The sequence below is a fragment of the Cryptomeria japonica genome, chromosome 4 (assembly GCF_030272615.1).
Source record: "Cryptomeria japonica chromosome 4, Sugi_1.0, whole genome shotgun sequence".
Taxonomy (NCBI): Eukaryota; Viridiplantae; Streptophyta; class Pinopsida; order Cupressales; family Cupressaceae; genus Cryptomeria; species Cryptomeria japonica.
The window spans coordinates 92,804,168-92,876,256 of NC_081408.1; the positions used below are offsets into that span (position 1 = coordinate 92,804,168).

Here is a 72,089-nt window from a genome sequence, read left to right on the forward strand (position 1 = left end):
AATATTATAGTGGTAAAATTTATTTTTACTTTATTTTAAAGAAAGGGTTTCGTTGTATTTTATTAATGATGTATTTTGAATAAAATTGATTTTTTTTCTTGTTCTATTAAAGTATCTATTTTATATTTTTCTTTTCTAATTTCTTTCTTAATTTAAGATTAAGAATATTGATATATGCATTCTATTTGTATATTTATTACATAAATCATATGAAGATATTTTCATATATATGTTATCTATGTCTGATTTGGCCACCTTTATATCTAGGATCATTTCTAGATCAATCAATCTCACTTATATTTGTCACGCTAAGAGCCAACTAATGCATATTTATGGACTGTGTTGCTATAATATTGCATTTAAAGACGTCTAACACTTTTATTTACTCATAGGATATCTCTAAACATTTCAAATCATATCATTTCTATTTTTAGACTTCGATGACTAAAAAGAATCTAGATCTTTTCCAGCATTAAAAGAACATATGCATCTCTAAAGATTGTCGTTTTAGTTTTTGTACATACATTTGTATGAATTGACCTAAAACAATGTGTAACTTATCTATACAATAGCACCCCCTATTAAAATATTTTAAATATCACCAATACTCATATATCAAAAAGAGTTCAAAAGAAATAGAGATTAATCAAATGAAATGAAAAGTGAAACTCTAGAAATTACTCAATATCCTTGAAGTTGAATGGGAAAGAGGACCCTAGGTAAATATATGAAGAAACAACCTCAATTTTCTCATATTTGAAAGAAATAATCGCATCATGCGCTTCCATTTTAGAAACATGACATCCATAAATATAATTTTCCCTAAGTTAATTTCAAGCTTGTTGATAACACAAAATGAGTTTGAAATTCAAATCGTCTCTAGAGACCCCTCAATAAGTGAAACGTCAAGATAATATCATTTACAAATAATAGAATAACAATAAAGACTTTGAAGTGTAAATAAGCAACCAACTATATCACCTAGCATGTACTTGACATGATTTTCTCAAGCTCATTGATGTAGACCCAAAAAAGTGTAGGAGAGTGGAAAAATATTTGACACTCATGTTAATAGATAGCATCCTCTAGTTTGCTTTTTTAATAAAAAAACATCTTCTATTTTACTAACCAATTTTCTACCATACCAATAATAAATTCATACCATATGATCATTAATGAAACATTCAAAGATAGAAAACCTAAATCCTAAAGCTTATCAAGAGCGAGTGTCATGGGACAATGTCAAATGCCTTGTGAAATTCTTCAAAACAACAATATACTATATATTTTTTCACTTTAGCTCCGTCAATTTTTTTTGTCAAAGTGAATTAATAATTTGTTATGCAATGGGTCCTTTTGAATCTTGTTTGTCCTTTCACCTCATATTTTGTATTATTTTCCATTTAGAAATAGAAATGTAAGGTGGTTGCAAAGATCTTAGTCAGGGTGTGGCTAACCATAATTCTATAATAGTTTTTGGTTCATTAAGATGGATGAATAGGATGCATGATATAGGAGGTCCCAAAAGGTGGAAATCCATTAGTGATCATATGATCAAACAAATCGAGAATGTGAGGTTCCTTCTAAATTTTGTTTGTCCATTCACCTCATATTTTGTATTATTTTCCATTTAGACATAAATTTTTGAGGTTGTGGCAAAGATCTTAGTCAAGGTGTGGCTAACCATAATCCAACAATACTCATTTGGTTCATTATGATCACAGATATGCGAATAGGATGCATGACATGGAAGGTCCCAGAAGTCAGAAACTCGTGAGTTTTCATATTTTCAAACGTATCAACAACATGAACTACTACTGTCTTGTGATAACATTTAAAGAATTGAAACTTGAAGTTTCTGAAAAAAATAACAACAAATATATTTTAATGATACTCAAATATTTAATTAATTTGAAACCGTATATAGATTAGAAGCATAACCAAACCAAATTAAAAAAGCCATATATTACACACTAAATTTGAAGAACTATCGACTCTCTCATTCCATGTGGAGAGAACAAAGACTATCTCATTAAACTTACACTCTGTGTCACTAACGTAACAACATAGATTTCTTCCAAAATCATCTTTCATATCAACAATAAACAACTGAAGTCAAACAGCCGGTGGGTTATAGCGTTAAACATTAAAAATAGAGGCTAAATCTCCCCAACCAAGTCAATATCTAAACATGGAAAATGAAAGCCAAACCTACTATTAGGGTGGTAGGCCAAATGTCTCAACCTCTATTTTTTTATATTGGATAACAATATATAAGCACAAACAGAACTTATATTGCACAGCAGCTAGAAATATTAAACTAAGGCAACAACAACAACTGGATGCAACAATTTAAAAGACAACAGTTGTATACAACAATCTATAAGAGAACAGTCAGAAATGATAAGTACAGTTCATATAATGAATAGAGATAATCTGAAACAGCAGCAACATAAAAACAAACATAGAATATAAATAAACAGCAGTATAAAATAGAGGTTACAGTATGAAATTGACCTAGTAACAGATGAGAATGGTCTTGCTGAATATGTTATATGGTAGGCCAAATGTCTCAAAACTCTTGCTGAGTATGTTTATATATAATGGGTTGATGATTATCAAGTCGGATTAAATGTTCCAATCATATTGTCATGAAGATTCCTAGCTATCTTTGGAGGGAACAAAACTTTATAGAGTATCACAGTCAAATAATAGAAAAAAATTGAAGTATCATCAATAAGATTATGCTTGGGAAACTGTCCACATTTACAACCTTCCCTCTCAACCTATGACCAGATAAAATGAAAATGATAAAATAATATTTATTATTTAGGTTAAACATATGGCTTATAAAATGCCTTCTTAAACTATCGAGGTGTTTACCTGGAGATCAGATGATCTTTCTATCATTCTGATGATGGATCACAAAGGTGTTATCCAAAGCGTTGATGCAAAGATATACACACAATCTAAACCAAAAGCAAGAATGATAACTATCAAGATGTTTGGTGATATATAAGATAATTTCATAGACTAAGTTATATATCTCTTAAATGTAAAAGAAAAGATATTTATGTTCTTTAGGTTATACTTATTTTGTAGGGATCTATAGCTATTTTAAAATCTCTTAAAATTTTGGTTTTCTATTATATTTTAGTTTTTAAAAGAGATTGTTAGTGATTATGGGTCTACATCTTGAACTATAATTTTAAATGTGTAAGTTTGGGAGATTTCATATGAAAATTTATCACTTTTTATAGAATCTAGATATTTATTCTATAGAAATACATTTTACTTGGAGCATGAGTTAATGAAGAGATTAGAAACTAAATTGGTTGCAAGAACTATTTTATTTATTATAATTTTTCTAATTTTTGTACCTCCTAAGGCACGAGTCAAACATATATTTTCCATGCGACTACTAGGAAATTATGCTTTGACTTGGCACCTTGTCATACGAAATCCTTCATTTTTTGTTGATTTTTTCTATTGTCTATGATGGAGCCTAAAGGACAAAAGGATTTATATAGGGAGTGTAGTTAACATAGCCCAAACCACTATGATTCTTCTAGAAAAAGAGAGTCATTTGTTGCATCAAGAGGAAAGGCATGATTTGAAGGCCTCAATCAATGAGTTCCAAAAGGAAAATTTACAAGCTCCAAAGAATAATGGAACCCTAATGTACTTTCTTAGAAGTTTACCCATGAGTCAAGAAGGTTCTAGAAGCTTCTCACCTCATCCTAGTGCTAATCCAACATGATACCCTACACACAATAACTCAAGTTTCCACACTTACACAAAATTTAGCTCCAATTTCACAAGAACTCTCTATTCTAATCAAGGATGAACTACACATACTCAAAATAATGCACATTTTTTTCAACTACACTCTATGTGACTATAGTGTTAGGGAAAGTATGCATGGAACACATTTTAAACACTTGGATGGTCCACACCAACTACAAAGATGACAACATAATGATTGAACTCATCTTGAAACCATATCACAAAATTCTTAGCATCTCACCTATTCAAAAACTTAGAAAATGTACTCCTTTGTAAAAAAATTAAAAAAATACGTTTAAAAAACATCTTGAAGGATTGAGATAGTGCCGCATGACTCAAGAGCTCCTTGAAGTAACTATTTATAGCATCAAAGTTGTTGGATCTCCTAGTGTAGTTGAGCATTTTCTTCTAAGAAGATAACAAGATTTTTTTTCTTTGGGAAAATTTTCTCTCTACATTTTCTTTCTCCATATTTGGTGCAAAGAAAATGAGGGTGCTACTAAAAACATAACTCAATGAGAACTAGTGAGAAGCAATGTGGGAGCCAAAATAGGCTTTGATACCAATGCTTAGATTCATGGTTAAAATTGGATTAAAACCCTACATTTTAGGTAGTAACACATAAGATTATAATGATATACTAATGGTGAATAAGAATTCTAAGCAGAGAACCTAAAGCATGAAAACATAAAAAAGAGATGGAAAATATGTTATAAATATGAAATCTTCTATTTTTCAATGAATAGGCTACCTAGAGTTACAAAGAATAAGGTTGGGAATTTGTAGGTTCTTGTGATTAGAGAGAAAGATATCTCCAATTGGTTTTCCAAGAGATTCTAAAGAGAAATTCTTTGATAGTATTTTTTTTTTTTACAATATGTATAATAGATGTATTTATACATGAATGTACAATATAAATAATGATATTTGTTAGACTCAAATGGTACCAATCATTAGACTTTTTCAATACCTAAACCTATGGCACAAATACTACCAAGTATCTCACAAATAATAATATATAATATGGATGATGGTGCTATGTCATAGTTGAATGTGTAATCACAAAGGTATACCATGTGAAATAGCACACATTGAGGAAGCCAAAGGTGCAAGTGTTAGGAGAAATTAATGTGGAAGGATATAAAGCATATGATGTGCATGATAATGGAGGAAAATTTGGCAAAGCTATCAAAGAGCTTATGTAAATAACTCCCAAGATGGCATAATTGAGGAGCATAAGGTCATGAGATTGCATAACTCAACTATGAGTTACACATGATTGAATAGATGGGTGGATGGAATAGATGGGTGGATGTCATGGTTGTGTATATGCAACCATAATATTGCGCTAAGTTCTATAAAGTGTGGTAGCTATTAGAGATAATGAAGATTATGTAGAGAACTCTTGAGATGGCATGGATGGTGTAAATTTTATGCAGTGTGTTGCCATGGGATTATATTGAATTGTACAATGTGTAATTATTTTTAAGATTGTTGTTTACTTTTTGTGGAGTTACATAATGCCAAAGAATTGATAAAGATTTATTTGTGTGTAACACATCTTGTCACTATGTTGATAGATAATAGAATGGACTTCACATTATATGTAGTGTTTTTGAGACAATGCATGAGGCTTGTGCTCAAATCACTACTCATCAAGCTCACCAAATTATTGTATATTAGCTCATGTTTGTTTATTCCTCTCCTAAGAAGAATTACATTGGCTAATGGATTTATATTTCTCAATGTGGAATAAATTCAATATTTGTACCATGTTTTTTTCATTCTTTCTAGTCTGTTGGTTCCACCATTCAATTGTGTGTTATTCATGTGTTTCACACTATTGTCATTGACTGTTCCATACATGTTCACTTCTTTATATCTACTAATGTAAAGATATAGATACCTAAATTTATGGCAAAGATCTTAAACAATGGATGGCCAACCATAATGGTGCAATAGTTTCTTTTATTGGTAAATGAGATTTTTAGCTTGGCCTAACCAAGTGAGGCCACAAATGTGGAACTTCAACCCCAAAATGAACACACACAATATCAATGGGAATAGTTCAGACCCATGAGCACATTGTGAGCACAATGGCCCAGTGAGGGTCTGGGGCATTAGGAAATTGGCATAATCATTGTGAAGGTTCAAACCTACCAACACACTGGATCAACAAGGGCACAAAGCTCATGATCACAACAACCAAACAGAGATTCAAACCTTGGTGGCAAAAACAATGCGGCAACTTAATTGTCAAAATATAGGATGAAGCCCATAATGGTGTAATAGTTACTTAATTCATCCCAACCTCTATATTTGTGGATAGGATGGATGATATGGGAATCTAAGAAGGTGGAACACATCAACATGGACTACTATGTTTTCTAGGTAATGTTTAAAGAATCAAACTTTAAGGTTCTCAACATCTCAAACCTTGTTGGATTGAAACTTAAGAATACCATAAAAAATTAAGTGATAAATTGTAATAAACAAATTTTAAATTGACTTTAATACTTAAGTAATTTGAAACACTATATAGACTAAAAAAATTTATCAAACCAAATTAAAAAAAATCATATTATACATTAATTTTTTATAAATATTTTAAAATAAACTTAAATACTTAAATGTAATTTTATATTCGTCAAAGATTTCCTCTTGAAAGATTCGTACTACTACTACATTTACCTTGATTAAAAAAAAACTATACATTATATAATTTATTTGGTTAACCATTAAATGTGATAATTACTCCGAGTATGGATGGAAATTTGGTGATGTCATTACGCATGGAGGAGAATAAAAGCTGAGCTCATTAAACCTAAATTCTATCCACCTACGTAAGACCATATATTTGAACTAAAGTCAAGAATGGGTAGTTAAGAGCGTTAAACATTATAAGTATTTTTTTCTTTTTTTGAAGTTACAGATTCAACAAAAAGTTCATGATATTGCACAGCAGCTACAAATATTAAACTAAGGCAACGATAACAACTGGATGCAACAATTTATAAGACAACAGTTGTATACAAATTGACCAGTTAAAAAATGATAGGTACAGTATAAAACCAAACAGTAGAATATAAGTAAACAGCAGTATAAAATAGAGGTTACAGTATGAAAATGACCCAGCAACAGATGAGAATGAGAATGGTCTTGCTGAATATGTTATATGGTAGCCCAAATGTTTGAAATCTTTTGCTGGGTATGTCTATATATAATAGGATAATGATTATTAGTCGGATTAAATGTTCCAATCATATTGTCATGAAGATTCCTAGCTATCTTTGGAGGGAACAAAATTGTATTAAAATATCAGTGTCAAATAGAAAGAAATTTAACTATCATCAATTAGATTATGTTTCAATTAGATTATGTTTGGGAGACTGTCCCCATTTACAACCTTAGCTTTCAACCTATGAGAAGATAAAATGAAAATGACAAGATATTATTTATTTTAAACAGATGGCTTTTTAATTGGTTTAGTGAATTATCAAGGGTTTTAATTAAGAATATTAGTTTTTCGTCAATGGGCTCTTGGTCTACTGGTGAAGTTGAATGGTTCCAAACCCACCAGGGATTAAGTCTTATGAGGTCAGGATCATGCCCCGACCCTCGCTGAGCTGACAGCTTATAGGCTTCATACCCTTGTTGGGCTGACCACAACAACGAAAATGTCACAACTAAACCATCACATTATAAAATGAACCCTATAATGGTGCAATAATTATTTGTGTCTATAGATAGGATGGATGATATTGGAGGTTTAGGAAGGTGGATAAATTTACTACCACTATGGTTGAATTTTTGTAGTCATTCCGCGTGGAGGAGAATAAAAGCTGAGCTCATTAAACTGACATTCTCTCTACCTACGTAAGAGCGCGTATTTGGACTAAAGTCAACATTTGGTAGTTACGAGCATTAAACATTAAAACTATGAAAAAATAAATAAAATAAAACATTAAAAATACAAATTTAATCTCACTAACCAAGTCAAAATCTTCATGGAAAATGAAAGCCTATCCTAATATAAGAATGGTAGGCCAAATGTCCAAACTCGTGCTAAATTTAGAATACAAAAGACAAAAGTCAAATTTGAGTTTGAGTGTATGATGAGCTTTCATATATTTTAAAATAAATATTAGGAACAATTTAACAATAAAAATATAATTATAATAATTAAATGTAATATTGTGTTTTGAGATTAATAAAAAGTAATATAATAAATTATGAAATAATAAATATAAAATAAAATAAGTGTTACGTAGTGACGAGTATTTGTCATCATAGTATTGTAATAAAAATATTTGTTCTAATTTTTAATTATTATAATTTTGAATTATAATAAAAATATTTAAATTTTTAATTATTATAATTTTTTCATTGTTACTTTAAAATTATATTAGAATAATTATATTTATCTAATATTAACTGCAACTCTTATTTTAATAAAATAATATAAACTAGTAATTACACTTTGGTGTGCAATGGGTATGCTAAAGAGGTGTGGAAGGTCAATTGGAAAAAATATAGTCTATTTTTTGGATATATTTGTGTAGTGCATGAGATCAATTTGTGGCCATGATGTTGTTTGTACAACAAATGACTTAATTGAGAGGTGGTAGCTTTAAATCAACTATGCATCCAATTACAAGGATTCAATTAACAATGCATCCAATTACAAGGATTCAATTTCATAACTGAAGTGAAACCTTTGAATTGAGAAGATAATCAAGTTTTATTAGCAAAGGGCTCATATTATCTTTGCGATAGGGTGAGTGCGAGAGTGAGGTTGAATAGGGCTAGAAAGAGGGATATATAGAGGTGTAAGAGTGAGGGAGAGATTGGTAAAGAGATAGACATAGAGATAGAGAAGAAGATGAAGATATAGTTGGAGTCGAAGATAGAGATGGAGAATGGGGAGAGGAAGATGGAGAGGAGAGATATATGAGAGAGACATAGAGGGAGGGGAGAGGAATATATAGATATAGAAGAGAAAAATAAATAGTTGGAGAGAGATGAAGATATATAAAGATAAAGATAGAGATAGGAAATGATATAGAGAGAGAGGGAGAGATATAGTGGTACAGAGAGATGGAGATAGAGGGATAGATGAAAGAATTGATAGGGAGAGATAGATATAGAGAGAAAAAGAGATAAGGGTATAGAGGTCCAAAAAGAGGGAGAATGAGATAGAGATGGATGGATAGAAGGAGGCATGTCTAGAGATTAGGGGGAGAGATAAAGATAGAGAAAAAGAGGAGGGGAAAAAAGATAGAGCAACGAAGAGGGGGAGATAAAGATAGAAAGAGAGGAGATAGAGAGGGAGAGAAAAAAAGGAAGAGATAGAGAGAGATATAAAGGAAGAGGGAGAGATGATATATATTTATATATAGTGAGATAGAACTACTAGAGAGTTAGAGATATATAGAGAGGGGAAGAGGGAGAGAGATAAATAAATGGACAAATGGAGTTGGAGAGAGGGCGAGAGAAATAAGGGACATAAATATATATTGGAAGAGAAGGTGAGAAATATAGAGATATACAGGAAGAAAAAGGGAGAGACACAAAGATAAAGAGATAAATAGGGGGATAGGGAGGGAATGGGGGAGGGAGAGATGGGGAGAAATAGAGAGAAGGGTAAGATAAAGAGAGGGATGGCCCAAAGAGAGAGAGTTGGGGAAAATTGATATAGATAGAGGAAAATATAGATAGAGAGAGAGGGGTAGAGAGAGATAGAGAGATATATGTATAGAAAGTGATAGATAGACGAGCCGAAAAGAGATGGAGAGAAATATAGAAAAATATATATTGTGCAAGAGATATTGGAGCAAATGAGAGAGGGGGGGGGGTAAAAGTGAGAGAAAGGCACTGACAAAGACAAGTAATAGAGAGAGAAAGGTTTAGACTTTAGAGAGAGGGAGAGAGATAAAGAGGGGGAAAGATAGAGATAAAGAGATATAGAGAGATAGGGAGAAACATGGAGTGTGTGTATAAACATTAGAGAGCAGAAATAGAGAAATATAAAAAGAGGGAGTGATGGAGAGATAGGGAGAGATAATATAGAAAGAGGGAGAGAAGCAATATATAAGGATATAAAGCGATAAATATAGGGATAGAAAGGATCTAGAGAGTAAATATAACTTGTAAAATATAGAGGGGGTGAGAAAGAGGGAGAGATAAAAGGATAGAAAAGGGGGGAGAGAAATAAATAGAGATAGAAATATGGTGAGAACTAGAGAGGGGGAGATAGATAGATAGAAAGATAAAGATATAGGAAGTGATATATTGAGAGGTAGAGAGAGAGAGAGAGAGAGAGAGAGATGAAGAGGAGTGTATAATATCTACAGAATGTGAGATAGAATAGAGATAGGGAGGGAGAAATAGGTTGGAGTGTGTGTTTGTGTGAGTGAGAGTGATATAGATATAAAGATAAGGAGGGAGTAAGACAAAATGTGTGCGAATAAAAGATATATAGAGATAGATATAAAGAGGAAGAAAGATATACAAAAAGATAGAGAGAGGGGGAGAGGGAGAGAGATGATATAGAAGTAGAGAGATATAAAAAGAGGGAGTGAGAAGGAGAGAGAGAGGTGGATAGAGAGAGGGAGAGATAGAGAGCTAGATAGAGTGAGAAGGATAAAAGGGGAAAAGAGAGAGATATAGGGAGAGGTAAGGAGATATAGATAAAGGAGAGAGATGGAGATGGAGATAATGATCAAATGACATGCTACCATCAAAATAACTCCCCAAAGACATATGATATCTTTAAACTATTGGCATGAAATGAGTAATCAAAAGTTAGTTACTAAATTTCTTTCTCTCTCACTCTAAACATTTAATTTAGGTGTTAAGTTAAAATTTATTTTATTATATAAATTAGAATAAAATTCAAATATAATTATTCTATAATAAATAAAATTTAAATAAGACAAAATGTATAAATTCTAATATATTTTAATTATTATTTGTAATTCCATTAAAAAACAAATAATTAGAATACAATTTTAACTTAATTAAAAATCAACCCTTAAAAGAAGTGGAAGAATTAGTATAAATAAATAAATAATAGAATATCTAATAAAAAAATATAATAATAAAAGAAAATAGTAAGAAAAGAAAGATTTTAATTCAAAATATATTTATTCTATCATAATTAAAATTTTAATAAGATAAATAATTATATATTAAATTATAATAATTTTTAATTATTATAAAAAGACTTAAATTATTAAAATAAATTTTAAACTTAATGAAAAATTAACTCGTAATAAATGATATTAAAATGTATATTTTTTATTTTTTATTATAAAATATCTCTTTTTTTAAATTAATATGAATTTAAGTGAATAATTCTATATTCTTCATTCTTCTCTCCAATTTTAAACCATCGATTTCAATAAGTAGGTGGTTCACTTCATATAGGGAATTCTTCGACATAATAATTATAATATAATACAAATTTTATAGTGAAAAAATATATATATTTTTAAAGCAAAATCCTAATTTAATTTTAAAAATTTATAAAATTATAATTATAATAATGAAATTAATCTAAAAAAAATTACTAATTTGTAGTATAATATTATATCATTTTTTATATTTATGTAATATTAATTATAATTAGTTTAAATAAAATAACTATTAATAATTATAAAAGTGAAAATAGACATTTTTTAAATAACTTAAAAACAAATATTTAAAGTTGTGACTAAAAGTTATTAAATTATTTTGTATATAGTAAAATGATTAAAAAATTTATGATTTTCAAAAAGTATTAAAAAATAGAATGATTTCAAAAAATATATAAAATATAATTATAAAGAATACATATAATAATTAAGTTTATTTTTTATTAGAAATGTTTGTGTTTGATTTTAATTTTATTTTATTTAAACTAAATGAAATCCTTATAATTGGTTTTATCATGTATATTTTGAGATAAAAAAAAAAATTATTTAAATTTATATGTTCATTTAGAAAAAATATTTTATTTACAATATTATAAATGATAAAAAATGAAAAAAACTATTTAAAATAGACATTTCCATTTTTTAAATACAAAGAAATAAAAAAAAACCTAAAAAATCTATCATCCCTAAAAAATTTCCCCTATGACACCAAATTTTTTAAACCAATCATAGCGTAGATAAATAATTTTTATAATATCTTAAATTTAAAAATATAAATCTTAACTTTACAAAAACCAAGTGATATAGAGAGAGAGGGAGAGATATAGTGGTATAGAGAGATGGAGATATAGGGATAGATGAAAGAAGTGATAGGGATATATAGAGAGGAAAAGAGATATGGATATAGAGGTCCAAAAAGAGGGAGAATGAGAGAGAGATGGATGGATAGAAGGAGGCATGTCTAGAGATTAGGGGGAGAGATGAAGATAGAGCAAAAGAGGAGGGAAAAAAAGAAAGAGCAATGGAGAGGGGCAGATAAAGATAGATAGATAGATAGAGAGAGAGAGAGAGAGAGAGAGAGAGAGAGAGAGAGAGAGATACATACACACATCTATACACACACACACATACATACATATATACATGTATATATATGTATGTGTATATATGTATATATATGTATGTATGTGTATGTATATATATACATATATAAATATATGTATATGTGTATATATGTGTATATATGTGTATGTATATATATACATATATAAATATATGTATATATGTGTATATATGTGTATGTATATATATACATATATAAATATATGTGGGTGAATTCACAATACTGGTTCTCACTTTTTGACCAACTTTGACACTTAGATGAACATTTTGCAAAAAACCTTCACTTTCCGACACCTATAACTTTTAAATCGTAAAGAATTTGAAGATGATGTAAACTAGTGATTTGTAACATCCTTTTTGTAGATTCTAAATATATATTTTTCAATTTTTTTTGAATAAAATTTTATTGATTTTTCCATCTCCCTCAAAAGTAGTTTTTTACAGCAAACAACATTTTTTAAGAGTGATGTGCATCCCGAAATGTATAAATTTTTTTCTATAAATGATAAAAAATTATCTCTTTTAAATTTTGGTTTGTAACATCAATACCCAAGGCATGCAGTTGGTTTGATAGTGATATGTTGAATATTTTTTATTTTATTAAGTTTTGAAGTCCGATTAATTATAATTTAGATATAGGTGTATGTTTGAACACATAACTTGCTCTATTTATATCAAAATTAAATTTTATTTTTTTTGTTAGAAAGAAGACATCATTACCTAGGGCATAGATATTTTTCAGAATTTTTTTGAATTAGTTTACTATTTTTCCCAATGCATTGAACAAAGAAGTTCATGTTCGGTGAAAAACCTACATTCATATATATATATATATATATATATTAATGAACTTAAATATATTAAAAATTCTACTATTTGGAAAGCTTATAATAAGGACTAAATCCTTAAGAAAACAAAATTTCTAAATGAATTCATTTGACCCCTCAAAAGCTAATGTAAAATTGGTTTTTTATCAGCATTTGATAGATGCAAAGGAGACTCCATTGCAAGTATGATTTAGAAGTAGAGAGGTTCTATACAAGAAATTTTGATCTAAGAGCCTTTGATCTAACTCTCTTCAATTAATTACTTTAAATGGGACCTCTTAAAGCTTAAATAATTATATTTTCCAAAAAATGTATGATTTCAGCAAAAATCAAGATGTACCAAAAAGTGGGAACCAGCTTTGTGAGTTCACTCATGTATATGCATATATGTGTATATATATACATATATATATATATGTATATGTGTATATATGTATATGTGTATATATGTATATACATGTATATACATATATCTATATACATGTATATACACATATATACAGATGTATATACATTTATATATATGTATATACATATATATATACAATATATACATGTGTATATATATACATACATATGTATGTATGTACGTGGTGAGATAGAACTAGAGAGTTGGAGATATTTAGAGAGGGGAAGAGGGAGAGAGATAAATAAGTGGACAAATAGAGATGGAGAGAGGGTGAGAGAAATGTTGGACATAGATATATATTGCAAGACAAATAGAGAGATATATAGTTATACAAGAAGAAAAAGGGAGGGAGGTAGAGATAAAGAGATAAATAGAAGGATAGGGAGGGGATGAGAGGGGGAGAGATGGGGAGAAATAGAGAGGAGGGTAAGATAAAGAGAGGGATGGCCTAGAGAGAGAGTGGGGGTAAATTGATATAGATAGATAGAGAGGGATATGTGTGTGTGTGTGTGTGTGTGTGTGTGTGTGGATATAGATAGATAGACAAGCCGAAAAGAGATGAAGATAAATATAGAAAAAGATATAACATGCAAGAGATATGGAGCAAAAGAGAGAGAGGGGGGCAAGAGTGAGAGAAAGGAGATAACAAAGATAGGTGTGAGAGAGAGAGAGAGAGGGGGGGGGGGGGGGGGGAAGATAGAGATAGAGAGATAGAGAGAGGGGGGGAGAAACATGAAGTGTGTGTATATACATTAGACAGCATAAATATTAAAAGAGGGAGTGATGCGGAGATATGGAGAGAAGATAGAAAGAGGGAGAAAAGTGATATATAAGGATATAAAGATATAGATATAGGGAAAGAAAGGATCTAGAGAGCAAATAACTTAATAAAAAATATTTAAATTTATGACTAAAAGATATTAAATTATTTTGAATATATTAAAATGATTAAAATTTTTATCATTTTCAAAATGTATTTAAAAATAGAATGATTTCAAAAAATATATAGAATATAATTATAAAGAATACATATAATAATTAGTTTTATTTTTTTAATAGAAATATTTGTATTTAAATTTTCATTTAAGTTAATTTAAATTAAATTAAATCTTTAATAATTGGTTTTATTATCTATATTTTCACATAAAAAATAATTATTACAATTTATATGTTTATTTAGGAAAAAACAATTATTTACAATATTATAAATGATAAAGAATGAAAAAAACTATTTAAAATAGACATTTCATTTTTTTAAATACAAAGAAATCCCAAAAAATCCCTAAAAAATCTATCATCCCTAAAAAATTTCTCCTATAACACCAAATTTTTTAAACCAATCATAGTGTAGATAAATAAATTTTACAATTTCTTAAATTTAAAAATATAATTCTTAACTTTACAAAAACCAAGTTTTTTTTTCTAATAAAAAAGAATAATCACTTTTGATTGGTGCAAACTAATAAAGAAGCTTCACTCAATGCAATAGTATTGCCTATGGCAAGTACTAATAAGAGTAAAGATAGTGATTTATTTTAACATTTTTAAATTAGATGTGAATTATATATGGAATTTTTTCAAGGGAGATTGGGCTTGGATGTATTTGTTCTTAATTTAAGAATTTTTATTTTGTAACAAAAAATAAGATAGATCTAGAAGATAAATTAATAGAAAATTATAAAGTTAATTCATCTCATTCACATCAACTTCATCTTATACTTTTTTCTTTCTTCTTTATTCCATTGTTCAAAACTCACCTAAATCCTCTAAAGGAAAGTGCAATATTTCCTACCTAACTAGTTAGGAAACAATGCATGTATACCTAATCAAGTAAAATTGCGAAAAAGTAACAAATACTAAATAAAGAATAAAAGGGACAAAAGGAAACAAAATACATTGTATACATAAGGAAAACTCCAACCCCCAACACATGCACCAAACACATTATTCAACAACCAATAATTACAATATAATAGTAGATTCTTTGATTAGTTATATATAATATTATACACCTACATATTATACACCTACATGAGTAGTTGGTAGCACAAGCCTACTTAAAACATGGTATATAGTTTCAATCTCAAGCCATCAATATATAGGTCAAGGAGACTCAAGAACCATTGTTGGTATCCTAAAAATGTGAGCTGGTACTATAAGTCAAAAACCAATTTGAGGTTGTTCACTTTCAACACATATTCCCCACTTCAAAATTAACTCTTCCATGATTAGAATGTAATTATTATTTCTAGGTTAATCCTCAGGACTATGAAGGTACAACATAACTCCCAACTACTCATGTAGGTGTATAATATCTCTTACACATTTCTCACAAATGATGTTATATATCACTAATCAACTATACTAGTTGAGTGTCATCTCAAGATTCTTTGTAAGTGGGATGCCTATTTTCATGTGGGTAAATTATTTACATATAACACAAATCTAAAATAATTACAACTAGACCTAGAAGTTACAAGGTGTACAACATATATTTCTAACTTTCTATCTTTCAAGAATATTTCAAGTCAAAAAGTTAGGCATGTGAGATATCTTTACTAACAAGCAATTTAAAATTACAAAAATATTAGCTTATATTGTAAGAAAAAATTGAAATGTTCAACTAAGACAACAAAAATTGGATACACCTATTCATAAGAGTGGTTATAAAAGGTACTTTTAGAATTTGAATAAATAAAAAAACTTAAAAATATTATAAAAAACATTTAACAACAAATAGTGACACCCTAATTATGTTATGTGGAAGGTCGAATTTCTCCAAACTCTTGTTAAGTATGTCATATATTAATAGATTGATTGTCATCATATCTTATTACACCTAATCATATTCTCATGAATATTCCTAGCTATATTTAGATAAAACATAATTCTATGAAAATATCACACAACCAAATAATAGAAATAAATTTTACCATTGTGCATAGAGTATTCCTATGAAACTCTCTACTTAAGATGTTAACTCTTTGCTTATGCAAAGATAAAAGGACAAGATAATATTTATGTTTTAATAGATGGATTATTAAAATATCAAGGTTTTTATCATTCTTTTTCAATTTTTAAGATTGTTTTATAGACTAGATTGTATATTTGAAGACATTTAAGCAATGTAAAAGAAAATATTTTTTGTATTTTTTTTAATTTGTCTCTATCTTATAGTTGTGTGTCTATTCCAAGAAATTTTCTAAAAATTTGGTTTTGTATCATGTTTTACCTTTCAAGAGTGATGTTCAATAACTAGTCTATATTTTGCCATGAATTTTAAATGTGTAAAGATCAGACATACTAAAAATTATCTCACTTTTCATGGAATCCATGCACTTCTATATAAGCATGCTCCTCTTGGAGCTTAGGTCGGAAAAGTGACACAAAGTAAACTAGTCCCAAAAGAGAGATTGCATATCGTTGCTTAAATAATCATTGTAACTATGGACGCATGACACAAAAGACCTTTTCCCACACCACTAGCATGAATTTCTTCTTTTCATTAGTGATTTACCATAGGGAATCCTTCATTATTTTTTTTATTATTTGTATTATACATATGATTTGATTCTTGAAGAACAAAAGAGAGATATGAATGGAGTGCATCTAGCATAGCCCAAATCATTGTGACTATTCTAGCAAAGGATAGGAAGTTTTTGCATCAAGAAGAAAGTCACTATTTGGTGGCCTCAATTAAAAAGTTTCATAATTAATATCTATAAGTCCTAGAAAATAATGAAAACCTAAGGTATTTCTTAAAATAATTCTAGTTCATCTTAAAATACAAGCCAAAACCATTAGTTCAACCAATGAGAATGGTTTTCATGGTTGTTGAACTTGCCTCTCTAGATAAATTTATTTTATTTTAAGCTTAAACATAAATTAACAGCCATAATTTATTTCTATCTTTTCCTAGAGAGTATCATCCACCTAAATATTTAGCCAAAAAAAATACTCAAATATGGTGATGAAAAATGGGGGCATGAAACTTCATTCAAATATATACTCAAGCTACCTTGTGTAAACACAAAACCTTCCTAATATTTCCATTAAGAATGTGTAGTTGACTATATCATATGCCTTCCTTATGTTAATATTCGGAGTCATGATTTTCATGTTAGACTTATAAACAAAGTAAAAAAACTCATTATTTGCGATGATATATTTAGTTATATTCCTTTTAGGAATGAAGTAACTTTTCTCCAAAGAAATTAGGGAAGGTAATATGATCTTGAATATATTGCACATTGGTTTAAAGATGGTCTAATATATTATATTATAAAATATATTTGGCTTAATTTCTTAAAAAAAGGAAAGTATTTCTAATAAATAGAGCAATAATTATACAATTGAAAGATTTTAGCATTTATTTTATTTTATTTTTATATTTCGGCCTCATTATATATCACTACGACCTCTTTTCACATAATGTGCTAGAATGTTTGGAAGAATACTCTAGGGAATCTATATATCTAGGCCTTAATCTATATGTGTATTGATTTTCTTTCATACTTTGTGAATGGATCCATCATGATTTATTGTGATCCTCAAATACTATATTTGGGATTGGATGAAATTTCTTGAGCATTTATATTGGATGTTTCCTCGTATTTGAAGATATTTTAAATAAGGATAATATTACAGACTTTAATACCCTCTAGATCATCTAACGTGGCTTTAGAACTAGATAAGTAATGGAGGAATTTATATAAAAATTATGGAGGTCCTTGATGAAAATATGAAATAATTTGATGTTCCTATATCTCCCTTAGTTAAATTATCTCTATATTTTTTATGTTAAAATATTTCCTTGGATTAAATTTCTATTATTTCAATAATATGGTTTTCTTTGATACAAGTTCTTGATTTATTTTTTGATGTTTTCTAATCTTTCAAGATGTTGCATTTTTTTTTTAAAAGGGATACATTTTCATACATTTTATTTTTAGAGATCCCTAACCACCAATCCTTGATCAAGGCAAAAAATGAGTCATCTTGAAACCATGTATTTGTGCATTTATGTGGACATGTAGTGTTTGTGAAATATTCCATAATTAAAAGGAGAGGAAAATTATAAAACAAATAGTAATCAAAATTTCCATTTAAATGTCTAAATACCTATTTAACAAAAGTCCCATTTTTTTGTCAAGGTTAAACATAAACCTATTAAAAAGTCTCATTGCTTGGGAAATCTATGGTCTAGTGAAAACCATTGCATACATCAAAGTATCAACATGATATATAAGGTTTCTTATATATTCCATCAAAATAATCATCATATTTAGGACACATGTCTAGAGTGTGCTTATTATAAACCAAAAATAGAAACTTAGTAACCTATAGTCATTCATGCTTACTCTAACTTAGCCATAGATTTTTATGTCCTTGATCCTTGCTAATATCCAACCCAATTATATTTTATTAGTCACCAATTCCTTCATGTTGAATGTCCTAGAAAGTTGAGTTTTGAGCTCCCTAATCATTGCCTTACTATTACCTATAAACTACATTTTATTTGCATACAATACAATGAATAGTATATGATCATCAATAATCTTAATATAAACACAATGATCTTCATTATTCCTAACAAAATTTAATTTCAACAAGCAAAGGCATTAAAATTTTAGTACTATATTTGGTGATTATTTTTAGACCATATAATGATTATTTTAACCAATAAATGAACTATTCCTTTCATTTCATAATAAAATCATTATCTTATCACAATATGAATATCCTTTTTAGATCCACATGAAATAAAATAGTTTTAGCATCCATTGCTATTTATTTCAAAATCACAACCTTCAACAACTGATAAAATGAATATAATAAAATATAACTTAGCAATTGGAAAAAAAAGCTCATCAAAATCAACTCAAACTCTCCACAAGTAGCCCTTGGCCACAATTTTGGCCCCATACTACTCTAACCTACCATATGCACTAAATCTATTTTGTACACCCACTCGAGAGGCTTTAAACTTTATTGTGTGTTCTCATCTCACACATCACCATAGGGGAGAGGACCCAATAGTTGTGCACCCTAACTTTGCACTTCTCAAAATCCTATGTGAAAATTTCAAATCACTTTCAAAATTTTACAGTAGCTTACTTCAAAATTCCCCTACTTGTAACTAAGGTTTCAAGGCCACATCATCATATATGATGCCACATCAACATGCCTTTTGCCAAGGTAGCCAAAACAACCCCCAAAAAAGGTGAGACCAATAGGCATGAAAAAGGTACCCCAATACTTGTGCAACTGACATGGCATCACATGATTGGTTGTTTTTTTATAACAAATGGTATATTTAATTCAATTATTGGTACTTATCAACAATAACAACTTTAAATAAAGTCACAACTATTGGTGCAGTGTTGTACAAAAATTAGATATTAAATCAACAAGTATGGGGGTATTAAATCAACAACTTCCATCACAACAATTGGAACACACTCAACTACTAGGTCCTCTCCCCTATAAACTCTCTAAAGTCTACTCTTCTCTATCCTATAATCAATCTAATTATTTTTCCACTTTTTTGTTTTTTTGAAGTGCACTATTATTTCTTTTGATGGTTGTTCTTCAGTTTCAAATAAGCTCAAAACTCCCTAAAAGTCACATCTCTCTTGAAATAATATGGGCTAGAGGCTTTCAAACCTTATAACATTTTGTTAGGAAATAATGCATCATACCCAATTTCATTTAATCCATTTCTTAAATAACCCATGAGAGAAAAGAATGAATACAAGCTTACAAAATAAACATTATACCAAGATCAAATAGATAGGCCACATGATAACACAAGATATACCTAGGGAAACCCACATGAGGGAAAAAACCAATCTCTAAAAGCATCCATTCTCCATCATATTATTCAACAATAAAAAAATACAAAAAACTTACAGAGTTATAATGAACACTTATAAAACATCAATCCCTCCAACACATCCTCTATGTGTCCAAGCATGAATCCACACATTGCATGCCATACTTCACATATGCACTCCTCAGAAAGACTCAATAATGGAAATCTACTTAACTAGTCAACCTTAACCACTCAAAATATGTTTTTTTATATAGACATAAGCTTACACAAATACAACCAAGTGATCAAGTAAAACCACATGACTCAAAACCATGAGTTCAAAAAGCCATTTACCCCACATTTAATATTGAGTACTAATTTTTCACTTTATTCATATTTTCCCAATATAAAATTAAATGCATTTCCCCAATGTGAAACCCACAATGTTACATACAAACACAAAGTGGCCCCAAGAATGCTAACTCCTAGCGATGCATGTCCATTTAAGTTCCCTTAGGCGTACCACACACATAATAATAAAATAAACATTATTAATATTATGCAAGGTGTACAACACCTTATCCCAACAACTTTAACATTCTCATTGTAACCAATGAAGATGTATTTTTGAGCTTTGTATACAATTTAGATCACTTTTCCTTAAAGCACATTAAACAATTGGTTACATTTAAAATACAATTAAAATATTTTTACCCATCTACACTTTAGAAGGAGTTTTATTAACAAGAAATAGACAAGGATATCAATTAGTCAAACAAAAGTATCATTTTGGCTTTGTACCACTCTACATATTTTTAGCTCTTTTTCATTAATGTTTTATGCATACTTTTTTCTACCTCATTTTTTTGGGGGGTGTACAAGGTGTATTATCCTATCAAATAATACTTGCATGCTTCAAAAAATTATCAAATTTCTTAGGAATAGTATTCCCCACCATTTTTTAATATCAACACTCTGATCTTATAACATATTTTTTTTCTACAATAAGGTTTTAATTCTCTCATATTAATGAAAAAATTAAAATTATAATATGCATAAAATATATATCTAGGTAAATCTAGAGACACCATTAATGAATATAACATAATATTGAGCTTTACCCATAAATCAAACATCCACAATAGAAAATATATCTAAAGAAGATCTGTCTTATTTTTCAAAGACACAATATTCATAGAAATTATTTTTACTAATAGAGTAATAAAAAAATCCTCAACTAATATTTATTAGTAATGGTCTTTAGGACTTTTTCATTGATGTGAACCAAATGTGGTGCATAAATATACATGTATTTTTATTTCCAATCACATTAGTAGAATTACAAAAGGTGAAGGCATCAAGCCTAAATAGAGTCCTAATTTGAGACTCTCTAGTAATCACCAAGCAACCAAACTTTCCAAATACGACATTAACACTAGAATCATTTTACTTGGATATACAAAGAAAACTTATTGTGAGACTTGGAATATACAAAACATGATCAAGGGTTTTAAATCTTCCATCATTGAAAGATCATTGTAACTTACCATTACCAATAATTTACTTCTAAGTACTATTATCTCCAAAGAAAATATTTCCTCTATTATAATTTATATATGTTAAAAACCACACATCAAGAGAGGATTAACATGGTAGGATAAACCTAAACTAATAATCCAAGCATAATCACTTATAGTATTAACAAAAATAAATAAAGCACTATTATCACCATTATGAAAGGATATTTCTACAGAGGACCTTGAACTCCTTTTCTTCTTTTTTTCATTACTTCTTCACATGTCTCCTTGTTCCATAGTTCTAACACTTTTCTCTTCCTTAAGGTCTTAAAACATTTGTTACACTTAGATCCATCCTTCTTCTTATCACCTTTAGGACCTCCTTTATATTTGAACCTTTCGTGTACATACAAAACATTTTTTGTTCCTTTATTCATGGATTTTCCTATCATTTCCTTTAAAACTATTCAAATGGTCTACAATAGAATCATCCTCATACAATATAATTATCTTTTGAGATATGTAACTTTTTTTAATATTTTTAGTTTGACATATATCATTTATTCTCTTCCACAACTTGTGTATAGTAGGGCCTCCTTTAAAAAAGAATCAAGAGAACAAAATCTATAAATGTTGGTTACTCATGTCTTCTTGTTTAATATTGACCAATCATCACTATACATATTAGATGACTTCTTTTCTTATGAAATAGACAAGTGATAATATGTTTTTCTAAGGAGATATTTTATCTTCAACTCTCACATCTCATATTTGGTGTCGTTAGATTTCCTAATATTCATAGGTGAAGTATAAGTCATAGTATACAATCCTTTTCCTCAAATCTACAAAAGCACCCAATATAAATCTTCAATTATAATTGAAAAATAAATCTTGAACACTTGAAATAAAGATGTCCCTCTCTATATAGAGTAGTTACATTTGATACCAAATCTTGATTTATCAAGGTGAAACTACTACGATAAAATCTTCTGAAAGCGTGTGCAAGTCTAAAATTTAATTAATTAACAAGGATTACCATATGATAAATATTATATGTGATTTTAAAATTAGTAAAATAATATAAATACAAAAACCATCCAAAGAAGGGTTGATCCTACACTATGATGGTTAAGTTGTAGCATTGTTAATGATGCCACCAAGGTTCAAAACCCCTCTAGGCTGAATGTGAACCATAGCGGTGTTAATGTCAGTGGACAAGTGTTAAGGAATGTGTCATGTTCCCTGTTGGGTAGTCATAGGTCTTGGTTGTTGTTTTTGCATTAATGTCAAGGATGAGGTCCCTTATTTGTGGCCTTAGTAGTTAATATCTCCAGTAAAAAAGCGTTCAACTACAAAAAATATATATATCTAAATAACATAGGATTTACATGGAGAAATCATTTTGATAAAGAATACAAACAAGAAAGAGAACATGTATGTATTAATCTTCAAAAGAGAGATGCATCCATGCACTAGCACTCTAGCAACACCTATGTGCCTTCAAAAATAATCTCATAAAAATTCTCATATATGTTGAATTTATAGAGAAATGGGAGAGGAATGCAATAAATGGTTTTCAACTATAATTGATCATTAAATCATAGTAAAATAGAAATACTTGCATGTCTAAAATGAAGAGGCACTTCCAAGAATAAAAATGTAGCTCCCAATGAGCCATGAAGAGAAAACTTAACCTTTGTATTAAGACTAGATGACATCTTTGACTTGTACTTCTTCTATAATGGCCATATACCAAGTTGGGTGTCCAAATTGATCACCCAAATCATATGGGAGACAACAATAACACTAAAGATGTTCTACTACTCAACTCTTAAATCTAAATTGAGATATTTTCTAAAAATAGATAATTTTCACCACTCCACCTTCTTCTTCAATGTAATAACAACTGATATAAAGATTCTAAGAGGATATAATTATAAATTAATTTTCCATTCACAACTCATGCATCCAATGACACATTCCAAGAATTTTGGAGACACATGAATAATACATAAGATTGCAAGGTAAATGATACCTTAATCCTAACATGTTGGTGTTTTGCTTTGGAGCTTCAAGACCTAGTCCTTTTTGTGGCTTCATTTCTCTCTCCCCTCTTGTCATCATGTTTTCCATTTCCTTCTTCTATATCCATTAGGTATTTACCCTATTCCCTTGCCCATTTTTCACATACACCTTATCCTCACATCCTTCTCTTTATCAAAACCATTGTCATTCTATTTTTGTTTCTTTGTGACCCATTCTTCTATCTCCTTGTGTTTAGACTAACTATCTTGTTTCATCCTTTTTGTGCTCTTTCACCTTATAACATTTTTCCTTTTATCCATCATTGTTACAAAATCCTATTTTTACCACACAAATGATTATACATTTTTCATACCTTGGATGCATGTGGATTTTGTTGGAATACCTATAAGAGAATCGACCAATGAAATTTTCTCTCTAATGTGTCCATTTTATAGGATTTTCTTCATCAAATTTTGCTTGCAAGTTAAATATGTTATAAACTATGGATTTTTGATAGGCGGAGCATTAGAAAAATAGTACTTAGGAGGTCAATACAAGATTCTTTAAAAAAATTATTAGTTTCAGAATAGATCAAAGCTACCCCTAGCTAAACTTGTTAATGTCAATGCCCTTATCCACTTTTACCATATTTGACCTAGTCAAACATATTAGTGTTAATGTCCCTTAAATCCATAGAATAACTCATGTAGGTCATAGATTCTAGAATGTATCTTTTTATTTTCTTTTTAGTATAGTACAATTCATTTATTAGTTTTCAACATGTGGATGTGCTCCTTTTTTTCTACAAGCATAGGGCACCAAGTTTTACATTATTTTCCCTATCTTTCCATGCCACATGTGGTTCATTTTAATTTTATCTATTTTACACCTAGAAATACAACTTCCTTAAAAATTTAAATTTAGTTTGAGGTTATTTTTTAGACTGGAGTGCATTTGATGCAAAGGTCAAACCCATTACCAACAAATCACATGGGACACATTTGACCCTATCTTTGATTTCTTCCAAATTTGGACTTGCACTTCTCTACTATAATCCAAGCCCATTCCACCACTTCTAGTCTACTTCTAGGTGCATTTAAGTCATCTATTTTATTGATTTCTATTTCTAAGTGATAAGGGAAGCACACTAGTAGTTATTATAGCTAACTTCATGCACTCACAAATCCTATACAGTGTATTGGATTTCAAAGAATGTTTTTGGTTGTCTCTGTATGTGAATCAACTGCTTATAGCTATTGTTTTGGCTTCTAGATAGTAACAATGCACACTGTAAGATCCGTTAACAAGGGTCAAAAGTACACATTTCAAAGTGTTGTTTGATACCTACTTGAAGATGCCCCATTAACTATTCACTTAAAATTGGAAATACTTATGCACAAATTCCCCAATAGTCATGCATAAATTCCCTAGTAGTTGTGTAGAAACGACCCAATTATGGTCCAAAAATGCTAAAAAGTGGGCAACCATTGGTACAAGTGAAATTTATTAATGGGATTTTAGTTATAATTTTTGTGTCCCTTTAAAGTTAGTAATTTGGGGGTTGGGTGCATAGGGAGTGAACGATTATGGAACTATAACAACTATTGGTACTATTCTCGTAATCTACGTAAGGAAAACATACCCTATTTTTTGTGAAGATTTAAAATGGATACACAAATGTAATTGACTTATGGCCAAAGGAAAATAGTTTTTTTGGTAGGAATAACAAAAAATATTTTGATACATGTGAAGCTCTGCAACTTTTGAATCTCCCTGCACATGGAACCTACTTTGAGGGGAGCCTATCCCTCCTTTTTCCCCTCCTATCAATCCCAACAACAATCTTGTGTCATGTTATGAGGGTCCTACTACAAATGTGCCTATGGTACCAGTTGGAGTCTCTGTGGATTCTCAAAATGCCCCTACACTATTTGAAAAGGTGAGAAATGAATCCCAACTTGATGGTCAACCTGAGAAAAACAATGATGACCTCCCTATGGGGACTGAGAATCTGGAGCATGTGCCTCCAAATAGTAGTCTGAAACCCAAGGGGTGAAAAACCATGCTCCTTGGTCAAACTAAGCATAACATACCTAATATAATTTTGGGTTACTTGCAAACAGATGAAGGAACAATTATTGTGTTTCCTGACTCTATGGTGGATCATATTGTCTCATCCATTAAATTTTCTTTGGTGGGCAATTTTTTTCCTTCCACCCCACCATTGATATGGTTTTTAGCTGGGTTGAAGTGAAATGGAAGTTAAAGGGAAGTGTGACTATTAGTTTTATGTTGAGTGGTCTCATTCTTTTAAGTTTATAACTGAGGAGGACCTCATTGCGATTATCACTCTAATGCCATGGTCTGATGGTAAACACCATATGTTTCTCTATATATGGAAATTGAGATTGGATCCTGCTACTGACTAGAATAAAATAGCACCAATGTGGGTGCATCTCTTGAGTCTCTCAATTGAATTCTAGGATGAATAAATCATCAAATGGATTGGTAGCACCTTTGGTCACTATATTGCCATTGATGGGGTGACTATTTAGCTAAATCTAGGTTAGTATTTGCATGCTTCTACATGAATGTGGATATAAAAAAACTCTCCCCAACTTATTTCTTTGCAATCTAAGTTAGGAAGCTGGACCCAAGCTAGATAGTTTATGAAAACGCGACGTTGTTCTGTTAGAATTGTTCCAAGTTTGGACATTTGGTTTTTGAATGTAAATCCTCTCCTATAAAACCCCAACATCTTAAAGAAATATGTGTTTCTTCTTGGGGGAAGGTAACTCAAGAAGCCAAGATCTCCCATGGGGAGGAGCCCCATTCTATAATTAAACCTTAGGAGAAGGATATAGGAAAGGAGTACCCTTTTATTGAGGGGATTCTTAAAATTATGGAGACCCCAACCAAGGTTGTTAAACCGCTTGAGGGAAATGTCAAGGAGACTCTTGTCAATGATATACTCCTTGAAGAGGGAGAAATCACAGTCCCTTCCAACCTTAGCATACTGGTAATAGTGTTCTCTCACCAAAGTTGTTTGCCCCTATTCATGTGCTCTCACCAAAGCCCCTAGTTTCTTCCCTAACCATCATAAAGGCATGTTTTTCTCTAGGTGCCACCTTTAGTGGCCAAATCTACTTAGCTAACAACTCATGTGCTCGACATAATGAAGAGGAGTGGACAACACAAAAGAGGAAAACAAGAAATAGGAAGAATGGTGTTGGGATTGAAACCAAGTATGGCCACCCATCCCAAGGCTAATAAGACAAAAGGAAGTTGTGAGGGAGATTGTCAATGGTAGGCAACTGACCCCAAAATCTACCTCAAAAATTTGAAAATGAAGTTTCTCATATGGAACATGAGGGGTCTTAATAGCCCACGAAATAAATATGCTCTAACAAATTGCCTCCTTGAGAAGAAGATTGACATTTTAATACTTTAAGAAGTTAAAATGACTCTAACCATTATGGATTATATTTGGTGGGGCTCCTATTTCTTCATTAGTGATGCTATTGGTTCCTCAAGTGGTGTTGTCACTATGTGGGGCCCTAGAAACCTAAGGGGAAATATTTTTGTCTAGCTTTGTTAACAATCTAACTATAAAGCTTGCTTCTCCTCAAGAGTCTTGGTTTTTAGTTAATATTTATGCTCCTAACACCCATTTTGGAAGGAAGACTATTTGGGGGGATATTTCTACTCAAGTTTTGGTATCTTGGAAAGACCATTGGATGATTGCGAGTGACTTTAACACTCCTCTTTTCCTATTAGAGAAATTGGGAGTGCTAGTGGACTACTCTAATAGTATGTTGAACTTGGTTGGATTCATTAACAAAATGGATCTTCTTGACATTGAAATTTTGGGTCAACTATTCACTTGGTCCAATCACAGGAAAGGGGACAACCACATTCGAGTTAATCTAGACAAATTTCTAGTATCCTCCAACTAGGTTTTAGGATACAAATCCACTCTCAGGGCTCTTGCTAGAATGGCCTTAGATCACAACCCTCTTCTTTTGGATTGGGCAAACAAACCTACAAGGGGATCCATCCCTTTTCGCTATAATATTATGTGGGCTTCACACCCAAAATTTAGAAATTATATCCAAAGCTAGTGGATACCCCTATTTAGGGTACTACTATGTAGAGGATGCCCCAAATACTAAACATCATAACGAATAATGTTAAGGTTGGAATAAATTCACCTTTGGAGACATCTTTACAAAGAAGGAGATAGATGCCAGATTAACAACATTATAGATGCAAATTGCTAATGGCAATTGGTTTGAGACTTCACATGAGGAGGAATATTTAAGAAGAAAATGGAAGGAGAATTTGAAAAGGGAGAAAATTTATTGGAAGTAGAAGTCCTTGGTCCAATGGTTGAAAGAAGGTGATTTGAATTCTACCTTTTTCCATAGATCTTCTCTTAAACATACGAATTGTAACACCATTCAATCCCTAATTGATGAGTTGAATCATGGTTACTGATGATATCAAGTTGGGTGATATGGATGCATATTACTTTGGTAATGCATACAAAGAAGATTGGATTGATTTGGACCCTTCCCTAGATTATTAGTTGTTGAACTTCTTGTGTATGACCCTGACTCGGGCTAGCAATTCTCTAAATTTGGCACTTGCTATTGGGGAATAGGTTAAGATTGCTACCTTCTATATGGGTGCATTCAAATTAGGCTCCTAGACCTGATCGCTTTCCCTTGGCTTTCTTCTAAGAATTTTGGGATATTGCGGGATATGATATTATAATGACAACCAAGGAATTCTTCCACACCCGTAAGATCCTAAAAAAATTGAATGATTTTTTATTGCTCTGATTGCAAAAGTCTCAGACACTTTGAATATTTTAGATTTCAAACCTATTAGTTTGTTTAACACGGTCTATACGATCTTCTCTAAAGTCTTGGTCAATTGAATCAAACCAATGATTGACAAGTTTATTAATAGGAATAAAAAAGGATTTGTTTGAAGAAGACAAACTTTGATGTAACAATCTCAACACATGAGATGCATTCAATGGAAACATGCTGCCTACCTGGAATGACCCTTAAGCTTGGTATTTTCAAGGCTTATGATAGAGTGAGATGGGATTTCATCTTCAAAGTTCTTAGGAAGATGGTATTCCAAGATTGTCTTATATGTCTGTGTAAAGCGGAAAATCGCGATCGAACCCTAAGTGTTCCCCCCACCACTCCAAGGAGAGGGAAAGGAGGTCACTAGGGTTGACGGTTTTCACTTAGGGGAGACTTTACATTCAAAAGAGGGGTTGAAACCCACAAGATCCAATCCCACACAATGCAAGATTGGATTCTAAATGAGTTTCAAGGGTTAAGACAGCAAGGCTACCCTCTTTTGTAAAGAATGTGGATAGAAGGATTGAGCCAGGAATGCATGTAAAGTGAGAAAGATTCACTTATAAACAGAGATACGAATATAGGATGAAGCTGCGGACCTAGAATTAGCAGTAAAATGTCGAGACGGTGCTGTCTTGCAAATTCGAGCGAAAGTTGATGGGACGATGGCGCTCGGCGTGCACACGGTCCTCCGAAAAATCCACGAAACGAAGGGGGATATGTTCGTCTCTGCACAAGGATTCCAGATCTTCAATTACAGCCGCGTACCTACAACCTACACACAGAAAAGAGAGGACGATTGGGGGGTTAGGGATTAGGGGTTTGCCCTTAGGTCAAACCCCAGTTTTGGAATTAACCAAAAAATGATAAATGCTATAAATGTAAATGATTGTAATGTAATAAAGTACCAATACCTTGTTGTAAGAATGTTTGTATTCTTACATGCGAAGGTGTAAATGTTGTTGTATGTTGTATGTTGTAAGTGATCTCCTCTTCAATGGTTGAATCCTTGTCTTGAATGCAACACTTAGCCTTGAATGGAGACTTAGAATGATCAATTGCTTGAAGGAACGCTTGAATGCTTGAATGCTTGAATGTTTGAATGCCGCTTCTGCCTTTTTTCCATCTACCAAAATGGGAGAGGAAATGTAGTTTATATACTTGCCAATTAGGGTTGAAAGACTGATTTTTTCGACCTTAGGCCAACCAGGAAACATTATTTTCCAATTTGCAAACTTAAAGACCCGAAGCCCCATAAGAGACCGGGCCCAAAATAGGGCCAGGGACCAAGGCGTTGGGTGCCATGGTCCTGGTCCCACCTCCAGGGACAGCAGGGTGCAAGGAGGATCAGGCCAGGGTGCTGAAAAATGTAGTTTTTGATGTCATGAACAAGTTTCGGGGTCTCCATTCAGGTTCAGTGTTGCGTCGCCATCGTGAAGACCCAAATGCGGTCGAAATTGCAAGTGTCGCAATTTTAGGACGCTACAGTCTGATAAAGGAATGCATTACCACAATCAAATTCTTTGTCCTAGTAAATGGATCCCCCAAGGGACTCTTTAGTGTTCAAAAAGGTCTAAGGAAAGGGGACCCTCTCTCCCCTTACCTTTTCATAATTTTGGTTGAATCTTTAAGGAGGAACTTCATAAAAATGGTGGATAATGACAATCTTCAGAGGGTTAAGGAAGCCTCTACTTCCCCGCCCTTTATTTTGGAACAATTTGTTGATGATGCTATCTAGTTTAGAGCGGCCTTAGTTGTTGAAGCTAGAAGATGGGAACTTTTTTTGAATCAATATGCTAAATCCTTAGGACAATACATAAACTATGAAAAGAGTAACAACTACTTCTTTAATATGGGGGATGGGCTACAAAGAAAAAATAGAAAAAAATTAGGCTATCAAAGTGTGGTCCTTCTGAGTGTCTACTTAGGCCTACTCTTGACTATCAAAGAGGCAACCCCTTCTTTTTGGAACTCTATATTGGAAATACTCCAAAGGAAGCTAGTGAGATTTAAAGGAAATTTATTAAGCAATGCTAGGAAATTACAACTCTTATCTACTTCAATATAGGGTATCCTTGTCTACTTCATTTCTCTCTATAAAATCCCAAATTCTATACATGATAAACTTGAAATAATTCAAAGTAAATTCTTGTGGAATGGGTTTGAGAAAAAGAAAAGAAAGGTTTTGGTTAACTGGGACATGGTGGGTTGTACTGAGAAGTTTGGAGGATTGGATTTAAGGATAATTAACCTCCTCAACAAGGCCCTCTTATCAAAATTGGGATGGAATCTCTCATTGCACAAAATTGATTGGTGTAACATTATGAGTGCTAAGTATCTAAATTCACAAAAAGAATAGATCTCTCTCCACCGTTGGACTCCCAAGTGGCTCAAGAATTTGAAATAATACCTTAGAAGCAAGGGATTGATCTCAATGGGTCTTAAGTGGAAGATAGGTTATGTGTTAGTCATTTTCTTATGGGAGTACAAATGGTTGGGGGATATGCCCCTTGTTGTTCATCTCAACTTCAAAGACATTAGGGAAAGGTCTCAAGCCTTCTTTGGACCCTTAGTTGTTGAATATATATCACCTCAAAAATCATGGAAAGACATAACACAATGCTATCAGAACCAACCACACTTATTAAAGATGGCCTCCTCTCTACAACAACAAATCCAATCTAATAGAATTCTATTTTTCACAAGGGAGGACATGTTTATCTAGACCAAAACTTGAAAGAAAACTCTCTTAGTTAAATTTGATTACAATCTATTGTTAAATGATGGTAATTCCATGGGACTTTGGCAGAGAGTGTGGAACCCTCGACTCCTCCTAAAAAATCAACTTCTTTGGGTGGTCAATGATGCATAACAAAATCCTAACCCAAGATAACCTCATCAAGAGGGGTTTTGAACTCCAAAACAAATGTATCCTCTACAAACAAGAGGAAGAATCCATCCCTCACATCCTACATTACACTACCAATTTGCCCACAATCTGTGGGGCCGAGTCTTACAGAAGTTGGAAATGTATTGGTCTATGAATAATTCTCTCCCAAACCTTTCCCTTGATTGAAAAATCTCATCCCAACACCATTTGATTCACCACACTTTTGCTAGAGTATCTAGAAGGAAAGGAATAATAGGATTTTTAGGTAAGAGGAGAAACCTATGGAGGAGGTGTTTCACAGCTTCACCAGACTCTGATCTCTAGTTGGATTGATCCTCCTACCCTGCTTGCCTTTTGATGATAAAATGTCCAATAATTTAAACCTTCCCAACTCCTACACCAAATTTGACAACTCAAGTAGGATATAAAGGTTGAATACCAAATGTCACCCCCCTCTATCTGAATGACACAAACTTAACTTTGACGGGGCTGCCAAGCAAGGGTTGAATGCTATTGAGGGATTGATATGGTCTAGTAATGGGGCCTTAGTGACAACTTACATAGGTAGCCTTCGAGGCACCAATAATGAAGCTAAGTGTATGGCCCTTTTATGGGGGTTAAAGCCCTCTCAATTGGGATATAGATTCTTGAAGTAGAGGGGGATTACAAGATTATTGTGGACACTATCAAAGGTCTCAACATGGTGGGATGGACTATTAAAGGGATTATTAGTGATACTTGTAGCATAATTCTCCTAGGGCTCAACACTTTTTATTTGAAGCACATGTATAAAGAAGGTAACAAAGTGGTAGGCACCATCAGTGCTTTGGGTCTAGGGATTAAAAATATCGAATGTTGGAGAAAGAGAGGTTGCCTACCCACTAATGTCCAAAGAATCTTTATGGAGGAGAGTCGAACAAATCAAAGCACATAATGATGAAAAAATTGGGGGGCTTGGCTTCTTGGAATCCTCCTTTGCTCGATACTATTGGAACAAAGGTTGGGTGGTAACAAAAGCAATTTTAAATTTTTAAGTGGGAGGTAGATTTAAATTTCTTGATTAATGGACAATACAACAAGATCCCCTATCATGTCATCGAAAGAGTGGGGACCACCAAGCGAATGTGGACATCTTATCCATTGTACAAAAGTTCCAGTTGGAAGAAAGGGTGGGGTCCTCATTGTAGTGGGCTTACCACCAGGGGTGAAGGTTTTTGAGTTGGCATAGACACCTTGTTGGTGGTACAACAAACCCAAGTGGAAAAAAGAGTGGGCCCCCCATCATAGTGAGCATGCTGACATGAGGATGAAAGCTATAGAGATGACATGGATACCTTGCTCATGATTCAATAGACCCAAGTGGAAGAACAAGGTGGGTCCCACATTTGATCGAGATCGATCAAGGGGTTAAAGGGATGAGGTGGCATATCCATTCATGGTATGCCCATGTGGCTAACTTGGAGAACCATTTTATGATGATGAGGCATTATTATTTTCCATGTACCCCTACTAGTGATTTGATACAAAATAGCAAGAATAAGAATTTTTAATGAAAACTTCTTGTGGTGTGATCTTTTATGCATAGAAAACCTTGTGAAATATCATAATAAGTATTGTGGGTGAGGGTTGACATGCTCAAAATTTAATGTGAACACCAAGAAATTATTACCCCCCATTGGCATGTGTTCAACTTTGTCAATCAAAGATAAAGCCTTAAAGCTTTTTTTACTAACTATCTTCAAATAGTTTGGGAAAATTAAGGCTAAGTCTATGGTTTCGGTTCTTTTTTATACTATGTTATCCATGATGATTTTGGCCATGGGTGGGATAGGGTAAGAATTGATCTAAGCACTCATTTGGAATTCATAAAGAATGCCACAATGTGACGTATCTACAAGGAAGGAGCAGTGGTGTAGTTCATCGAAAGCATAATTGGATATAGCGAAAAACTATTTGTCCAGTTCGTTAGGTTGTGGGAGGGTTAAGGTTGGGGGTGTTTCATTTGAGGTTAGTGAAGATGTCATAGCAAAAGTAACGTGCCTCTCCACTAAAGGGATAAAATGGAAGAAACAAAGCCAGGTGACAGATAGTGAAGTCTTTCCCAATTCTTCTAAGAGTATGAGGAGCCTATTAAACTTCATGGAGGATTTTCTAGAGCCAACCTACTAGACCCATGGAGTCAAGTTTTCTTTATGCTAATGAAATTCTTTACTTTGGAGGGTAGGTCAAAGTTTACTACTATTATCACCTACCTTTGCTTAATCATTTAGAATCACGATTTGTTATCCCTAGCATTTTTTCTGTTAAATTTCCTAGAAAAAATAGTTCATGATGCTATAGAGATGGCCAAAACTTAAGGCTATAAACCCATCCCCCTCCACCAAGGTCTGATTTTCTACCTCTAGAACTTCCACTTGGCTCTTTTCCTGCATAAATAATTGATGGCTTCAGAAGTCCCCTGCTTTGATTCGCCCCCTAATGTTACTATCTTGGATTCCCTGAGATCTAGTAAAAATAAATGCTTGCAAATCCCAATTATTTCCAAAACCCTTTCTTGTCTTGGCTCCCTTATTAGCCCAATCCATGATTTGGTGGTTGAAGGTCTCCGTGTCCTCAAACAGTTGACTACTACATTTGCTACAAAAAAGAAAAAGGAAACCCCATAGACCTTCCCCTTTGACTAAAAACCCAAAATTACCATCGAGGAGGTTGCTAGTGATGTAGAGGAGGAGGTGTGTGAGGATGATATCAAGAGTGGGAGTGCCAATCATAGATGCTCTAACAAATTGGCTAGGCGTATGGTTGGAAAAATTGAAGGAAAAAAACTAGTTGACTATGAGGAGGAATCAGAGAATGAGGATGTTGTAGATGATGATGATGCCCCTGAAGAGTAGGAGAAGGTTGCAAAGGACACAAGGAAGGAGGAGAGCTTAACTAATTCCACTAGAGACAGTTCAACATATAGTGATGGTGGTAAAATGAGCCTCTAGACTTGACTCAAGAGGCTATGTCAAAGGAAGAGGACACTCACCAAGGGAGGAGTGAGAGCAATTGTGTTGTTTGTAAGACTACTGCGAAGATCCTAGAGGATTTGAAGAAGAAAATGATGGAGGTAGAACATTAGATGATTAGTGTCTCCAGGTTCAACTTGAAGGTGATGCAGAACTCAACCACCTCAATGTACTTCATGCAGAAGAAAGTACATGATAAAGATGCTGAAAAAGAGGGAAATTATAAGGAACTCTTTGAGTTCTTCACTGAATATTGGATCCATGTGCTCAAATAGCCACTAGTTGGCTTGATTTAGTTTTTTAGGTCTTTTTTATTATATTTTACTAAGACTTTTATCGTTTTTAGTATTTTGTTAAAGACTTTTAAGTTAGTTTTTGATACATTGCAAGTATGTTGTTTGTAAGTGTGTTGTTAGTTGTTAATGCTACCTATGGGCTATTAGTGTAAAGAGCCAACACCCTCGTTTCAACACTTTTAATATAATTTTTATTTTATATTTGAAATGTATACTCAAGAAATGAATCAACCTGCTTCTTCATATAATGCAATGGCTACTAGGGGAAGAATTTATGTATGCATAGAATAGAGATATAGGGTTAACATGGATATATCCTTTATGTTCATGGTAGTCTTGTTTGACTTTGGGGAAGATTAAAAAAAACTCATCAAATCTATGGTTTCATTTCTAATCAAGAATAAAATTTTAGGTGGGAGTGGTGTGCATGTAGTGGAGACTGTTCATAACTTTTGGTGTGCTAAAGAAAGAATCTAGGAGAAGGATGAAAGTGTAGAGAGGCTTAAAGTTTTTGAAATAGTATGTGGGTTTTAAGACAACTAAAGTCATACCTTGACTAAATTTATTAAGTTGTCATGATGAAGCGGCTTTCCAAATTTCAAACTTGTTTGGTAAACATAATCAATATATTTGTTAATAAAATAGTCAATAACAAGCTAATACTTTAGATAAAGGAAAAGTATATTTAATGTTTTTGATAGTTTATCTTATACTTTTACAAGAGGAAATATATTTTGTGATTTATCAACCCATGAAAAGCTGAACAATTGTATATTTTGATCTATTATAATATAATGGATATGATCTTAGATCATAATTCATTGATCAAAACTTTGTTAATGTAAAAACATAACTTGGAGTTAATGTTTCAATATAAAATATACATATTTAAAAGGATTGTGATTTAAAAAAAATTAAAATATAAAGTCAAAATAAAAATATATTGTAAATGATGTATTTTGAATATTTAAAATATGTTACATATGATGCATTGAAATAATTATAATAACTTAAAATTTGTATATCTTAATAGTTTTTATTTAGTTTTAGATTTATTTTAAGAGGACAATTCAATATAATTTTATACTAATACTCATAAAGAGTATAATTTCGTGTGAAGCGGGGATCAATCCCTATATTTTCCAATATTGTTTATATCTATTGTAGCTTTTATGATCATATATCTATTCCGTGCTTCATATCTTACTCCTCCATCCTTTTTATTTATTCTTGTGGATGTGGGATTAATATCACACTTGAAAATTTGACCCTTAATATTTTAAAATTTAATTAAAATTTGGTTAACTTCCATCTATATCATTAGTCGAATTTGTGCATTTTAATGCTATATCCTTATATTTAAGGACATTCAATTGCATTCATTTATTATCTCCAAGTCTTATGAGAATATCATTTTCATTTGAGGAAAGAGCGTGCTATGAGTATTTGAATTGAAACACCTAAAAAGAATCTAATTCTACCTTGCGTTGTTCTAGGAGATCTACATGCTTTGTTAGTACATATAAATCTTAGGCACAACTATCAATCTCATCTTTTTCAAGGGTTACTTACGAGCATTTGTCCCCTAACTCCCCAAGCTATTCTTAAATACTAGTAGTTGAGCGCATTCCAATTCTTGTGATAGAAGTTGATTTAATACCCCCATACTTACTGATTTAATGTCCAACCTTTGTATAACATTGCACCAATAGTTGTATGATAAGTACCAATAATTGAATGAAATATACCATTTGTTGTGAAAAGTAACCAATCATGTGATGCCACATCAGTTGCACAAGTATTGGGGCCCTTTTGCACACCTATTGGTCTCTCTTTTTTTGGGGTTTGTTTTGGACACCTTGGCAAAAAGCATGTTGATGTGGCATCATATTTGATGATGTGGCCTTGAAACCTTAGTTATAAGCAGGGGACTTGCCAAGTAAGCCGCTGTAAAAAAATCAGTGTGATTTGAAATTTCCATGTAAGATTTTGAGAAGCGCGAAGTTAGGGTGCACAACTACTAGGTCCTTTCCTCTAGTAATCCTTATGGCAAAATAGGCATTAGTAAATTTTGTGAACCATAAATTAGAGGTGCACAACTTGTACACAAATTTGCTAAAAAAAACACTTTCTATACAAAATTTGACATAAAATATAAGTAAAAGAAGTCCACTTTTAATGTTGTCACTTTTTGATAATATATCAAATTCACTTCCTCAAATAACTATAAAACTACATCTATTTATCATATTTAATTTTAATATTACACTTATTCTTAATCAATCTAAATTAATTGTATTTTTATGATTATAGTTGTTTAATTAAATCCATATTAAGCATATGGAAAGAATATTTTTCGGTACACTATGTAACCATTATTCGACTGACATCATCATGAACAGGTTGAGAAAGCTCCATTTAAAACATATCTCGGGAATCTTGTAAACAATCTCGGATCATTTTCCGATAAATCACATTAGCTTTTAGCATGATTTTTGTTAAAAAATTGTCTGTATTCACACCTGTACATTTAGCAGTGGTGTTTATCTAAAATCCACAAAGCTGGTGATGGCTAAAACAGTACCTGGATTGTAGATTCTAGGCCGAAAAGATATTCTAAACTTGGGATATTTTACCCATATTTGGTTAGTCCGCCGGATAAGTGTAACAGTGTAATCCGAAAACAAGCCAAAATAATCGATTTCACCAGATAATATTTGGCGACTATAAATTCTCGTCGGCGATAAAATGTAGACTAAAACTGCGCAGGCTCTTGTCCTGCTGGAAACCCACTGTTTCCAACGCGCTTTTACGAAATTAATGTGGACCCCTCGCAGAGAATGTTAATTCATATCAATCCTAGAGATCCCTACAAAACTATAATCCCTTTTTTTGTCAGTGCCGACGAAATGATGAGCTCAAATCTCATTCAGTGCTCAATGCACGCAGTTGGGTATTCCAAATGAAGCATTTAAGCTTGTTTTGACTTCGATTCTGATTAGAACTGCAAGTTAGCGATTGGTATAGATGTGGATTTTGGTGATAAGGGTTGGATTGCTGTGAATTCAGCTTCTGCTATCGTTAAGTCAAGAGAGGTGGGCGGAGCTGTGAGGTGAAAATTATGGCAGGTATGGAGAATTTATCTTTGGTTTAATCAGCTTGGTCATTTTCGTTGAAGATAGATATGTGTTGTGAAGCTTATCTTGCTCGTGGAGAAATGGATTTCTGTTCTGTTTTAGAGAAGAAACTGATTTCTTTTGATAATTAGATAAGGGTCTGGTTATGTTGGATTTTGGATTTTATCAATATAAGTAACCGTGCACTTTCATGATTTCATTTCAGCTCATTGGGTTGCCAGTTGAGAGGATTTCATTGCTAATTTATACCATCTCTCGGCCCAAATTAAGCATCTTGGTAGGGAGATTTTTGTTTAGTGTGAATAGAGGAAACCTTATGTTTCTCTGTCTTTTGGGGAATGTTTTTGAATGTTATTTGGAACAAATAATTACATCAATCTGAGACCAGTAACAGAAGAAAAACCTATCCCGGAATAGACCAGGAAACCTATCATCTTACACCGTCCTCCAAGAGGAGTCTTTTCTTTTCCTTTCAGGTTCTGGGGAGGTGATGTAATACTAGGGATTCAAGCTGTAACTGGAACCTGTTGTAGTGAAGATAGACTCCTTGCGATTTACTGCTGATCCACAGTTCTCTGTCCGTGATGACGATATCTTTTATAATATATTTTATTTTAATTTGAACAAGCAAAGCAATTCTGCTTGAAATACCTCAACTCTCTTAGGCTCGGGAATGAACTGTCCTTATAAAAAGTATCCCTGTATCTCAACTTCTTTTGAAACGAATATAGTTATCTGAATTGTGTCCCATAAAAATTGACTTCTTTCCTTAATCACACAAGTGTACCGAGGGAAAGATGCTTTCCATGAGTTGCGAGCAATAAACATATATCGGGTCCTAGAATTGGGGTTTCTATGACTACACTTGTGATGTTTGGGCCCAAACCATTAAGAGATCGAAGTGGGTGTTCAGGAGGAACCTAATTTCATTTGTTGAACCAAGATTATGAAATGGGTGGTTGGAGACTTTAGAAACACGAGTTTCATGAAACAATAAGGACTTTGAGTTAGATATTTTCTATTACAGATTGAAATTTTAATAGAGCAATAGATAGTGATTGAAATTGAGAAAGAGCATGATTTTGTTTTTGGTGCTATAAAACATTTGACCAAAATAAATTCTTGGACTGATACCAAGTGGTGAACTGTGAAATTTGAATGTAATTTTCTTTTTCTTTGATAGCTGAATTGTAGATTCTATCTGGAAAGAGACTGCATAACAGAGCAGCCATGGATGACTCTGGCATGCAACTCACTGGAAGCCCCACAATTGGCTGATTAAATTGATCTAAGTTTGAGCTTAAGTTGATTCAATTCTATAGGTGTAAAAAATCAATGGCATGATTGCATTAATCTCTCTCTGAAAATAATATTACCTTTGTATTCATATGCTGAGTAGTGGAATTCATTTCTAGTGTTTGATCAGTGATTCCTCTGTGAGGTGTTCTAAAAATAAGTTTAATCACTTCATGCTGTCAAAATTCTCAATCTCATTGTCTTATTTGCGAAATTCAGTGGCTTTCTTAGAGTGTCATTAGACTGAAAAATAGTATGAAAAAATCTACAGGAAGTTGAGGCCAAGAAAATCAGGGTCCTTAAAAGACAATTTACTGGAAAAACATGCATGATGAAACAGTCACAGCAGCATTAAACATTATCTTTTAATCTCTAATGTGATTATAGTGTTTTCTAGGAAGTGAAAAGCCACTTGTTAGTTGCACAAAATCTGGTTGATATCAGTGATTCAGGGAATGCTTCTGGCATCACATTCGAGTTTATAGACAGATTATAAAGGCAAATAAATGAAGTTCAGGGATAACCATAGCCAGTGTCTTCCTCAGTCAAAGTTATTGTTATGTTGCTTGATATTACTTACAAGGAATTTAAGAAATTGATTGGAACACCAGTAGGGCATTGCAATCTACAAACAACGATGTTCTGAAATTAGCACTTAAGATGCCAACAACAATTGTATTGCATGTCAGTATCCTATTTTCAGCTAAGATGTCAATCTTATGAATCACTAAGCTCAATATTCTACGAGATGAGCTTTAGGGATATGAGGAGCACATAATGATTTTGTCAAGTTGTCTATTATTGTTGCAACTCTTACAAAAGGGTTACTAGGTAGAATTTTCTGTTTTGGAGGCCAATCACAGTTATCTCTGAAATCTGTTTCATGGTACATAAACCGACAGTGTTGTATTTTTAAAGCAAATGCCAATTAGGAAATCTGCTGGGTATATTACAAATTTATTGGGATGGATCTCCACATTGCTTCAATATTTACTTGTATTTGAAGATATGATGTTGTTCATTGCTTGGCAATCGGTGTGCCTGACATTGAACATTATCAACAAAATGAGATGCCAGCAACAAAAGTTAAAATACATTAAAACTTAAAAGGATGATCAGCTTGATCAACCATGTCTTAGCCACTTCAGAATGTTTATTATGCAACTTAGATATCTAAGACACATTTGAGCCTAGTTTTATCGGCCTTATCTTCATTATTTCAGTCTGCCCATACAGTTTCAGAATTTTCCTGCATCCAGGCTCCCCTACCCCCTTTTTGGAAAGTTCCAGCTCTTTCATTTGACTGAAAACTGACAGAACCGATGAAAATGAGAATAATATAAAATCATAACTGAGCCAAGAAGTCAACTTATGATCCGGTGACATTTTTACTCATTTGCAGAAAGTTTGACTGCCATGGTGTCATCTTGGGCATAAGACCATGTCAGGGTTAACTGCCTTCTTTCACCTAAAGAGCCTGATGCGGACTATGTTGCCATTAGGCAGATTCTTCTTTATTGTTTGATGACCCAGCCTCAGCTTTTCTGTTGTTGCTTCTGTACTCAGATCCTTCGATAGTGCAGTCAAGGACCTAATTCTTCATATGCTATTAGGTAGCTTCCTTTTTACCCATCTTCCATCATCTAGCTCACCATTTGCCCTAGCTTTTTCTTTGTTTTCAGCCTGCCACTGCCCCAGGACTTCTACTCAAAAGTTATGACCCTTGGTTTAGATAGCCTTTTTTATGTTGAATGGGTTAGAAATTGAGTGCTTGGCCATTTTTTTCCCTTATGAACCTTATGATCTTCCACTTGAAAATAATTACCATTTGATCTAAAGCCTTCAATTAACCAGAAATCAAATTTGAGAATTTGTATTATGTAGGTAATATATTTTAACCTTTTGTTACTTCTGGTTTTGCTTGGGGTTTTTTTGATTCCCTGTATTTGATATTTAGTCAAATTAGGTTCTTAATTGAATCAATTTCATGTTTGATAAGAATCCTTATTTCTGATATCTGATAGGGTTGATTTAAGTTTTCTTGTATTACATTTCAGATTTTTGTTGTGAGTTAATGTGTGTGACAGAAAACTGATTTTCACTAAGACAAACTAAATTGCTAACATTGCCAAACATAGCCTAGTCTTGCCTTACTGCCACCCTAATTTTTTAGTCATTTGGTAGCTGATCATAAGATATTTGTGGGTTGAATTGATCTCCTACCATAGATAATTGTGTATTGAACTTCCTTAAACATGCCTTCTATACACTTGTAAATTACTTCAATGGATCATCCTCTGATGGAAATGAAGTTTATCAAAATAGATTCTAAATATCTATTATTTGTTATTTTCGCCTGCTGCAATAAGAATAGTTTCTCTGTATTTATGTACAAATTCTAGGCAATTAACTATTATCTAAGTGATAGGAAACAGCTTGGTATGCACAATTTCGTGTTCAAAGCCCCTGCACCCATCCATACGAAAAGACAAGCTTGTAGTCCTCTTTATAAAGAGCCCAACTGGTCATAAGTGTATGCAGTTTGCAATCATATTTATACTTTTGTAAGTCATACATTTTAATATTTCCAAAAGGATGATCTCCTCCTAGAAGAAGGTAATCTATTTCAAGATGCAATTGGAAGTTTTATTTCATGGGATATCTTTAAATGATATCAATGGTTTTAGTGGGAGATAATTGTCCTTACTCAACTACATTGGAACTGTGATGATAAAAGGAATATGTTGTTGAATAATTGATAATTTGATAATATTACATCTGAGATCTTATTAAACTAGCAGTGTTATTTAGATGAAATTTTATTCTAGTACAAGTACATTTGTAACTCCTTATATTGTACATTGGCTTAAAAAGTACTTTGTGTAAATATACAAAATTCTAAAATTATGTGTCCATCACATCCTATCCATACTCTTTGTATACTTGGTAAAAAGGTACAAACTGTGGAATATGCTAAACATTATGATGGCCACATAAGAATCAATGTGAGCGCGAAAGCATTCCAAAGTCACCAAATAGGAATAGTAGGGTTCCTGTCTAAGGATGTGGTGACCTTTAGAAGAAGACAAATATGCTATGTAACTGGCATGGTGTAATTTCCCCTTTAGGGTTTTACCTGAATTTAGCCTTGAAACAACAAATCCAACTCAAGATGAGAAATGCATTATCCTTAGTAACATAAACTTGTAATAAAATTGCCAACTCTAAAGTCCCTTATTTTGAATTATTTTTGGTTTAGGACCTAGAAACATCATTAATGACCAGAAACTTATATTAGTACAATAAATATTAATAATCCATAACAGCATTTAATTCCATAAATCCGTCATTAATATCTAATTCCACATTGATACCATTTTGAGCAAGTTTATTCTGATTGTCAATTGTATTAGGAATTCATTAGGAATATCTTGCAAATTGCAATATCAAGGAGAATTGTCTTTCTATTGCGAGAGCACAGGTGGATCTCCCATCCATCCATCCCAGGGTAGTGTACTTAATAAGACTCACAAGGCTAGGGGTACTCAATGTTCCTTGGCCCATCCATCTCGGGGTGGCGTACTTGATGAGACTCTCAAGCCCAAGGGCACTCAACACCTCTTGGACCATGAGTATGGCAGGACTAAGTTCCCCTCCATCGCTCAGTCCACCTTGTTCAAGCCCAAGGGCATTCAACACCCCCCTTCCCATGATTATGGCTCCAACCATCTCGGAGTGTACTTGATAGGACCTCAAGCCTAGGGGCACTCAACACCCCGTGGCCCACGAGCATAACATTCATCTCAGGGTGGCGTGCTTGGTTCTCGTGAACTCGGAAGGTTGGCTATCCTTCCTATTTGCAAGATATTAATAGAAATTCAAAACATATTGCTAAAAGAAAATCTGCTATAATAAGGGATAATAAATACCTCTTTTATTCTTTGAAATCACTTGCTAGGAGAAATAAATAAATATAGGTTGGTGTAATGTCCCTACTTTGAAATATAATTTAATAATAAATAATGATAAAATTAAAATACAAAAGAATAAATATAAAAATTAAAATTAAAATATAAAAGAATATAATTAAATATAATTAAAATTTGATTTTAAAGTTAATGAAAGGTCAAAAGGCATGAAATGATAAGTTGTGACTTCCTCAAACGTGAGATATAAAAGGGAGAAACTCATTTGAGGGGGGGAGAATTTGAAAAATGAGAAGTGCAGATCTCATTTAAATAAGAAGTGCAGATCTGGTTATAAAGGGTTATGTCCCTTCCAAAGGGCAGAAATAATGAAGAGTTGCACTCTTTCAAAAGGTGCAAATGGTGAAAGGGTGTGTCTCTTGCCAAAGGGCATGCATGATGAAGAGGTGTGACCTCTCCCTCACATTGAGAGATTTAAAGAAAGGAATCAAAGCATCCAATAACATCACCATGGATTGATAAGATCAGAACTGCTATTAAGTTACAGGCAGTAACATCTTTGTTCTTGGTGGTATGCATGGGGATGAGCTGAGAATGTATGCTTAATATATGAAACCAGATAATGTTTTCATGCAGAATTAATAGTAATATTAATATGGACTGCAATATGTATGACAGACATACTTAATTTCATATATATATTCATAATACATAAGAAATTAGTATACTTATAGTCTAAATCATGTTATTACTGTCAGTATTTAAGAAGATGGGAATGAGATGTTCCAAAGAGGGGCAGTCTAAATCCAAGCAATAGGTTAAGTCCCAAGATAGGGTGGGGATCAGTGACCCATAAGCCTTGAGGGTATAGGCCCAAGATAGGTAAGGGCTTGGATCTATAAACTTTGAGGGAACCTATTGTATTTGGTCTCTAAGCACTTTGGTAACATACATAAACCCTTCTCCCTTAAACTGAAGTAGTAGCAGGGTCTGATAGCTATATTAAAAACAATGAATCATGAAAGTAATCATCGAATGAGGAAAACAAATAAGAACTTGTTAATAATTAATTGAAGAATATCAATCAATTTTAGTATATTGAAATAGATCAAGTGGGGGACATTACAAATGGTATCAGAGCTATGATCTTTCCATCCTGTAGGGTAAAGATGAATCAATGAACCATTCTAATTAATAAGAAGAAATCTAACAATACGTGTATGCTCTGTGTTTGCATATATCCATTTGTATGCTTCGTGTTTTCCATGTGTATGCTCTGTGTTTTTTATTCATTTTGGTAGATGACTTAGTTTGAGAAAATTAAAATTTACGTTGCTCAAGGACAAGCAAATTTGGGAAGGGCAGACTGTAATGTCCCTACTTTGAAATATAATTTAATAATAAATAATGATAAAATTAAAATACAAAAGAATAAATATAAAAATTAAAATTAAAATATTAAAGAATATAATTAAATATAATTAAAATTTGATTAAAGTTAATGAAAGGTCAAAAGGCATGAAATGATAAGTTGTGACTTCCTCAAACGTGAGATATAAAAGGGAGAAGAGAAACTCATTTGAGGGGGGAAGAATTTGAAAAATGAGAAGTGCAGATCTCATTTAAATAAGAAGTGCAGATCTGGTTATAAAGGGTTATGTCCCTTCCAAAGGGCAGAAATAATGAAGAGTTGCACTCTTTCAAAAGGTGCTAATGTTGAAAGGGTGTGTCTCTTGCCAAAGGGCATGCATGATGAAGAGGTGTGACCTCTCCCTCACATTGAGAGATTTAAAGGAAAGGAATCAAAGCATCCAATAACATCACCATGGATTGATAAGATCAGAACTGCTATTAAGTTACAGGTAGTAACATCTTTGTTCTTGGTGGTATGCATGGGGATGAGCTGAGAATGTATGCTTAATATATGAAACCTGATAATGTTTTCATGCAGAATTAATAGTAATGTTAATATGGACTGCAATATGTATGACAGACACACTTAATTTCATATATATATTCATAATACATAAGAAATTAGTATACTTATAGTCTAAATCATGTTATTACTGTCAGTATTTAAGAAGATGGGAATGAGATGTTCCAAAGAGGGGAAGTCTAAATCCAAGCAATAGGTTAAGTCCCAAGATAGGGTGGGGATCAGCGACCCATAAGCCTTGAGGGTATAGACCCAAGATAGGTAAGGGCTTGGATCTATAAACTTTGAGGGAACCTATTGTATTTGGTCTCTAAGCGCTTTGGTAACATACATAAACCCTTCTCCCTTAAACTGAAGTAGTAGCAGGGTCTGATAGCTATATTAAAAACAATGAATCATGAAGTAATCATCTAATGAGGAAAACAAATAAGAACTTGTTAATAATTAATTGAAGAATATCAATCAATTTTAGTATATTGAAATAGATCAAGTAGGGGACATTACAGTTGGGTCTGAAGATAATTTGTAAATATGTTGGTCTACTATATATGACTCCTTTGGATAATATTTCAATATCTAAATTAATAAATTCTGCTGTAATTGTGAATATATATATATATATATATATATATATATATATATATATATATATATATATATATATATACATATACATATACATATACATATACATATACAGATACAGATACATACATACATACATACATACATACATATGTATGTATGTATCTATACATACATACACATACACACACACACACACACAATCTTTCTGCTTTTCTCTTCTTTTATTCTGAATATATTTCCTTTTCTATTTTCTGGTTTTACTTGATTGATATTTATTCTTATCTCTGCTGAATTCATTATGTCATTTCTTTATTGACCCCCCCATGATGGAGTCCCATCTCCTCTTTTATATCTTTCATTGGAGGGAGTCACAACTCTTCAACTAGCAAGGGATGCAACTCTTTATACCATGCAACTCTTCAAATGTCTACTGATTTCCTGTAAAATCCTCTCTCATCTTCTTGATTCTATCATTGATATAGTTTCTTAATGATGAAGATAAGGGAGTGTGAGCTGCTCACCACGTTTCTGCTTATTTCCATTCTTACAGCCTGCCAAACTTGAGTGCCAAAAAATTAATAAAAATCAAAAGCAAGAAGAAAAAGAAATGTGGTTACTCTGGATTTGCCCATGCTACCACTTCTAGGTCCCAGACTTGCCTGGGTACATCCTGATTCTAGGATAAAAGGTGGGTACCCTGTCTGATTCCATAGGGTACCATTTCCAATTCCAAATTTGGCCATTTGTACCTAAATGTGGTAGGTTTATTGGCGATCTAGTAACATAGCCAATCTGTTTATGGCCTATTCATATTTTGGTCTTAGACTCTAGAGCTATACAAAATCACATTTGCATGCACATGCTTACACGCATTTGGGCCAAACATACCTTCACTTGCACTCACATAAACATTTACAAACATACAAACATATCCACACATGCATCCACTTTAAGAAAAAAATTTACTCCTCTATCCTAAGTTCTAATTTCTGTAGCCTCTTCATGCATTCATTTCAAATTTTCAAGCAATAAACACTAAACATCCACACAAAGAATGAGTTTTGTTGGCAATGTGCTATGCAATGTCATTTGGCCCTGAGATCTTGCAAAATGGTTTAGTTTATTGCCATGAGTCTAGGTCAATCACCCAGAAGTTGATCCACCTCTTCAGTTACAGCCAAATTACTGCTGAAAGAATTTGTAGGTACTTGGTTTCCAGTTGACTCTCTCTGACATGCTTGCATATAGAGAGTTCCCACAGATACTTGAAATCTCAGGTGAGTTTTGTTTTCTCTTGTTTGTTTGCGTCTGTGTTGTTGTCAATAGCTATTTTCTGCCAACTTGCATTATACTTTAATGTGACCTGACTTCACAAGGCAATGGTACCACATATGTTTGTTGTATATTTTACAGTACCAAACTACAAGTTACAATGCATATGAGTAATTGAAATCAAATATGTTAACAATGGAAACCATAAAAAGAATAGTGCTTTTATTTCAGAGTTGGTATTCCATACAATGTTTTGCTAGTACTGTTGTCAATAAGAACACAACTTTTGGTCTACTTGTTTATAACTACCATTGATGTAATATATAAGCCGACAATTATTCAACAAAATAACAAGGTCAGGTAGAAAACATATATTAACAATAATACAACACCTAACTGTCTTCAGTAAAAAGCCACTTCCATATGCAACCACCTACAAAATAACCACAATTGCATAGCAAGGATCGATGAATCGAAACTTTAAACAGGGATAATCAAATGTATGATATTGTATAACATCAGCGAAAAGGGCTTCAAATATCTCCTCTCCTATCATGTTTTTGTTTGCCTGACAAAAATTAGTTGAGGTTATAGTCTTCTGTTGATATGTCATTGAGGTAAGCATTAACCACATTCTTAAGACCTAGAAACATGGATCACACTTAATTGCATCCCATATTTTTTACATCACCACATGTCAGCTGGAGTTATGAGTTTCCCTATTACCATGGCGGCATTTGAACATAAAGCATGATTTTACAAGAGCCCCCTGTTACTAATACACCACAGTTTCTTGAACTCACCTAAGCATATTTTGTTACAAGCTAAGAATTAATCAATAACAACAGCAAAAAGACACAATGTAGATAAAGTGCCAAATACTATAAAATATAAAATAGTGTCCAGTGGCTAACATACAAGTGCCACGGATGAGAAGGGTGAAATATAGAATATATATTGTGTGATATATTACATAATTTTGGTTATGAGCATAGCTTATTGCTTATTTATGAGGGATAGAGATATAGATAGATAGATAGAGAGAGTTTTCTTATGTGATACTGTTGGTTGCATGTGTCCTGAGGAGCAGAATTCTGATGCTGTGTTACATATTTGATGGGGACTGTTGGCACTGCTGTTGAACAAATCCTGTTAGCTGCAAATAATGCAAAGGTATGATTTGTTTACTTTAATCACCAATTAGTTATCACAGAATTGTACGTCATATCTTGTAGTTATAGTTATCCCAAAATGCCAGGTAACTTACATATAATAATTCAGAAAGATGTTTATGATGGGACTGAACTCTACAACTTCTGCTGACAAATATATCATCATCTAACATGCAGCTACATGGAGGATTGTGTTTGAAAATTGGTAGGCTTGTCCATAAGGTCATCAAAATATTTCCATCTTTAGAAGCAGTGCAACCAAGATGCATGCCAGGCATACAGTCCTTGTGTGCTTTGAACCTAGCACTTGATAAGGCAACGTCCCTTATCCAACACTGTGCTGATTGTAGCAAACTGTATCTGGTATGCTCCTTCTGCCTTTCACAAATACAAATAGGAATACAATAACTTACTGGAAGGAATGCCAAATGTTGAATTGCATTTTGAATAAGAATATAAAAGATAGAATCATATGGGGATAGACATCTAACTACACTGCAATTTTCTTTGTAAAATTAATTTTTGAATGGTAGTAGGGATATATAATTTGGTTTCATAGCCCGATGCTCTAGAAGAGTAGAAGTTTTGATTTCTGTCAGGTTATGAGAATGTTCATGTATATGTGCATGCTTTCTCAGGCAGTTACTGGGGATTCTATCCTGGTAAAATTTATAAAGATCAAAGATTCATTGAATCGAAGTTTAAGTGATCTTGAAGAAATGGTACCACGGGATTTATCCAGGCAGGTATGTGAGTCAAACACGACTGCATCTAAATTTATGCATATGTACTGCATAGGACTGTTTTTTGATAGCTTGGAGTTGGATTACTTCAGATAGCATGGCTGAGATGTAATGGTAGAATTCAATTTGATTCTGATTGAATTTTAGTTTCACTGCATAACACTGTTGATCTATACAAACAATATTCAGTCGACAATACTCCACTAGCTGCAAAATATTTAATTACATCCGGCTTCCACACAGCTAACACTACATCTAAGCACAAGAAACTTAGTGGACGGAACTCCACTATTCCATACATATGTTATTGATATTAAATATTTTATAGATCTTGCTGAAAAAAATTCTGGTTCTATATGTACATTTCAAAATGATTCTTTTGTGTACAAAACATGCACCCTGAAAACTGGATTTAGTATGTTTTCACTTTTAAGTTTATAAAAATTTGACATCTCATGAAATTTATGCACCTCTCTTCCTTTCTACACTCCAATACACGCACACAACTACTGAGGCACTTGATGTGTTTTAACAGAAAATGGCTTGTTAAATTGTAATTTTGACTTTTTGACAGAAATGTTTTTTCGGGGTATTCTAATAGATTCAGTAAGAACCTTTAAGTCTTCAAATCTGAAGCATTTATGTTATAAATGTTATTGTATGGTGTATACGTCTACAGTTATCAGTGTGCTTCTGAACATGCAGCATTAAATTATCAATAAAAGAGGATTATTTGTGCATGACATTTAATAATGCTGATAGTGGTAGTCAGTGTTAAAAAATAACAATTTCACACCATAACCAGCAGTAGCACTACCCAGATTGTGACATAGTTTACATAGTTTATTTAGTACACTATTAAGTGCTTCTATAGATAATCTTCATGGCATTACCTTCTCTCCTAATCACACATTCATCACTCTAGCCAATGAAATTCATATAAACCTATGAACAGGTTTGATATGAAAGGGGAATGTCACACTATTGTTTGCAGAGAGGAAAGATAATTAAGAAGAATCTATTGGCACTTGCTAATGTTTGCCATTTAGTTGAATGGCATCTCAACTTATCATTTACATTTCCCTTAGAAGAGCACTCCTGATCATGAAGTCCTTGAAGCACTCAAAGATTCACATCTGTTATTGAAGAGAACATAGGAAAATCTGGGAGGTTTGTGTGCTTATGTTGATAGTTATTTTGGCTTGCCTTTAAATGTGCTTTAAAAATTCTCCTAGGTTTTTTGATTTTATCAGTAAATTAAGGCTTCTATTGAGACTCTGAGTCTGAGCCATAAATATATTTGCATTTTACAAAAGGAAACAAAACTGAAGCTAAGCCCAGGCTACAAGAGATGACAAGCAAGACTACCTGATTACTATATACTAGCGGAGAAAACTGGAGGCAGGGGAAATGTAGGCACAAAAGAAAACATACCTTAAAAAGGCAGTTAAAATTCGAACTGAACTGACAAAACTGACAAACTAAGGAGCCATCTGTGCCAAGGGCTACCACCCTACTCAGCTATCTCCTTCCCCAGTTTGCATCTATTGAATGAAGACCCGCCTCACCATGACACACCACCCAAGACACCCAACCACTTCTTTTTGCACCTGCCTTAGTTCTCACTCAAATCCATGGATCCTAGCACCCTGCTCTACATAGCCAGGCACTGCCTAGAATGTTTGAAACCTCCCTCAGATGAGGATGGAAGAGTAAACAACCCAGAAACATCTAAGTTGCATTCATGATGGGCAATACAGAGGCTATCTACACATAAGGCTGGGTCTTTACAGAAGGCCAAACTCCTCCAAGGCATTGCTGGCAGGGCTTTCTCTTGGCTAGAAATCATCTCATCTTCCATCATTCCCTCCACAGCAGAAGAGGACAAGGGGAAAGGCTCCTTAGATGTGTATTCAAGCACCAATCTGCCTGCCACCTGCACCTGTTTTTTGCCTCTAAAGTCCTCTACGTTAAAGGTGCAAGTCTTGGAGATACCTATATTTCCCAAACACTCCCATCCTAATAATTTCTTAATAAAATTTAAGGAGGCAAGGTCTGGGATAAGGAAGGTATTTTTCGATCTCCTATCTGAGACTGCTCCTCCATAGAGTGCATCTCTTCCCTTCTTACATCAAACAAGCAGCTTCATTTCCTTTCACTCAGACCAAACTATTGTACACCATTTAAAGAACTGAGACAGAAATACCAATGGAGCAAGGTAAGTCAGACTTAAAATCTTTTTTCATGAAAGATCTGACCTGCACATGCTGCATAAGAGAGCAGAAAAATTTCTAATTATTGCCTACAGACTTCTCTAGAGAGATTATCATGCCTCTGCCAAAGATCAGCCTTTAATGAGGGGAAAATAATAAACAAAGCTATATAGCGCAACAGCTTAAATCTCCAGGGGTTTGAATGAGATACAATGGAAAGTATTTAGGAAGTGCTATCACCCTCTAGAAGGGTGGAGAAACCCTTCTAGAAGTTCAACCTATTCATTTCCAGAGCCAAGAAAGGAGCCAAGTCAATGCCAACATTATCCACAAGGTCTGCAAACTTATTTCCTTCTCTGAAACAATGGATAAAGAGCACCTTCTCCAAACTCCCACAGAGAGAGCAAGTTTCTGCAATCCTGTTACTAAGCTTCCAATTTGAAGTAGACCCCTTTTATTAGCCTGAGATTATCATCTCCATATCCCCTTATAGTATAAAGTGTTTGCATCCTGATCTTAAGGCTTTCTTTAGAGAGCTTCTTGTTCTGCTTCAATTTTAGATTTCAGTTATGGAAAGGAGCTTCCCTTAATGAACTTCCTGCCTCATTCCTCAAGAGGAATTCAGCACTTGCAAGGCCTGTATTCCCTTTTGAAGAACCATCAAAAATCTGCTTCATAAACCCTACTGGGGGTTTCTTCAAAGCTGTTGAAAATCTCTTCTTTATTTCAATTGCCCCTTAATGGCATGTGGTAGTTGTTCTGTGACAATTATTGCTTTCTTTTGCCTTCAACAAAAACAGAGATTATGGAGGTAAGAAAATGCTGGTCTTTTTGGGCTGCTTTCTATATGTCGGGTAAATTTTCATAGATGACGAACATTCAGAATTACTCTTGGAAAAAAACATCTCATTGGGATATACAATGCTGCTCATAACTGCAAAAAAATGGATTTTCTTCTTGCATCTATATTCCTTCAGTTCCTCTTTGTGAATGCAGAAACCTTTCATTCTTGTGGCAGCACATCTAAAGATAATGGTATGTGCTACTAAATTTGCAAAATCTTACTTGCAGATTGCTGAAATTGTTAAAGAGATTGAAGGAACAACATTTGCATTGGAACCACCAGAGAAGGAAGTTGGCAATGCCATTATTGCTTTACTGCAACAGAGTTCTGGCAGTTGTAGCAATTTTTCAGAACTAGAGGTTTTCAATCAGGCAGCTGATAGGTTGGATATAGGCTCTCCAAGGGCTATGTTGAAAGAGAGAAGAGCCTTAAAGAAACTTCTTGATAAAGCTCAGGCTGAGGAAGATCAGAGAAAGATATCTGTTATCATTTATTTCTTACATCTTCTGAAGAAATCTACAAAACGTTTTAGCTATGATAATCTGGACTATGATTCTGAAAACTCCAATGCACGGTTGCAATCAAGTAGAAGAGTTGCAAGTGAAGCAAATTCTGGAAGAAAAAGTAATGTAAGCATATCTGGACTTCCACTAGTGGGTTGGACCACCAAAGAAAGCATTAACAATTCAGACTATACACCAATGCCTCCAGAGGAATTTAGGTGCCCAATCTCATTGCAGTTAATGTTTGATCCTGTAGTCATTTCTTCTGGCCAGACATATGAACGAATGTGTATAGAAAAGTGGTTCAGTGATGGCCATGATACATGTCCAAAGACACAGCAAAAACTATCACATCTTTCAGTCACTCCCAACTACTGTATCAAAGCTCTGATTACCAGCTGGTGTGAAAAGTATGGAATTAGGGTTCAAGATCCACTTTCTCAGCCTACCCCTACAGCACCTTGGGCTTCAGACATGGGTTTTGAGATCCTTTTGCATCCAAATGATGACTGTAAGAAAGATGTCAAAATGATCCCCTCAGTTGACAACATTGTTGCCTGCATTGTTGAGGAAGAGGATGACAATATGCCAGATAGCAGCAATTTGAGTGATAGTTTGCATTGTGATTCTCCCCTTTCACAGGAAAATCAGGAATCAAATGAAAATAATGATGCAAATGCCCCTTCGTCATATGATATAATTGACTCTGACATGATAGACAGAGAAAATTTTATGAAGTATGAAACATTGCTTACAAGTCTGATGACACCACCACTTGAATCTCAATGTCAAGCAGCAGAAAAGGTCAAACTTATCTTGGATGATGATGATAGAGCTTGCCATTACATTGATGCCAAAGGAATTATTCCTGCTCTTGTGTGTTTCTTGCGGTCTGCAAATGATGCCTCTGATATCAAGGCACAACAGACTGGAGCTTTGGCTCTGTTAAGCATTGCAAGAACTGATAGGTATGTAATGATGATTTATCATGATAATTTTTACACAGAAATATGTTAATTTTATATGGTGATTATCAGGTTTGATTCATGAGCTCTTTTTGAATTGATTTGTAGGAACAAGGGATTGATCTTATCTGCAGGGACATTGCCCCTTCTGTTGGATCTTATCCATTCTGAAGCAATTGAAGCTGCATTAGCAGTTATGCTAGCATTGTCCAATTTGGAGGAGAACAAGAGTAGTTTTGTTGCTTCTGGAGCAATTCCTTGTCTTCTTGAGCTGCTGGAATCAGAAGATGGCCATTCTCAGCACAGCGCTCTAAATATTTTATATAATTTGTCATCAATATTATGGGAGTTGTCGAATGCCATTCCTGCATGGTCTGTTTCCAAGCTGGTTCAACTTCTTGGCAATAGTGAACATACAGATAAATGCATCACAATTTTACATAACCTTGCTGGTAGTGAAGAGGGAAGAGCAACAATTGTGAGAACTGAAGGATGCATTCTAGCCATAGCTGAATTGCTTGATACAGGCAACCTTGAAGAACAGGAGCAAGCAGTAGACATTCTCCTCTTGTTATGCACAAATAGTTTCGAATATAGTCATTTGGTGTTAAGAGAAGGTGTTATTCCATCCTTGGTTACCGTGTCTATTACAGGAAGTCCAAATGGAATGGAGAAGGCACAGAAATTGCTAGAGTATTTTAGAGAGCAGAGATTAAGGAGTTATTCATGGAAGCCTTCTCAACCAGTTATATCAATTTCAGAAACATTTTTTGATGAAGATTTGTCATTGGGAGAAAGAAGTAAATCAACTAAAAAGGCTTCCAAGAAAACTCACAAAGGAAGAAGTTTCTTCTCAAAACTCAGATTTTTGCTTCCTACTTGTGGTAGAAAATGATGACAATATAGGAATAATATTATCACCTTTCAAATTCACCTCAAATTTATTTCAAGCTGGTTCTTTCCTTGTAGGGTTTCACATCTCACCCATTGTCAGTACCATAAAACTCTCCCTGTTTTCTTTAGCTAAGTAAGCTTTTGAATCGTGTTGGGGCTTGCTGATTTAAGGTTGTTGTACACAAGTTTTAAAGGACATCATGAATAAGTTGATACAAAAGGCTTGCAGTTTCCCTCGATGAAACAGAGAGAGAGAGAGAGCATGACAACTTTTCTATTCGGCTATTTTTGTTTGTAAAATACACTGAGGATCTAGATGTAGTTTCAAAATTCTTGTGTTCACATGCATTCATTATTCTTTAAATTGTTTTGGGACAATTGTGCACATTCACTCCTAGTTTTGTGCTCAATCCTCTGGTTGTTTTTCATACATAGTATATATACGTTGGGTTTTTTATTGTTTTCTTGAATACAGCCCAATTTTCTCTCTTATATTTGTATATATGTATTTTCGAGCTCCATTGATGCTATTCATTTTGTTGTTGCTTGATGCAATCTCTGTAATCATATCCGGCTGTTGATACTGTTTATTTTTTTGTTGCTTGATGCAACCACTTTAATCATATCCGTTGAGATCTAGAAGTTCAGGAAAAATGCTGATTCATCTGTTTTTTATAAATATGCTTGTCTGTCTTGGTAGTGCAGAGTTTTTTGTATTTGTGGCTTTTCATGGAAGAGACTATGCATAGCAAGAAAACTCCATGGAACAAGGTCAACTCATAATTCAGTGTAACTGTTCAAGGATTGGGAGAAACTACCAAAAGTGAAAAAATATGGATCTAAGAAATGAAGAAAATATACTGTCTTATTGAATGATATCTTCTAATGAAGATACGATTAGCAAGGGAATGAGCCAGTTTTCAGAAATTATAACCAATATTCACAACCTCCTTACCTCATTAAGGGAGTCCATAAACCCATGGACATGTCATAGTTAAGCCACCCACATTAATGTGGTTGTGTTATCTCACTACCTTAAGTAGGACTAATTTACTATAAAAGAAATTGTATGGTTTCAAAATATTGATCAATTATGTCACAAAACTTAATCTACTCAAGCTATCAAGAAGTATTGAGGTCTGAACTCCTTCCATGTTTTGAACCCTATCCGGCCATACCAAATCAGATCATGCCTTTTTCTCATGGCAGTAAACCTGAATACAGATTGACTAACACATGGCCTCCATTTACAAGAAGAGGTGATGGCCTCTTCTAGGAACTCTACTTCAGGCAACCCAGGAGTGGCACTTAACTTTCTTGAAGTTGTTTTACAGGAAAAAACCTAGTTTGCAAAGACAAGAAGAGATCCTTCACATCCTAGCATGCAGTGTTCTTTCCCAAGCTGAACTTACCATTTTCAAAGCAAATTATCTGCTATCCCAAGAAGGAAAATCCCCAAGAATCTCCATCTCTATGGAAGAAATGGAACTTAGAATTTGGTTGCTAAAATATCGTGCACTTATTTGGTAATTCATGGTAGCTTTTCTTGGACCCAAAACTTTATGATTCTGGGTCAACAAAAATTTTAAACATATTGGATTTGTGGAACTCTTACTATTGTCTAATGGGTGCTTTATTTAGTTTTGCTTCCAAGAACAACAATTCAAATTTTCCATGGAGGACCGTAGTTCCTAAAAAATCGGCCTGTTTTTAAAACAGTGGATACTGGCATTCAACCCAAAAAAAGATCTACGGTGTATTATACCAGTTAGGGTGAGTATCCTCTCCACAATTAGTGTTGGTGGAAATCCTCATTGGTAAAAATTGGCTGTGCCATTGGAAAATATATTGCCCCCCTAAAACTTTCTAACTATGCAAGAATCTATGTCAACCTCAACTTGGATCAGACATTGCCAGACTGAATCATCTTAGATATGGAAGGCATTGAATGGGAGCAACCATTGCATTAATAAAAGATTCCCTTCAAATGTAGATTATACCATGAGCATGGTTATCTTGTAAGGGTTTGCCCCACGCCAACTAATCGAAACAACAAAGAAAGCAACTCATAGCAATAGATCGGATGATCCGCTGAAATCAAAGAGATTGACAAACAAACAAAGAATTGTCATAATAGCAAGGGAGATAGTAGTTAACTAAAGAAGTCTACAAAATCACACAAATAAAATTTAAATGGATAGATACCTAAATTTCATATGATAACATGAACACAATAAATATATCATGCAGGGATTGAGTCCAATGTTAAAACTTGAAGCTTAAATAAGCCTCCCATTTCTCAACTACCAAAGTAACCTCTCAAACAGCAAACCACCTATCAACATACAAAGTAACAAAGAAGGGGATGTCTAATGCATAGTAAGGATGTGCATTTTATAATAATTTATCTAAAATAAAAATATAATACTATTTTGTATCACAAACCTAACAAATCTTCCTTGATTCAAATAGTTCGACAAAATGATTGGGAGCATATAACAACAAAGTTATCCAGTAGTTTCTATTGCACTTGCAAAGTGGGACATTACACATCTTGATACTAATCAATTGATGTTGCTTTACACAAAACCCACTAGCTTGTGAGATGTGACATGCCTGGTGAATATCATATAAGCATGTTCACCCCCTGACCATTTTACACTCATGCTGTAGTACATAATTTTGATTTTTTCAACTACATCAACCCATTAAGCTCTACATAGGAACCCACTAATGACTTTTCAGTACCATGTATGGCACATCTGTCTTGATACCCAACAATGTTGACCCCAGTTTGTTAAACACTACTAGTGATTGCAACTTTTGTCAACTCGACATTTGATCAAAGATCAATATAATATCTTTGCCCTATTAGACGAGATGAGAAGTTCTTATAGAAAAAATGAAATCCAAACAACTTAGTTTGCTTCTCATAAAACCCAAAAATGAAAACCAAAATTGCAACAGCATATTGAAACTACAACACCAAAACACTAAAACTGAAAACTGACTACACCTATCAAACATGCAATTTGAACATTTTATTCGAGCTCAAACTTAATATTGAAATGAAGAAGGAAACTATCCTCCAACCTTCACTTTGACTCATATTTGCTAATGAGAATGATCCTAATGACCCTGTAACTTACAAAATTATGATTTTAGTAACGAGGATCTTTTGGGTAGATATGCAACTGTCTCATATCTATCTACAATACAAATTTTCAAATGGTTGCGACCTTGTATGGTCACCATGCTAATTAGAAGAGTTAGGAATAATTTAAAAATAAAAATATGTAGCGGCATTTGTTCAACATAGCCTTAAGCAAATTTGAACGAAACAAAAACCTACACCCAACAAAGCATATTGTTCACTCTTTTTAAAGGTTTTAAGTTTCCAAAACTACAAGCTTTCAATGGCAAAAACAAAATGACTCATTTTTGAATGCCATTGAATGCATTTCAGCAAGTTTTAATGTCAAATAGCAAATGCATACCACACGCCAACAAATTTTTGTGTCGAGGTAGGGAAAATTTATTTCAACACCCAAATGACAAATTATAATACTCGGCAAAGCAACAATTCATCTAGGTAGAATGTATATCGTCCTATAGATGCTAAAGTCTCTTCAAAGAATTCAAATACCATTCTCTACAACATATTGAGGCTTCTTTACATAATTAAGTCACTGTAGTTATCAAATCTCACGGTGCAGATTCATTCTAGAGAATTTGGAATGCATTCAACAGTCCTCCATTTAAGGTAGATTATATTTCAAGAAAATTGCCTGGACACTATTTTAAACATTAGTATGGAAGGCCTCTAAGTTCACTACCCCGTACAACAATTAACAAATCCTTTAAAGAAGCTTTGCAAGCAGCACATACTGAGAATTATTATGTTTTTGTGACACAATTTCCAAGCAAACCACCCGTTTTAAAAAAAGTGTAGCTTTCAAGTAATTTCTCCATCTTCTTTTTATTGTTATCTCCATAACATGTCCTTGTTCTTTAAGGATTGAGGATCCTTATATGATTTTTTCTTTAATTTTTGTTTAGACTCATGCATTTTTGAGTTTTTGCATCATTTTTATTGTGTTTGAGACTTGCCTTTCTAGGAATTTGGGATTTAGCTTGTATTTTTGATAAGTTGCAAAACTTGTCATCAAGATAGGTTACATTTTAGATTTCATTGATTACTTTACACAAACATGCGATTCCAGATCAGAATCTTGAAACTTGAAATCCCTCTATTTCCAATTTCTTAAACAAATGTGTAAATGTTACAAATCCTTCTCAAAACCATGAACCTGAATATTCATACATAATGGACTATCAACTCTAATCTGCGATGCACACAAATTTTCCATGGGACCGTGAACTACGAGGTTGGTGATATATGTGAATTGATTTTGAAACCATGGGCCTTTTCATTTTCTCCTATATGCCTGATTTCCTCTGCATTTTTCATGAGTTTTGACATTCTTGACTGTTTCAAAGTCCATTTGGCTTCCCCAGTGGTTAGAATTCTAGATTTGAGTGGTAGATTTAATGATTTCATGAGCTCCCCATTAGACTAAATCCATTTTTCGATTTTTTATTCTTTGACTTTTTCCTTATCAATTTTATTTCATTTTAATATTTGGGAGTGAAACACTATAAAAATGGAGGTTAGTGTAAACCAATAGAAAATCATGTTAGTAAGAGCTTTCAACCATAAGCAAAACATGAAGACGCATTCATCAAAGCATTATCAAAGAAGATTAGTAACAAAAGGGGTTAGTTAGGAAATAAACAAAACAAAATGAACTTCCCCATGATGCTCCCTATGCAATGACTCTTCTGTGTCCTCCTCTCCAAGATCTTGCTACTATGTGGAGTACACCCTCAGCTTGAGCACTAGCACAATGGGATGCCAAATGGAGGATGGGAGATGGTTGATTATGTCTGTATGATGGAGATGTGATCTTCCACCTGCAAGAGGGAAAACACTTCAAACACACCAATGAAGCATTGCATTAGATGTTAGAAATCAAAACACATGAATAGATTACAAACTCTAAAATCATCTCATTGTCCTCTATCTCTAAAGATCTTTAAGATGAAGGTGGCCCTCACTTGGAAGAGCACTTGATCCTCAAGATGACAACCTACAGAACCAGTTATATGAAAAATGCTACTAGAATCAAAATGGATGCAACTAGGATTCTAGTGAGTGCTAAGAGATGAAGATGAAGATGAAGGATGCAAGCTAGGTGATTAGGAGGCAAAGTATATTCCAAATTGAAAGCTAAGTATGCTATGTGAGTTAATTAAATTAAGATGAGAATGCAAAACTTATAAAATAAGTGAAATTAAGCTAGGATGTAAGATTAAAATGCAACTAAATGAAGCTAAACTATGTGTTATGGATGCTTGAGGATGATGTTGATGCTTGGTGATGACAAAGAGAGCTCCTTAACCTGCAATGTGACTATAATTTTGATGTACAAAAGACTTGATGAATTGAAAAAGGAATGGGCTCTATTTATAGGGAAAATAGAGAAATGGATGGTTGAGATTGAGTAATCTCAACAAGGGCTAGGATTGAAAGTTATCAATCCATGGGATAGATTCAATCCAATCCCAAGTTGACAAATGGCACCTTGAGAGGGTTTGAGAGGATGCTAAACAAGCATTAGATGCTAATTAAGCAATCAGGGATAACCTCAAGGAGTGACATCATGGATAATGTCATTAACTAGGGGGGCCTGCTATTACCCAAGAGGTAAACTCTTGTGCAACATAGGTAAATGGTTAAGGGACAACCATCATGGCTAAGAGGTGTGGGTTTGTAAGAGGCATTAAATGCCTTGGAAGACTTTTGACACTAATTTGTAAGGCTCTTACAAATTTGGGGAACTCAACAAGTTAGCTTGTTAAATAAGGTAGAGTCTTCAACACATTTTGAAGACTTTTCCCAAATTTGGAGAAGTGACTCCCCCAGTTTTAGGGATGGGACATGATTAGGAGAATAAGACATGATTAGGATAGGATTAGAAGACTTCTAGAAGAATGATTAGGGGAATGTAGGATTTTGCAAGTGGGTGAGGGAAAATAGGTAAATTTGGTTAATTAAAATGATTTAATTTAGCCAAAAATGGGATGCAACTTGCATTTGTAGGATTTTGCAAGTTGGGGGATTTTAAAATAAATTTTCATTTATTTAAATGCAAAAGGGATTTTAATTAAATGTGAATTTAATCAAAAAGGGGAAAACATAATTTTAATTAAATAAATAAGATTTATTCAATTAAATGGCTAAGGGTACTTAATCAAACCTTAGTTTAATTAATAGGTTAGGATAGAGGAAATGAATTTAATCAAATCTTTAATTTGATTAATAGTCTAATTAGAAGAATAGGGATATTAATTAAATCTTAATTTAATTAAGAATAATTAAATGAATGAAATTCACTTCATTCATTGTGCAACTTCTAGGTGTCTACAATGTCAAGTGTTTAGTGAGGATGCAGATGAAGTATTAATGTCAAATAACAATTCCAACTAGTGGAAGAGCTAAAACACAATACAATGGCTTCCTACAAAACATTCAAATTCTAAGCAAAGTAACAATGCATGGATAACTCTTGTGACTATGTGAGAGACTCAACAATGAAAGAATGAGCTCTATTTATAGGGAATGTAGGCAAATGAAGGGTTGAGATTGAATTGATTGAGGAGAGGTTAGGATTGCTTGAGGAAGTGTTGATCCTCAATCCATGTGCTCCTCTTCAAGCCAATCACATGCTGACAAGTGTCAACAAGGGAAGGCTTGAGAGGAGAGGGGGAAAGCATGAAATGCTTGAAGAGACATGATGGTTACAGTGGGTGTTTAGGTTAATGGATAAAGCGTTTATCCAAGGGGTAAAGGAATGTGCAAGGGTTAAAGGGATAGATTGGTCAAAGCCTTTAAGGCTTGAGGGGACTTTGAGGGTTACCATGGATGGTTGGGTTAAGGAATAAGCCTTTAACCAAGGAGTGGGGGAGTGTGCAAGGGTCAAAGGTAGGTTATTTTGGTCAAAGACCCATGTGGGTTAACTTGTGGAAGGGAAAAGGCTTTTAATGCTTTGTAAGAGCCTTAGATATTTTGAGAAGTGACTATTCACTAATTCCAGTTAAGTATGTTGATGCAATTGAGAAAATTCAAAGAAAATTTCTATGGTCATGGGTTGAGGATAAGAAAAGAATGTCTCTTGTGGCTTGGGATCAGGTATGCAGACCGAAAAGTAAAGGAAATCTGGGCCTGAGAAGAATCTGGACCTTAAATGAAGCTCTCCTATCTAAACATGTTTGAAGAATGTTCCACTCAGATAGTGAATGGTGTAAAATCTAGCGAAGTAAGTACTCTCTCCTATCCTCCTCTCTTTCCTCTTTTATCAATTCTGAAATCAGTATGAATGGGTCCCATATCTGGAATCATGCCTCTAAGTGCAGATATAACATTGCTAAAGGGGTTATTTGGAAAGTTGACAATGGTAAGAAAGTTAAATTCTGGGAAGATGCTTGGCTTTTTGATAAACCTTTGACTGATATCCCAAAATGGGCCCCTTATGCCTCCTCCTGTATTAGAACTTTTTGTCCTTTAGTTGAAGGGTATTGGATAGGTAATAAATGGCAGAACATTGAAAGTATCCACCCAAGCCTTATTAAGCTTAAAAACCATCTATCTTCGCCCTAGTTGAATAAAGAGGAAGACTCCCTCATTTGGAAATATGAAGCCAAAGGTAATATTACTGTCTCTTCAATGTATGGTGTTCTCTCCTTCGCCCCTTCTGAAAATCCTTTCTTGTCTAAAGCTTGGATAAAGGGTCTGACCCCCAAAATCAACTTTTTCTATTGGACTATTCTTCAAAATAAAATCTTGACCTTAGATAACCTCAAGGGTAGAGGATTTGCCTTTCCTAATAGATGTGCTCTGTGTCTTAAGGAGGAAGAGTTCGTGGACCATCTGGCCATCCACTGTTCCTATTCTGCTTCAATCTGGGAAAAATTTCTTAAGAGTTTTTGTATTGATTGGGTGTTTCCTAACACTATCAATGAGTTGTTCTACTCCTCGAATTACCATTGGTCTAACTCCTTTTTGAGATCTCTGTGACAACCATCTCTCCCTCACATTCTGTGGGGATTATGGAAATAAAGAAACAATCGCATTTTTAGGGACACTTCTCTTACTCAGGATATTGTGTTCCAGAAAATACAATGGGTGATTGTGGAGAGAATTGAGATCATTGGGGGTCCCTTCTTTTCGACCAACCCATTGGAATCTCACATTTTAAGTTCCTGGAGTTTGAAGAATGCTGGCAGTTCTGACCCCAAGCAAAACAAAAGATTAGAAGCAAGATGGCAAACTCCCCCTCATGGTTGGTCCAAAGTCAATTTTGATGGTGCTGCAAAAGGTAATCCAGGCCTTGCGGGATGTGGAGCTATTCTTAGAGATGATAAAGGTATATGCAAGGAAATGATTGTTGTTCCAATAGGAAGCCAAACAAATCACAAGGTAGAAGCAATGACAACACTCCAAGGTATTCTCCTCACAAAAAGATGGAATTGCCTCTACATATGGATTGAAGGGGACTCTAACAACATCATCAAATGCCTCAAGGGGACCTCTAAGCCCTCATGGTCTATCAATAACATTATAAAGGCTGCTAGAGACCTCATTAACACTTTTGAGAAAAGTTACATATCTCATATCTACCGTGAAGCTAATGGTTCGGTTGACTGGGCAGCCAATGTGGCGGTCAATCAAGATGAAATGATTACTTGGAAGGGAGAACAAGACCTCCTAGAGGATGTCAGATTAATCATTTTTAAGGACCGATATAATAGTACCCCAAAAATTATAAATGGACAAAATAATAATGAAACGGATTAAAAGGAGTGCTTCAAGCAATTATAATATTGTCAACACCATTTATTATAACACCCAATCAATCACTTCCCATGCTTTTTGGGTAAATTTGGTAGCTCTGAGAAACTCTCTATCTAAAGCTCTCTACAAGTTTCGACATTTAGCTTTGAATAGCGAAAATATGGGAGGTAATAGACGCTACTACGAACCTAGCAGTTGTAAGGAGTGGAAGAAAAAGGAGGCGGTCTAGAACATTATGCAGAAGGATGGGTTTTCAAAATTTATGGAGAGGCTCCATGGACGGGACGCCATAGTCACTAATTTCTTTTGTAAAAGCTGGAGAAAGGGCACTTTGAAGATGGGAGACCAGTCTGTCGTCATAGATGAAGACCTCATTGCTTAGGCCATGGGTCTCCGAAGGGAAAGAAGCAACTACTACAGAGACAAAAAAGTGAGCAAGGAGGCCATTGAAAGATGTCCTGAAACTAAAAAAGGAGAAAAAATGCCTGGTGAAGCTAAGTAAAACTTACTACCCCCCTAGGGCTTTTGTTAAACCATGGAGGGAGGTCCTTTTTGTTATAATGCGCTATATTACTTTGGATGGTAGATTCACTAAAGTGTATGGCTACCATTTTGTTTTGCTGAATCATTTTAGGCATGACAAGAAAGTGAGCATTCCATATTTTTTGTTATGTTCTATGAATGTCACCATTAAGGCCTATAAAGAGAACCCTATGGGTGACATTGCCATGCATCAAGGCTTAATGGTTCTTATTTATGACCACCTCAAGGCTAACCAAAATAGCCTACCCTCAGCCCTCTATTTCTGAGTCTAAGGAGGAAGGGTCAGACTATTTTTTTTTTGGATGAGGGTTCTGACAGTGATTCAACGAGCGAGTCTGAGGAGAGTATGGATGACTCGAAAGCTAAAGTAGGTAAGAAGAGGAAACATTTGAAAACCAAGCCTTCCTCCTTGAAGGGCAAGAAATCTAAAGGAAAAATTATCCTGATTAGCTCCTCCTCCTCCTCAGAGGTCTCTGAAGATTCTGAGAAGGAGAAACCCCAGGGTTCTCTGAAAAAGAAAACTAAAGTCCATATTCAGACCAGAAACAAACAAAAGAGAAAGGATGAGAAAGTGAAGGAGCTAGAGGAACAAAAGCAGAAAAAGATTTTGGAAGTTGACTAGAACTTGGAGGAGGTGACCACTGGGGAAGTACATAGGGCTGAAGATAAAGCCACTATTGGTGACACCCCAAATAAGGAACATGACAACTTCGGTAAGATAGATCCCTCCTCAAACCCTCCTCCTGAGGGTATGAATGGTTTTATGGATACCATGGAATGGTTAATCACCGGTTACAAGAAAGTTGTGGAGGACAACAAGAAGCTCAGCCACAGAATCCAGATTCTGGAAACTATAAACACTGGTGAAGGGAAGACTATGGCAGATTATATGGAGGATTTGACCAAAACTGTTGCTAAAGCTGAAAATATAAGAGATTCCTTCAACCCCAGATTTGAGCAAATCGAGAAAGACTTGATTGAGAGGAAAACAAATGCTAATGCTATGGATCAAACAATGTTGGAAACTGTCAGTAAAGTCCTTAAAATTGAGGAATGTCTCAAAAGTATTGCAAAGCAAAGCTTAAACATTCTGAAGGTCTCTGCTGGCAATACCAAAACCCTCATCAGCAAATTGGATGAGGAGAAGGACACCCTGGAAATTGACCCTGACACTGAAGGCACATGAGATGTTCAAGGACCCAGAACAAGAACCAGAGGTAAAAAGAAGGAGAAGAAGCCAAATAAGGACCTGGATGAACTCAAAGCTGTTGCGACCAACTACGACCAGCTGGTGATTAAGGCAAAGGACCTCCTGAAGACTCTATAACTATGTAGTGTTTTCCTAGTTTCTATTGTTTTGTTGTTTCGATCTTTTGTCGTCCTTTCTATTTACTGGCTTTATTGCCAGTCGTTTTGTAAGCCGTTTTTATATGGTCTGGATACTCTATGATGATCTTTTTAATCTCCTATGTTAAAGGTCTCGGGTCCTGAAAACCTAATTTTCTTATTAATCAGAACAAATATGCTTTATTTATGTAATTAATTGTTTGAATTTGGTGAAGTGAATTAAATCAAATAAATTGAATAATTTATTTAATTAATAGGAGAAGAGGGTTAAGGTGAATTAATTAAATATTAATTTAAATAATAATTGAACAATGGTTAAATAATCAAATAAATACTAAGTATTCTTTTAATTAATTGGATAGATTTGGGTGTCTACAGGGAGTGTATCAAGGTTTATTAGTTTTCCATCTTGTTTTGTTGTCTTTTGGTCTTGCATGCATCTTTAGGTTTTGAATCATGAATAACATGATCTTTTTTGTTCAATTTGGGTTGCACTATTTAAAAAAAAAACTCTTGTTTGGACTTTGTTGTCCTCATTTAAGGTCTCAAGAAAAAATTATTCAAATTGCAATTTCTTGCATCACAACATTCTCCTACTTATCAATTATGTCTTTTAACAAATTGTTTGGATACAATAAAATCTTTTGTTTTGAGCCCCCTTCTCTCTCTCTTCATTTCATTAAGTTTCGAATTTCAAGCACTTTCAACTTTACACTTAGTTTTTAAAATCCTAATGAAGTTCCTTTGTGCCTCATTTCACCCTAATGCCCTATTCTTGGAACCAAGTAAAATGTTGGTTGAATCCCTTTCAAAGACTTTAGAATTTGCGCTTTGATAAAATAAATGATATTAATAACTCATTTGGGTGAAATTTTTATTCTCGGGAACCTTTTCAACTCTAAAATAATTCCTAAGAACCATTCCAATGTTGAAATAATCATCTAGAACTTCATCATCATCGTTCTATGAAGGCATTTTTGCAAGTCAAGTAATTTAGAGATTTCCTCTAGCTTCCATAGTTATTTTGAGAACCACACAAGTTACCAATGGCATAAAATTCACTGAAATGGGCAAAGTGGCAAATGAAGGAATATTGTATTATTTTTGGTAAAATTTTTGGTTCTTAGCACTTCACTTTCACTTGAATCATTAGATTCTTGAACTAACTCAAACATTGACCATTTTACTTTAGAAAAGATAGAAGCTTTAGTTTAGAAAAAAATGGTCCTTAAGAACCTCTTTAGCTCTGAAGCAGTTTCTTCAAACCTCTTTAGTTCTTGACTAATAATTTTTTCTAAAAGCTTAAAAAATGAATTGTTTTATAAAGAGAAATGGTGCATCATGTAAAGTGGAAAATTGAACCCTAGTGACTCCCCACGTAGGAGAGAGAAAGGAAGTCACTAGGATGATTTTCTCTTGGGGGAAACGTTACACTCAAAAGAGGGGCTTTAATCCACTAGATCCAAATCCAAGGGAGGCAAGTATATGAATTCCAAGTGGATTGCAAGGGTAAAAGTGTGGTTTGCCCTCTTTTGTAAATAGGAAAGTTGACTTGTTGACTATGTGGAACAAAGAGAGAAAATGAGTGAAATGAGGAGCTACCAATTCAAGGTTGCACTGTAACTTCAGATCTGAGCTAATTAGATTGATAAGAATCCACCCTCCAAATTCAGAGAAAAGTTGTCGGTACCATGGCAAAAGTGTACATGGTCCTTTGAACAATCTGCGAAATGAAAAGGGTTTTTTCATCTCTACAAACAAAGCCCAAACCCACAATTATAGTCGCACACCTGCAACCTACACACATAAAAGAAGGGAAGAAGGGTTGTGGATAGGGGTTTACCTCAATCAAATCCTAGGTGAGGAATCAACCTTGAAAGAAAGTAATTGCAAATGCTTGAATGTAAAGAATGCAAATGTATACCTTGTAGATCTGCAATTTGTTGATGATGATCACTTTGCTCCTTGAATGGAATCACAAGTGTTGCATGAAATGGCATGTAACATGACAAAACCCCAACACACACACATGCTTGCAAATGAATATTGTAATATTGCTCCAATGGATGAATGAAGAAGAAGACTTGATGGATGCTTGAAGACTTGAATGCTTGATGATGATAATGAAGACCTTCTCCTTGAATTCCTATATATTATCCCCTATCATCCTTCTCTCAAATGAGGCAATTGAATCTCCTTTTATACATGCCTCAAAGATTAATTTTCAATCACTGAAGGCCGACAAAAAATAATTGCAAACCTCGAAGTCGGATTGTGCATAGAAAACCGAGCAAACCCAACATAGGGCCATCCTAAGAGGTGGGGATATGGGTGCCATGCCCCTATCCTAGGGGAATAGAGGCGCCACGCCCCTGTCCTGCCCTATTTTGGGGCCGGAATAGGGTTTGGAGGCAGGAACAGGTCTTGAGCAAGGAAGAACCCAAGGGTAAAAGTGCAGAAAGGGGTCTTGGTTAGGAAGGAGGATGTTTTCGCCAAGGTGAGGACCTCAAATGTGGTTAAAATTGCCAGGGTTGCAATTTTATAACACTACACATCACAAATAGCAGCTAGGGAGTCTATTAATGATAACTTTATGATAATGATTTGGATGATAATTTAACATTTGCAGTTGCAACTACCCAAGTATACTTGACTTGAAAGCAAACCTTGCTCATAAATGCGAGACAACTTGTTCAATCTGTAGTGTCCTAAATTGTACTCAGTGCATTTATGACACTTGTGCATGACGCCTAAGGCATTTATGATGAACCTATGATCTAAATTATAATATTTTGTAATCATAGGGCCTTCATTCCAAGGATCATTTCTTAGCCCTGCTAACCCTTTGGGGCCTATTCCCGACGGACAACAACGCGATGCAGGGATGTCCGCGTGCCACGCTAATGTTTCAGAAAACAGGCGGATTTTAAAAAGTGTCGGTGACTTAGCTGCGCGTCGACACATGTCCTTTGGCTCGCTTCGTGCCGTAACGGCTCTCCGCGCTTGTTTCAAATTAAAAACCCTATCCAACTCATTTGGAGGGGTTCTCACTTTGGGTTCTTGGCTCTTTATCTTTGTGCTCTCTCAAGCTATCTCAAGCTCTCTCAAAAAACTCTCTTTGGCAAGCTCTTGGCTCACACAACATCAACATCAAAAGCAAGCTATCAATACCAACATCAAGCTTCCCAACTTTGTGGTGGCTTCTTACCAATTCATCTACCAAGTGGGCTTCATCACACTCGTCGTATCGAATATCAAGGAGGGTTTTATTTCCAAACTTACTCTTTCTATTTCACTTTTATGCAATGATTCCTTTGCATTAATAAGTGTATTTACCAATATTCCAATATTTATTTGCATGCAATAGGAATTATATTTCTTTTTGCATCTATTTACCAATTTACCAATTTATTCCAAGTTATCTATTTTTTTCCAATCTATACCAATCTGGCTGTTTGTGGTGGTGGAAACACCTAAACGGGGGTCTGACTGAGGCAGGCCCCTATATAGCCCCAACATTTCCCCCCTTCTTAATGTGCATAGGTATAGGTTGGTCCCAATGCCTAGATTCTGAGACTTACTGCTTTCTGGATGTATGGACGACATCGTAGTGCGTTGGTGTCCTGAACCCGAGAGTCCCCCAAGTTCCTCATTTGCTCTATTTTTCTTGTTTCATATTTCCGTTTAAACAGTTCACAGATTATCTTACTCATATTATGTACATTCTGTATTTATTTATTCATAGTTAGTTAGTTTGCTAGATAGTTGGTAGTTTAGTTATTTATGTCTTTGTTCTATGTTCTATGTTCTGTTTGTAAGAACCAGATATCTTTTCCTAGCTCTGCATCCTGTCCACTTAGGACACTAGCGCGCCGCGCTGCCGTCTGCATTCCGCACTGCAGTCTTGGGTCTGCACTTTTGTCTCGGTTACAAAACCTTGCAGAGTTCGCTAGAGGTTCGTTTCGGTTCTCTGACAGACCCAGAGCATTCCTTTTATCCCCTGGCTCAGCGTTGCGCCTGTTCGAAGAGGTAATCAGACAGATAATTGGTCCTTGGGGATTTATCTTTCCCAAGGTGGCAAATTCCATCCATTACACAATCTAACATATGTAAATTACTTGGTGAAATATAGTGACAACGAATTGATAATCAAATTTATGCAAACAAATAAATATTTAATCAATGCTATTAATTTAAAAAAAATATTTATCTTAATAAGTCAATTATTATACATTCATTCCAAGTGATAGACAATATTAATTGAAGTATGGGTTGTAAGGTCCTGAATTGGAGTGGTTATAAAATAATTATGAGTTTTTTATAACAAGAAAGATAATTACTTTCCTCCCTATTAATTAAAAAACAATATCATTGGAAAGGGGTCTCAGTTCTTTGAGATTTTAGGTCCTTTTTAGTTCTCTAGGTTTTCATATTGGACATTTTCTTCTCATTGTACTATCCCTTTCTAAATTTTTTAACAAATAGTAGTTTTGAAACATAAACAATAGCATTCATTGAATAACATGAACCATTTTTTACTATTTACCATCCAACAACAAAATCAATTACATTCAACAACACACATAAGATTCCACAAATGATTTGAAACTCCAACAATAATTTTATTGGTTATTATCTAATTTATATAACAAGGGACTATTTTGACGGTCATCACACAATAATAACAAAAAACGTTCACATTGATTCACTGAACTTTCCTACACATCTTTGAAGCTCCAATGCATTCCGTGAGTGATAATGCCCCCCAAGAACTAAGGGGTTTTCATCATTTGATTCTAGAGACTAATGGATTTTTGTCCATTGATTGAAATCTCATATTGGTTTTCATCCACAAAAAGACTTGAGCACAATGTGTTTGATAGATATAATAGCACAACACGATGATCATAGTTGAATCATTTTCCTAATTTTATATTCTTTCTTACACACATCATCGAATAGGTCAACCTAAGGCCAAAATAGTGCCAAGACCCAAATATAAATCCTACAAATCACATTACAAGTTAGTCTTATTGGCCTTATATGGTTTTTCTATTAGAGTTTTGGACTTTCTAGATTTGACATTCATCAAGTTGCAATGTCCATCCTTGTCATCTAATTTCTCTATGACATGTGTTAGGAGGTACCACCAATCCTCAACACCCAACAATTTCATGATGTGAGGCAAGTAGTATGCCCAATCATCGACCCCTAACAACTCTTGGAACATGTCAAGAAGTAGTTGTCATGCCCAACCCTCAATTTTCTTCAAGTATGTATCGAGTGATCCCCCCAACCTCTGCTCTTTAACCATCCTCTGAGATGCATCAAACAATACTCCCGATCCTTGAACTTTGACATCATTTTGAGCAAAAAATACTTTGTTTATTTTTTGAAATAGGGACATGAAAAGTCCTCCCTCCTCAAGATTTATCTTGTTCCTCCAATTCGTAGGCTTCTCCACTTAACTAGATACTCTCGATCCTTGTGTCAAGATTTCTCTTGTTTATTTTTTGGATCCAAGAATAACTTCAAACTATTATTACTAGTCTTCTTAATGAATTTTTCACAAACTATATATTGTCTAAACTTCTCTAGTGCATGCACGATGATCAACATCTCTTTATCATAAATGGAATGCCCCTTCTCTAAATACTCAACTTCCTACTCTTGAAAGCTATTGGATGCATTCTTTGACTTAAGAAAACTCGAATCCCTTCTCCAAAAGCATCACATTCAACAACAAAGGGCAACAGAAATCCAACAATGCATCCAAGTATTTGACATAAACTCGTTACCTCCTTTAATTTGTCAAAAGTCTTTTGAGCATCTTTAGACCATCCATATGATCTCTTCTTTATCAAATCACTTAAGGGTGTACCCAATTAAGAGAAACCTTTCACAAATATCTTGTAATAACAACATAATCCTATAAACCCTTTAAGTTGAGTTAGATTGGTTAAGTGGAGGCCAATCAAGGATCACATGAATATTTTGTTGATCTAGTTTAACACACTTGGAACCTATGACATGACCTAGGTACACAATCTCAGATAATCCAAACACACATTTGGACAACTTAGCATAGAATGATTGTTGCTTCAAAATGCCCAAAATTATGTCTAGGTGTTCCAAATGTTCCTTCCGAGTCTTGTTGGGAATCAATACGTCATCAAAGCATTATATTTTTTTTAAGCTTCTTATTGAGTACCTGATTCATGTATGATAGGAATGTAGCTAGGCAATTTGTGGCCCTGAAATGCATGACCAAAAACTCAAAATGTCCAAAATGACACTAAAAGGCTATCTTCTCAACATCTTTGTCCTTCACATGGATTTGGTGATATATTGATATTACATCAATATTAGAGTTCATAACTCAATTCAATTCATCTATGAGCTCATCTATCCTCAAATAAGATATCTATCATTGACAATTTTCTTGTGCAATGCTCTATAATGAATACACATTCTCATGGTGTCATCCTTCTTCACAAGAACTACATAAGATGCAAATAGGTTGAAGCTAGGTCTTATGAATCCCATGTCAAGAAGTTCCTTAATGGCCTTATCTATCTTCTCTTCATACTCTCTTGGATGGTATTATGTTGTGGTCATAATAGGTTTAGCTAGTCCTAATTCTATATCATGTTGAAATCCTCTATCTAGTGGTAGTCTTGAAGGAATGTCATTGAAATATACATAATGATTGTCCTTTTTTTTTTAATATAAACACGATGCATACTTGCCTTTCTTGATGGAGATTATGTGGGAATGATCAAGCAAATGGCTACCCATGCCACT

General features: G+C 33.8%; 1 protein-coding gene across 3 annotated transcripts; it reads left to right on the top strand.

Moving 5' to 3' along the window:
- The first annotated feature begins 37,521 nt into the window (after positions 1 to 37,521).
- On the top strand, positions 37,522 to 54,973 carry LOC131032879 (U-box domain-containing protein 7). Of its 3 annotated transcripts, XM_057963969.2 has the most exons (7): positions 37,524 to 38,120; positions 38,335 to 38,406; positions 48,238 to 48,320; positions 48,497 to 48,682; positions 48,958 to 49,065; positions 52,347 to 53,590; positions 53,696 to 54,973. In XM_057963969.2, the coding sequence occupies exons 3-7, from the start codon at positions 48,264 to 48,266 to the stop codon at positions 54,480 to 54,482; spliced, it is 2,382 nt and encodes a 793-aa protein (XP_057819952.2). In that variant the 5' UTR covers positions 37,524 to 38,120; positions 38,335 to 38,406; positions 48,238 to 48,263; the 3' UTR covers positions 54,483 to 54,973. The 3 variants fall into 3 exon arrangements, with proteins under 3 accessions (XP_057819953.2, XP_057819952.2, XP_057819951.2); XM_057963968.2 differs by lacking the exon at positions 38,335 to 38,406 and having other exon boundaries at positions 37,525 to 38,120; XM_057963970.2 differs by lacking the exons at positions 38,335 to 38,406; positions 48,958 to 49,065 and having other exon boundaries at positions 37,522 to 38,120.
- The last annotated feature ends 17,116 nt before the right edge of the window (positions 54,974 to 72,089 follow it).

Coding starts and splice junctions, on each gene's coding strand:
- LOC131032879 (XM_057963969.2), top strand. CDS start 48,264: ATGGGGACTGTTGGCACTGCTGTTGAACAAATCCTGTTAGCTGCAAAT. Junction 48,683..48,957: donor ATTGTAGCAAACTGTATCTG/GTATGCTCCTTC, acceptor ATGCTTTCTCAG/GCAGTTACTGGGGATTCTAT. Junction 49,066..52,346: donor CACGGGATTTATCCAGGCAG/GTATGTGAGTCA, acceptor TCTTACTTGCAG/ATTGCTGAAATTGTTAAAGA.